This window comes from Artemia franciscana, unplaced genomic scaffold, assembly GCF_032884065.1.
Source record: "Artemia franciscana unplaced genomic scaffold, ASM3288406v1 Scaffold_209, whole genome shotgun sequence".
Lineage (NCBI taxonomy): Eukaryota > Metazoa > Arthropoda > Branchiopoda > Anostraca > Artemiidae > Artemia > Artemia franciscana.
Genome location: NW_027063105.1, coordinates 317,536 through 378,483, shown reverse-complemented (window position 1 = coordinate 378,483; position 60,948 = coordinate 317,536). Strand labels below are relative to the sequence as shown.

Genomic DNA, 60,948 nt, shown 5'->3' with positions numbered 1-60,948 from the left:
TGAAGGGTATTCCTCCAAAATATTTGAAGGTGTCCTCCCTCCATAATTTTGAAGACCAGCCTTTGCAAAATTTACTAAGTAATTAAACTTCGAAAATCTTTCTTAAATGAAATTCTACGGTTCCTTTTTATTAGTAATCTTCGAATTCATCAAATTAGCGAAACACTGATTCTTTTATTTACTTGTCATGAAGTGTGCATTTCATTTTGGATCCGAAAGTATATTTTATGAGGTAGGTATATTAAGACTAAAATCTATGATAAGGCACAGAGTTAACGACTTACACTCTTAGGTTTCAAACCACCTTACCTTTCGTATTTATGAAATCGTATTTCCCATGTGAAGGATACTCGATCAGATCTGTGACTAAATTCGCAAAGGCTTGTAGTATCTTCATGGCTGTAAGAACTATTTTTGGAGGCAAATAAGCAACATATACAAGAAATCATACGAAAATATACGCTAACAAGTTGTCGTAGGATTTCGTAGGATTTCGTAGGATTTAGTATTTCGTAGGATTTCAGTATGTCTCTGAAATTCATCGATTGTGAACCGGATATCAGCAATCTCAGAATTAACTTTGATAGCCTTTTCTGCAAAATCAGTCTTAAAATCAACAAGTGACGTCGGTGAATCAAGCTCCGTTATGTTTTGGCCTCCTAGTTGGCTAGAAGAATCGAATCTTACATTTTCAACCGAGAAACCAACTGACGAACTTTATGACGTTGTAACCTGGTGCTTATATCACTAATTGCCATAGAAACAGGAGTATAAGTATTCATCAAATTAGAATATTGAACACCAATCTATTTGATCCGTTATTCCAGTGTTGTTAAATGAAAATTGAAAATAGATGAAAAAGGTATAAATGAAAAAAGAAAGTCATTACATACTTGATATATTTGTTTTGCAAGTTTGATATGATTCTTTATCAACTCTGTAGAATGTTCTTGATACATCTGTTCTGCGTTTTTGACCTGGCCCTTTCCAATTCTATAGCCTTAAAAGCTCGTTTTAACACTTTAGATGAAATTGTGAATTTTGTTACTTAACTCATTTGTTCTGTTGAGATTTGTTCTAACAAGTAATAAATAATCTTGATATTCTTTGTCGATATTCATTGTCTTTTCTGTAGTTAATAAGTCTACAAATCCTTCAGTTCCAAGTAACAATTCCTCCATAATTCCCGAAAATGGCTGAAAGAATATTTGCAAGGTTAAACACTGATTTGATACTCATTCTTGTAATTTCTTTCTTACTCTGAGACAAAAGTCTTCTGACTCTGATAAAAGTTTAAATCTGAATTTGTCGACTATACATTTAAGGTGGCCTCTTTTAAACTGACTTATTTCATCATTAACTAACCTTTATCTGTTCATGTATTTTTTCAAATCATCTCTCAGAGAATGTTGTTTAATTTTGTAAGCATGCATTGATTGATCTGCCAAATTTACTTCAGTTGTAACCTGGCTGTCGAGGTTTTTGCTAATCAGCAGAGCTGTATAATGAGCTCTTAAATTAGAAAGCTTATTCCTCTGTTGCAGCATGAAAGATGTCATTTTCAATTAAATCAACCATTCTAAGAATATTTCTTTCTCTTATATGTATTGAGTCTTCTTTTTTCTTTAAGCTAAAGAGTGCATTTCTATTAGTGTAGAGAAAAGACTGCTTTCAGGAAGGATTGTATATTCGATTTTACTTTTAATATTATTTTTACTTCCGTGTTTTCCCTTCTCACCTGTATTTCCAGTTTCACCATCTTTCTGTCTTTCAGACCAGGTTTCTTTGTCATTGGTTAAGTTAGTCGCAAGAACTGTTTTCGAATCAATTTCAACAGTGGGTTGCATTATCTTTTTTTTCAGCTGTGAATATACCCAGAAAAGGTTCGTACGTTTTGTATTCATATTGTTCCCATATTCTAGTGTATGTTTTCGTCATTTTTTCGTCATTGTTTTGTTACGGTTGGGGTTGACATTTTTAACTGATATTATTAACCATAATAAATATTCAGACTCGCTTTCTATTCTACGAGATAAATTAAATACACCCTTCCTTAAAAGCACCGAAACTCCTCCATAGTATCTACCATTTGCCGAAACTTTTCTCCTACACTCAAAAACATCAAAATCTTCACATGACGAAAAATAATCTAGAGAATTTTTCGTCTCAACAAGGGAAACAACATCCCAACTCTCACAACCGGCTAAGGTAGTTGGCTCTAATAGATTTTAATAGCCCCCCTCTCCTACACTAAACACAGAATCAGCACTTCCAAAACTCTGACCACTAGTATCAGAAATTAACGATCCGCTTCCTTCTCTGACGCGCAAAATGTCCCAGGCTCATGAATAACGTTGTGGGAGCTAGCCATCTCATCACGCGTACACTTTTCTGTCTGAACTTCAATAACAGTCCCATGCTTGACTGACATTGATCCTTCTTTTCTGAGTAAATTTATATTGTCTTTTACTTCATTGCAACTCTACATATTACGATTTAAGTCTAAATTCTGATGATTGTGGGTTCTCATTTCCTCTAATGTTATAACCTTTCGTGTTATCGATCGATTTCTTTCACTTTACCAAGTTTACTATCACATGCCAAAATCTTATCCCCCACGAAAAGTCTCACACCCCTCAGTTTTGCGTTTAAATGTCCTTCCATACGAGCGTCTTCCAAAATCGGTATCAACTTACTGCGCGCCAATAAATCTGAAGAAGTGTAGTCTGGGGCTAATGATAAATGAAACCTTCTGAAAAGTGCTGCTGAAGCAGATAGAGATTTTTTTAATTCCATCGACGCAAATTTAAATACGACTGGTCTAACTTTCTGGTTTGACGGTAAACGAAAAACATCTAACATCTTTGATATCTGTCTGCATGAACCGGGGTGTCTTACAATTTCCTTTAAGCATCTAAAAATGTCCTTTTTTAGAGTAAAATCTCTTATCTTTGGGTCAAAATTGTAGAGTATCACATTACACCCTTTTTGATCCGCCTCAAATCGATCCATTATCTTTTTATTCTTTACAACTTCCATTTTTAGCTCACGGACTTCCGCAACTGAATTTTCAGACCTTTTTTCCACTTCGAAAATTTTCCTGTTAGGAGATTCCGAGATTGAACAAAATTCCACAAATAGTTGTTGTACCTTTTCGCTCAGGGGATCAAGTTTTTTAAGCTCTATTGACATTTCATTTGATTTAATTTTTAAATCTGTAGCTGGACTTATGCTGCTTCCGTTATTTTGATAATAGTTACTAGCTACTCAAAATAGAAAGGCGTACCTGTTTAAGAGTCAATATTCACTATGCAAAGGCAAAAATAAGTTCGTAAAGAAAAGTTGCCTTACAGGTTTGTTATAGCTTCAATTGAACGGATTCTGGTAGAACTTTTTTTTATTTTTGTATTTATTACGAATAGCGGTAAGCATCAATGCTTATCGCAAAAATTACATTTTTATTAAGGAAAATTACCAAAATAAGACCAAATGCTGTCACCGCAGATTCAAATATTCGTCGACATCTCGACTAAATTTGTAGTCATCAGAGATAAAAAAAAAGCAGCAATAAATATATCAGAAAACTTACTATAATCATGATTCGCTTGGCTTCTTTCTCATTGTCAATCAAGTAGGCCACAAAACAGTAGCCACTGACTACAAAGACTAACAATAGCATAATTAATGCTGGTAAAAATTCCATTTTTATTGTTGTTGTGCAATCTAAGTCCGATTATGAAAAATCCGTAGCGAATCACAATTTTGTGTTACTTTAAAATTTGATTAAATCCAATAGAGGTGTTTTCAGTATAAACTCTCAAACGAGACTCTGCTGAGGATATAAAATACATCTTCGTCCATCTTTGCCTTTTGCCTCGACTTATCTTAAATTCGATAATTACTAAATAATAATAATAATTTATTTCTTACCCACTTACAAAAGGGAAAAAGTGGAGTACAAGGAGAAAAACAAAGAACTACAAATAAAACAAAGAACACAAAAAAACCAAAAACAAATAACACAAATATAAGAAAAAAAAATATAACAATTTAGCAGAAGAGGCAGATAAGATGATTGTTAGGACCAAGACAGATTGGCGCTTCATCAATTAAATTTGAACTTAGTTTTTCCACTGAAAGAACAATATCCGTTGCCTGATATTTACTAATTAACCTTCCGTTCCGAAATGATCGTGGTAAATAAAGTAGGAACTTTAAATAGCGATAGTAATCCGTCTTGACCCTCTTTACGTCACCCTTATTCGAAAGCATAAAAAAACCAGCACAAAATAACACAGAATGGTCGCAGAAACTCGAGTAGAGCTTTGCAAGTGCTTGTCGCCGGAAATGTCCACGATTTCGAACAATTTTAGAATGCCCCAGTTTAAGCTTAAATTGAATATCCCTAATCATCTGAAAACGAAAAGAACTTAAAGAATTGCAAACAGAAATCCCAAGCCATCGAAAAAAAGTAACTTTTGGTACGGAAAAGAAATGCAATCCAAAGGATGAGACGAACTAACCCCATTAAATGTAAGAAATTCACATTTATCTACATTTAGCAATAATCCAATTCTTGCAAATGCATCAGCAACGGATCGGACAGAACGCGCTAAACCGGTCTCAGTTCGGCTAATAAAAAGCAAGTCGTCAGCATAAGCTAAGTATGATACGTCTGTGAATCCTATTTTTTTTTGGGCCTAAATTTTATTCAAAATTTATATTTTTTGTGGGAGTACATAGGCCAAGAAATGACAAATTTGTTACGACACTTTGTTATTTAAAAATACATATCTTCATTCCAATCGTCACTCCGATCATAGTGAGGCCCAGGCCTATAGCAAATCCACCCCAAAAGGTCGGGCCAAAAAAAGCAGGTTGGGTCTGGTGTCTGGGTCGGGTTGGGGCTGGATGATCTTGTTTGTTTTTTTCATTTTCATCTTCTTGTTCGTAAAAAACAGGACTCTTTCGTCCAATTGCTTCTTCTTTCCTAATCTGACATCTTTCTAATCTGAAATCTGGTGCTATGATTTCAATTATATCGCTTCCTGCTCCTTTAACTGGACCTGGGTCTGGATACTTAGTTGGTTCGTGAAGAATTTGACAATTGAATTTGTACTCAATTGACTGAGTGGACTTCCAATGTTTTTGAAGTTCTCTGTCCAATCCACATTGATGGATAAAACAATCGACAACATTTCTACCATGAAACAACTCTAGAATCTCCACATTAGAGGATCCAGTTGCAGTTGCTAATTCGTCCAAGGATAAAACCATGTTAAAACCAAGGATAAAATCAGTCGTTTCCATCAAACACTGAAGTAAAACTGAACTACGTATACCAGACAAAACATTTTCAATAGAAGCATTAAAGATAAAAGGAGAGAGAACTCCTCCCTCTCTCACTCCACACTTGACTGGTATATGTCCAAAAAAATCACCATTTCCTGACTTTAATCTTAAATAAGAATTTGAATACCAAAACTTCAAAACCAGAATCACAGACGCATTCACACCAAGCTGACTAAGAGCATACCAAGCCTGATCATGGCAAACACTATCGAATGTTCTAGATATATCAAGGGGGCAAAAATAAAGACTAATTATTCCGAGTGGCTTCCTTAATAAGCTGCACTAAAACACGATGAGCATGTTGACAGCTCAGACCTGACCGGAAGCCGAACTGGTTAGCCTCATAATTAACAAATTCATCGACATGTGGGAGTAGAACATACTCAAATAATTTACTTACAGTACAGGCGACTTTTTTTTATTTCGATTTATTTTAATAGAAAAATGTTGTTTGAAAAAAGATTTATAGAAATTTCAAATAAAATGATGCCTTCAAAAATTATCTCTTCAATTGTGCCAAGTGTCGTCAATCAAGCGTCTTATGTAGGGCGTCAACAATACAACTGCACCAGCCATAATAATCCAGCGTCCAAGGTGCAGTGACCACGTAATATACAAAGTAAAAATACGACTAAAGCACACAAGAAATACAACATTAAGAGGTTTTTTCTACTTTTCGTAATTCCTCCAGCAAAAATTCGTCCAATTCGCTCAAATTGAGCGCCTGACAGTGGTCAATATAGAAAGGCAGTGGCTCAATTTCTTTCCACATTTTTTCTTCAATAAATGCTATGAAATCCCATTTTCCTCTGGGTCCTTCATACTTTCGAAATTTTCCGTCAATGGCATGAAATATCATGGGTAGATAAACGTGTTTCACAATGAATCCTTGTAAACAATTTGCATCATGTATTTCTACTCTGGCATTTCTACTCTGACTAGAAGCTGAAATTGTCCTATATTAAAAATGACGTGGCACGCTGGAGGTTTTTTTCGATGATATAAGAATATATATCGTTGTATCTATCATTTTAGCAAGTATTCTTAACACACATTAATGTGTTCTTTTTATATAATTACTTCAGATATACATATTTGATAGAACGTATCCATGAGGCCCGAGAACTTCAATTTAGATTTATTGGGAAACAGAGCCCTATTACTAAAAGGACTGAAAAACAATAAGGCCCCAGCTTCTGACAGCGTGGTAAATGAGTTTTTTAAATATGGTGGTTATGAAGTTAATAATAAACTACTGAAGATTATGAACAAAGTTTTTAAGAATAGAAATTACTTTGCAATATAATTATTCATAAAAGCCAATATAGTTAAAGGCCCATTCACAATGAGATTATACTAATGCTGAAATTAGCTAGCACTAATTCAACTAATTCAAGCCCATTAGACAGCACTAATTCAAGCCCATTAGACTTTCCTGTAGAATATTCAGCCAATCAGAGAATTCTATGTAAAATCTGATTGGCTCAAATTAGAGATAGCTAAATCTCGGTATTAGTAAAATCTCATTGTGAATGAGCCCTAAGAATCACGATCCCAACCATGGCTATATTTAGTCTTTTAACTGTGTTTAATCAGCCTTCACAAAATGATCTAGATTAAAGGCAACAATATGACATTTCTTTGTTCTTAGCTTTCAATTTTGACACATTCTGATACTTCTTTCCCGCTGCCACTCGTCGTTTAATCACAAATATTTTGCTCTTCAATTTCGGTTTTGCATCGTTGTAACTGTCGTTTTAGTAAGTATTCTTACCAAACGTTCATTTGTTCTTTTTTTATATATTATTACTTCATATTTTTTAAATGCTCTTTACTATTGCTGCTCGAAATGATTTGTCACATTTCATGGTCAAGTTTGTTCATTTTCACTGGTGCATTTACAATCATTTGGTCGTCCTCTTTGTCTTGTCTCTTTTGTTGTTCCAGTTTGTGGATTTTGAGCAATTGGTCATATACATTTCTTTCTTCACTTCCCTGCTCCTCTCATCGAATTTTGATTCGTCCTGATCCTAGTTTTGCATGTCATGTAACCGCACATTTCTTTTTTCTGCTCTTTTTCTTGACTTGTTGTAATTTCCGCTGTCACTTATCGAATAATCGAGTGTTTTTATTTTCTTCCCTTTTGTTGTCAACTCGTTGTAATTTGCTGTTTTATCGCAATAAATATTAATTTACAGTTTTGTCCTCTTGTTATTATGAAACTGATGAAAATGTATTTCGTAAATGGCTCATTATGCTTAGCTGCGTTTCTTGTCAAGTTTTGAATGTTTAATTGATACAATAGACGATACAACCACTCCTGTTTTGAAATTGACGTGTCTCTTCTTTCGAAATATGCCCATAAAAATGATGTCACTGGCATTATTTCTTTCCAAAATTAAGCTCTTAAGGATCTTTTTTTGAATTCATGACCTATCTACATTTTTTGAGGCCCACAAATCACAGGATGTCAATTCTCCTCAAAAAATGTAGAGGTTTTCTTGAAAAATAATTTATACATAAATACAAATTATTTCTCGTTCAAAATGAAGACCATTGGAGTAGTCCTCTTGTAAATAGTTGTTGCAATAATAAAAGGAACTGAACTGAACAGAGGTAAGATATTGTAAGAAATTTGTAGACCTTTGTCTACTAATTATGCAAAGATCTAGAAATTAAGGAAGAGTTACACAAGATTTTGTCACATTTTATTTTTATACTTCTCAGTTTTATATTAACAAGCAGGCTGGCTGGCAGAGACTGCTAATTTAGACCTATTGATAAAAGCAACATTATCATTACACAATACAAAGTATCATTAAAAAATCGTCATATTTTCCCGAAAGTCGTAATGGACCTTATAATAGTTGGTTTATTGTATATATATATATATATATATATATATATATATATATATATATATATATGTATATATATAAGTGATATATATATATATATATATATATATATATATCACTTTTCAGGGAAGTATTTGGCTTGATTTATGAGTAATATTTGCCAAAATTTTGCACAAAGAATTTTTTTAACTAAATGACGATAGTCTTGAGTTAAGAGCTGTTGTGAAAAGGTTAAAAAAGATGACTTGTTTATTAAAGTATTTTTAACTAGTATGAAACCAGTTTTATCTTTTCAGCCAACAGGGTGTTATGAAGGGGAGTGCCTGTACTCATTGTTACCTTATGTTTGAAAAATTACCTTTCCCCATGGGCAAATATATTTTTGTCTCTATTTATCCAATGTTAAGACAAAAATATCTTTAAGAATGACAAACGCTTTTTCAAAACAAACCTACAGAAAATTAAAGATTTACCCTACAGAATAAATAATTTTAGAATCCAGAAAACTAGAATTTTGACTTTTAATTTTTCCTGCCCCATGTAATCCTTTGCAATATTTAAAGCATATTCAATTCAATTTATTAATGTAGTACGTATAACAAATAAAATACACTGGGTCACCACGGAGAGGCAGAGCTTGTGATTGTGGTGACCTTATCAACATAAGTAAAACTAGTTGAAGATCCTAGTTTCTGGACTCTAGAAGTCCACGGCCCACCACACAAAGCAGAATGACAAAAAATATATCACAATAACAAAACAATCAAATAAACGTTCACGAAGAATGACATCATGAGCAATCAGAGACGATGAATTAAAAAAAAATTGAAAAACATCCAGAAAGAAAAAGAAATAATATATTAACGTTGAAAAGTTTCTATGAAAAAAATAAAGTTTCTATGAAAAGTTTCTATGAATAAATAATTTTAGAATCCAGAAAACTAGAATTTTGACTTTTAATTTTTCCTGTCCCATGTAATCCTTTGCAATATTTAAAGCATATTCAATTTATTAATGTAGTACGTATAACAAATAAAATACACTGGGTCACCACGGAGAGGCAGAGCTTGTGATTGTGGTGACCTTATCAACATAAGTAAAACTAGTTGAAGATCCTAGTTTCTGGACTCTAGAAGTCCACGGCCCACCACACAAAGCAGAATGACAAAAAATATATCACAATAACAAAACAATCAAATAAACGTTCACGAAGAATGACATCATGAGCAATCAGAGACGATGAATTAAAAAAAAATTGAAAAACATCCAGAAAGAAAAAGAAATAATATATTAATGTTGAAAAGTTTCTATGAAAAAATTTTGATGTTCCTGTCGGATTATATTAAATGATTCACTTTCATCATATACAGCGTGAAATTTTCTCCATGCACTTGTTACCATGTTCCTTGGTGAAAATCTCGATCGCTCCGTTATAAATCTAGAAGAAATACGCTGGTCTTTATGCCGAGTCTCATAAAAATGAAGTTCGCCCTTACTCCCGACCCAAGCATATCAATGGACTGAAAATAAACTGGGAGTATTTGACGGTCGTACTTAATTTTAAAAAGTACTGAAGAAAGATTACATAGACAAGAAATAGGAAGGATATGCATTAACAAACAAACAAAGAGTTTCTGTCGTTGTCTTACCAGGGTATGACGAAGGTGATGGTAGATACTTATGTAAAATTCTTAGAGCCGTGTTTTGCACCACTTGTAACGGTTTAGGATGGGTTTTAAATGTTGCCAGATAAACAATAGGACAATATGATAAATGGGAATAAACTAAAGAAAAACGTAACAATCTTAATATTTCATAAGGGAAAAAATATTTGTAACCTAGACATGACTCCAACTCCTTCTGCTGCTTTAATTCGAAGACGACCAAGATTATAATCAATCTCCATACCAATGTACCGGATCGAACTTACTCTTTGAAAGCTTATATTTAGGCTTTCAACACTCACCTTATCAAATTCAATATACTCTTTATAAATGTGGCTGTAAACCATAAATTTTGTTTTAGCTACTTTTAGTGACAATCAATGAGCATATAACCATTGAATCAATGCTGTTAAAACTCTCTTAATCTTTTGTTTCAAATCATCTGTGGACTCGCCAGCAACAGTTGAACCTGTATCATCAGCAAACAAAATATTGAGACTCCCCTCGTCAGAAGAGTTGCAAAAATCATTAATATAAACGAGGAATAGCAAGGGACCAAGTATGGACCCCTATGGAATGCTAACCTGTTCTGACTTATGACGAGGCATAGACAAGGAATCATTAATTTGCGTAACCTGATACCAACCATGTAAATATGATTGCACAAAATTCAGGACTTGGCCTCTAATACCACGATTATCTAACTTGTACAGCAATATTTCATGAAAAATAGTATCAAAAGATTTTTCTAAATCAAAGAGCAGCTTCGCAGGAATAAGCCCTTTATCTAAACATGCATGAATATACTGCAGCATGGCAAGAACTGCTTGCTGGGTAGAATGCTCCTTCCGAAAATCAAACGGTAATTTACTGAAAAATTTCTGCGATTCAAGAACTTGTACATTCTATTGTAAAAACACCTTTCAGTTACCATAGAAAAGCCAGATAATATGGATATTGGCCTGTAATTAATAGAATTTGCAGAATCCTCCCTTTATGCAACGGAATTATCTTAGCATTTTTAAAAGACTTTTTAGAAATGGTCCATATTTCTCTTGGTTCTGGTGGTAATGGTCTTCGGTCTTTTGCTGGTTGGCTGGTTGGTTGGTTGGTCTTTGGTGGTAATGCTGTTTTTGGGTTATAGCATTCAATGTCCAACCATTTTTTGGCGAACAGGAACGTTCCTGTTCAAAATGCAAGGTTTTTTAAGTGAACCATAATTATACTAATACTCGGCATAGCAGACTTGACAATATTAGTCGAAGATCCATCAAGTCCTTGAGAATCACCCTTCTTCTTTAATATACATATATGTTCAACAGTTCACCTTCCATTACAGGAGTAAAAATATTGATATATCTGATGAATACAGTAAATACTTTATAAATATATCATTACTATTAGAATTTTCTTTCTGTAATTTTTCAGTCACAACCTCTCCAATTGAAGCGAAGTGATCATTTAGGCAATCCGCCACACGAACATTGTCATTTATAATTTGTCCTTCTAAATCATGTATCTCTATAGGACTCTTTGAAGGCAGGTTATGACGAAGACAAGAATTAATTAGTTGCCAAGTCTTCTTAGGTGAATTTGAAGCATCCCAAAATGCCTCAAAATACTATCTTAGTAATGCATCGAAATACTTTCCCCCAATACCTCCATTTCACAACGTGCATTCAATTTAGCATTGCTATCACTGATGAAGTACAGTTGCAAAAATTTGTGATGCTCACCTGAGAATGGTAGAAGGGAGGCTCCTCTATGATAAATTTGCCCTTTTACTTTGATTTGGGCACCAAACGACGTCATTTGGATACATTTGTTATATTTCCTGATGTTTGTTAAAACGCTTCGATTCAGACTTATACCCGGTAAGCAAAGTTTTCAATGGCTCTGGTGGTACAGCCAGTTGAGAAGCTTAGCTTTTTCTTGAGGCGCAACACATTCCCATTGTTTTTCCATTAAAGGCCTTGCAATAGGGGCAAATTTCAGACATAGTTCAAATTTGAACATCTCGATTCAAGCTATAATCATCGGAAGGGCAGTACTTGAATGCCAGGTGATTATAAACACATTGCTTTTGTAATACATCGACACGCCTTCTTTTTTTTATTTTCTCTTTCAACTGCAAGGATTGTTTCGCGTTATTTTAGTTAGACAATGCTTATATTTTTTAAATTGGATTTTGTTTGATTCAGATGGGTCCGCCAAAATAATTCAAACAACTAATTTAACTCGGATAGATTTGAGTAGACCTGGTGATATCCACGGTTGCTTCAGGGCATTATATATATTTCTACGAATTTTGATCGCGGGGCAACTATCATCAAGAGCCAGGCGGAAATTTTCTAAAAAAGTTTTGGTAACAACATCCACATCATCGCAATTTAGAGGATAAGACCATTATTCAGAAGGTAGAATAGTGTTAAGTTTAGCTAAATTCAATTTATTAACTATTCCTCGTGTCGTTTCAGTAAACTTAGCTGACCGTACCGCGTAATTCACATAAGCTAAAATTAAAGAATTGTCAGAAAAATCGGTCAAGACCGCTTTCGATGACGTAACTAATCTCGTAAGAAGAATGTTATCAATAATTTTTGCTGTAGAAGCAGTCACACGACAGGGAATATTATACACAGGGAAAAGAAACCTTGAAAAAAAATGGGAAAGGAAATTAGATGTAGGTGTATCATTTTCATTATCCATTTGTTCAATATTAAAGTCACCCATTAGTATCACGTCACAACCAGCCAATGGCTACTAACTTTTCAAAAATTACTAGGTATTCATTAACAGATGTCGACGGTTGCCTATATACAACACACGCTTGTACAATTTATACCCTTAATTTAAATTCAATTGCAATAATTTCACAGACTTTCTGTGCAAAGTCGCTCTATATCAGAAAGCCACCGAAATGAACTATCCTCTTTAACAAAAATCCTAAGCCCGTTTTATTCTTAGTTGGCCGATTTTTGCTGTAAAAACTTAACCAGGAACTTCAACATTTGGTAGAGTTATTTCTTTCAAAAAAGATTCGCAAACACAAAAATACTGATAGATTTTGAAGGGAGAAAAGTAATTATTTCATTCATACTACTCAGAAGACCCTGGGTATTCACAAATCCAATCCTCAGATCATTCGAGATCAGTGTATTAGCAACATCATACAAACATGAATTACAAGTGCATTATCATTTTCATTATCAAAAATACTGAAAGATTCCTAAAAAAACCAAAATTAAGTTGCTTCGCCTCAAAAGACATCAATCTGTTATTCCCTGGCACACCCAAATGATTGTCAATCATATAAACATCCTATCATTGCATCCCGCCCTGGGCAGCTGAACCTTAAAACCTGGAATATTGGACCTGCAGTTTACTGGGTACTGATAATAACTAGAAAGTACAGTATGATTTTTGAACTGATGTTTTTAAGGATAAGCCAAAATACGTAAATGAAACAAAATGAAAACAAATCTCGTAAGAAACATAGTTAAACGTTGGGCAATCTTGAAAAAAAACCTTCATTAGCCCACACAATGATTATTAGATTAGTCACTGTCATCAATGTCCGACCACTGCTCATTTGATGCGTTGCGATATTCTACAGTGCCAATTTGCCTTACTTGTACATACGTGTATTTTTTGGAGTCCTTTAAAGCCTTAGCTTTGGCAAGGAGCTGGGCCCTAAATGCATTTAGATTGGGAACAAAATCAGTGTAAATACGCAGCCTTTGTGAACTGAACTGAGTGGGTAAACTGAACCTTTTAGTTTACCCACTGATTTCATTATAGTAAGAATGTCCGAATGTCCGACTCCTTGCTGCAAGAGAAGACAACAGGCAGTGAACTAGGTTTCTTGGCATTCCCACAAACAGAAACACTGACACTTTGCTTGACTCTGAGTAATCTAGTATTGTGAATATTGTCTCTAATCACCAGAGAACTTCTGAGTAAATCCTGAAGATTTTACTCAATGCTTTCGCCACTTTTTTTCCTTAAACCGTGAACAACAAGATTAAGACTACGGTCTTTAACTTCTAGTTCTTGTAATCGTTGCTCCTGATGTTCAATCCTTGAGTTCAGACTTCATTCAGACTTCAATTTCAGACTTCATTTCATGTGCTAAAACGGAAAATAGTAAGATTTCTGCTTAAATTCAGGAATCTGGCTCCAAAAAAAGCAGCTTCAAACTTAAAATGTTCGAAAATCTAGGTACCTTCTTTCTGTCACCCACAACTTATTGCAGGTACATTTAAAATCATTAAGGATTTCGATATTTTTAAGTGTTCACAGCTAGATAGATGACGCTGAGGCACTCCACATTAAGTATCTCACTTAAGCAAACAGCGTTTGCTTGCATAGTCCGTAGTTGTTGTTGGACTAGTGTTTGGTTCATTTTCTAAAGAATCAATTTTGGCATTTTATCCTGTGAATGAATCTTTCCAATTTATTATGCGCAAGTTTAATTCTTCTGAGGATTCAACGGTTTCAGATTTCGAATTTTTGAAATCTGCAGAAAATAATCATAAAAGCCATTGATACACTTTTGGAGTAAGTAGACAAGCTTGACTATTTAAGCATTAATTGCATTAAGAGATCTCAACTCTTCTTCAAGAGTTGCATATTTTGTTGTCCATGTTTCAAACTACTGCAAGATCTTGATTCTGGATTATTTTCTTTAGCCTGTAAGCTCAAGCGTCTTTCTCGTTTCTTTCTTTGACACTTTTCACACATTCTTGGGGAGAACTGGAAGGTTTCTTTTGCCATTTTGTTTTTTCGGAGAATAACTTTTCAGTTATTCATTCAGTTATGACATCAGCTGGTGTCATACATTGGAGACCACATACGAATTGTGTCTGGTATTTTAATTTGGAGTAGAGTCGAGATTTTCTATCCTGTTGTTTTTTATTTCTGCTCTCTCTGTTTTTTCCTGATCTTGTGGTTTAAGAAAAGTATTCTGTTTTGTACTGACACCGACATGGTTATTTATATTATTCTTTGCTTGGGATGGGTATGAGTAAATGTCAACCATGCTTGGAACCTACTTGCACAACGATTCCTTGTCTAATTCTAAGATGTGGAGTAGCATGTATTTTGTACTTGCAGCTACTGCTGTTCCGCTTAGTAGCTGCCAATCTATACTGAAGAAAAAGCTTTCAAAATCACAGCCACATAGACCTACACACCCAGCCTCACAGCCACACATGCAAAAACACACAGCCACACATGCACATACACAGCCACACATGCAAAAACACACAGATACTATAACGCACAACTAACACACACACAACTAACACACATATCCTAACATGCAAACAAAACACACAGATAAATGTACTGAAACACACAAAAACGCACCCACACATACCGACACACACACACACATACACGTACACACAGCAACATAGACCTACATAATCAGCCTCTAAGCCACACATGCACATGTACACACACATATATATACACACAGCCATATAGAAATACACAATCAACCTCACAGCCACGCATGCACACACACACACTAACACACAAAACTAACACACATATCCTAACATGCAAACAAAACACACAGATAAATGTACTGAAACACACACACACACAAGTTCAAGTTCAAGTTCCTTTTATTACTAATATCCATCCATTTATAAACAAAAAATATCCCAAAGGGCTCAACACACACACACATACACACACAAACAGCCACATAGACCTACACACTCAGCCTCATAGCCAAATATGCACACACAAAGCCACATAGACATATACGCTCAGCCTCACAGCCACACATGCACACACACACTAACACGCACAACTAACACACATATCCTAACATGCAAACAAAACACACCCAGATAAATGTACTGAAACACAGACGCACACACACACATACGCACACACAGACACATAGACCTACACACTCAGCCTCATAGCCAAACATGGACACACAGACACGCACACATACACACACTCACAAAGCCACATAGACATATACGCTCAGCCTCACAGCCACATATGTACACACACATACACACAGCCACACATGCACACGCACAAACTAACACGCACAACCAACACACAAAACTAACACACATATCCTAGCATGCAAACAAATCACACACAGATAAATGTACTGAAACACACACACACACACAGCCACATAGACCTATACACTCAGCCTCAGAGCCACACATGCACACACACACCCATACACACACACAAAGCCACATAGACATATACAGTCAGCCTCACAGCCACACATGCACACACACACAGCAACACATGCATACACAAACAGCCACACATTACACGCTATTAGACATGTTTATTCGGTTTCCCCTTCTTAGGGCGGGGGATCTGTCCTTACAAAAATAATGGAGTACCAAAACTGGCCACCCCACTAAACATAATTAAATAAAAATTGAAATCAACTAGTCTTCATGCCACTTATAAAGTTTCTTGAATTGCCAATGTAGTACATTCTGTTAATTAGCACCAATGTTAACTGGCTCCACTGCTGTACAGGCAAATATCTTAAGAGATTTGAAAATGAAACCTGGAAAAGAAGCCTTTGTTCCACACCACCTAAGAGGTGAAGGCTAGTGGCGCGTCTTTTTTAAAGAGGTTCCCCCCAGTAGGCCTCATCCTCTGTGTCATGTAATGTGTATTATTATGTGTATTGTGTCATGTAATGTCTGTGTGTTAAAATAACAAAAACTATTAAACTATTATTAACTATTATTAAACTAATATTAATTATTACTATTATTACTATTATTAATATATTACTATATTATACTATATTACTATATTATACTATTATTAATTATTAAACTATTATTAAAAAAAACTATTGTAGTTTAGCGACTTACCAGTCGTCTTGTTGAACAATCACTGACAGCAATTGAATAACAAAAAACTATTATAAAAACAATTATTAAAAAAAAACTATTGTGTATTAGTGACTTGCCACTCGTCTTCTTTGCTCTTCTTGTTTCTTTTCTCCCTTTTCTTCTTTTTTTCCTGAGTGGCAGAGAGTCGCTTTGCCACAGCCTCAAAAGCTTGGCTACATTCTTCATTCTTCAATTGTTTGGTCTTCTTTGGCTTCTTGCCACTGCTTCCTGCCACTTGCTGAAAAACCACTGAAAGGTCTTGGCTGGAAATTGATTCATCGCTGCTAAAATCTTCCTGCATTTCCTTCCATCGCTGCAGATTTTGGTTCAGCTTCATGTCCCACCAAGGTGTCTGTTTCAAAGGTGAACTGCGTGCTTCTTCTGACATCTCCATTGTATGTGAGTGTGTGTCTGTGTGTATGAGTCTGTGGCTCTGTGTCTGTGGCTGTGTGTGTGCTTATGTGCGCGTCCATTTGAGGCTCCTCACTCCTTACTTCTTCTTGTGTCTCGTCCATTGCTAACTCCATCAAGGCTGATCTCTTTCGCTTCCCGGACTTCTCGGGTAGGAGGAACTCATATCTGCTCATAGCCCTCATTGAAATGGCCAGGCATGACTCCGTAGTCGAAGCACAACTCTTCTCCCGCCGTGATGTCTCGTGTCGCAACGAGAAAAGGTATTTTCAAACCATCTACCACCAACGCCTTACACTTCAGATTCGGGCCATCCTCATTCGCCTTATGGTTAACAAGGCGTCCAAAACATTGCTGATGGGGATGGCAAGTGCAAACCTTTTCTCTTGCGTCTATCGTGACATCTTGGTCCACTGTCAAAAAATAATTGCTTCCATCATCCTCTCCAAGTAGTGACTGAAGGAGTCGGTTTGCCTCGATGGTAGCCATCCTTCTCCCGTGGTACTCAACCACTACTTGGTTTTTGCAGAAGGGCAGTGTGGCATAAACGCCTTGTCCAGCTCCTTTGTCGAGGCTCTGGGCTACGGTCATTCCCGGCCAGGACTGATTAAGGACACATGTGGTCGGATATTCGTCTACCAAGGGCTCAGAAGGAAAGAGTTTCGGGATCCTCAATCTGCTGTAAGTCTGCTGGACCAGCTCCAGAGACGGCACGGTGTCTTGGTATCCTAGCCGACGAATTGCCATCTGTAAGGCTTCTTCTGTGAGGGCCTCAGTGAGATCTGCTCCTATTCCACGCTTCTCCGAGATTTTTCTAAGGATCTCCTCAGCTCGAACCTGTTTGAGCTGCTTCCTGTAGAGATCCTTGCCAGACTTCAATATGGGTGTGCTTTTTAGCTCCGGATTGATTATTCTTATTAATTTCAGGGAAGCCGTGATGGGGATGGCAAGTGCAAACCTTTTCTCTTGCGTCTATCGTGACATCTTGGTCCACTGTCAAAAAATAATTGCTTCCATCATCCTCTCCAAGTAGTGACTGAAGGAGTCGGTTTGCCTCGATGGTAGCCATCCTTCTCCCGTGGTACTCAACCACTACTTGGTTTTTGTAGAAGGGCAGTGTGGCATAAACGCCTTGTCCAGCTCCTTTTTCGAGGCTCTGGGCTAGCTCCGGATTGATTATTCTTATTAATTTCAGGGAAGCCGTCTTCAACTCGGCCCTTCCATCTTTTAGCTTTTCCTTCAGAACACGGTTGAGAGCCTGGAAAGAAAGAAAAGGGTCAATTAATACTTAGTTTAGTTGAAAGCCTGAAAAGAAAAGAATTACTTAAAAGCTTATTAAAGGATTATTAAAAGGGATTACTTAAGGATTATATAAAAGTTGAAAGGCTGGAAAGAAAGAAAAGGCTCAATTAATACTTAGTTTAGTTGAAAGCCTTAAAAAGAAAAGAAAGGGATCACTTAAAAGCTTATTAAAGGATTATTAAAAAGGATTACTTAAGGATTATATAAAATGCTGAAGACTGTTTAAGAAATCTATATCACATAATTTAATGGTAAACTTACTGCCTTGGTCGTCCGGTTGCCTCATCCATGCATGAAGCAACGTCTTCGTCGTCCGTGTCCCCAATTGTTTCCGAAGCAGAACATTTTTTAGCTCCTTGTGTACACTTTTCCATGATGGTTCTGCTTGCAGCAATCCGGCGAAACTCATAAGCTTCGTACCGATTCTTTGATGTAGTTTCTAAAAAAAAAGGTTAAGAAAATCCTACATGAGGAATTAGACAATTAGATTTAATATACACTTAGATTTAATATATTTACAATATAGAGGTATAGATTCTAGCAAACGACATGCCTGAAAACCTGTTAATTGGAAAATTATTGACATTTTTCATAGGTCCCCCCAAATTTCACGAAAATCGTGTAGAAAGAGCGTGAAAATCTGTTTGTTTACAAATATATTGACATTTTGGAGTCAATTTTTTGTCAAAAAAGCGTAAAAACCAGTTAATTGGGATATTTATTGACATTTTGGATAGGTCCTCCCAAATCTCACATGAGGAAATAGACATTTATATTTAATAGACACTTAGACTTAATGTTTTTGCAATATATAGATATAAATTGTAACAATAGACAAGTATAATTATGTAGAATGAGCAAAATTTAGCCAAGTGACAAGGAAATAGACACTTAGATTTCAAGTTTTTAAGAACTAGTGGTAGACATTCTAACGAAAGATCAGCCCTAATTATGTACAATGAAAAAAACTTACCACAATGGCACAGGTAGTCAAACATCATATCTCTCTCCTCCTTTGACAGGTGAGTCGCATTCCTGTTAATAGTCGCGATTAGGTGGCGTATCGTGGTTTGAGTCGGAACGCGAACACCCGGCCTCATGCATTCTGGGACTTTATGTAGGAACCTCCGCAATGTTCCGCTTGTGTTTAGTATCTTGAGTCCCAACATGGATAAAAGGAAGTTTTCTGGTTCTGGCTTGTCTGGCTTTATTAAAGCAGGTCGAACGAACGATAGGTAATTCCTAAAAATGACTTCTTTGCGGACACTGAGTGTAACCCCAGCGGACTTCATGCTAGCGGTCTTATGTTTTTCAACGAGTATGACGAACATATTCTCTTCCTCCACAAACCGCCTGTTCAGAAACTCCTTCACCGTCATATTCTCCGGAACTCCTGGCCGGTGTCCAAACATAAAGGAAACCAAAAAGCAGAGGTACGCAGTGAGGTTTATGTGGTCCTCTTCCACTAGCCGATTTCTTGATAGACGCTTGATCACAGGAGCCATAAACTTCTCCATGCCAGCTTTCAGGTTCTTGTAGTCCTCCTGAGTTCGGTCCACCTGAAAGAGTTCGGATCGAAAGTCCACTGGAGTTCTCTGTGCCTCATCTCCGCCGTCGTCAGTGATTTTTGCTTCGCCGACATAACAGAGTTGACGTGGGCTATGTTCAGCTCTGGCGGTGCTTCACTACCACGGGATGTGATAAATTTGACAAACCTGTAGTAACTCTGAGCGTATCTGTTTCTGCTACTCCCTTGCGTCCAACAGTCCGCAAGCTTTGAAAAGAACAGCTCCACTCTTTCGGCAGAGTGGAAATTCTTCCAATTATACTTTGTGCCCTCAAATATAAAGTACACGATCTTTCGGGCGCACCCAAAAGGATTCCTATACTTTTTGGTACTCCCATTGCCTCATTGCGCCGACCATTTCTCAAATTTGCTCATCAACTCGATTTCGTAGGCCATCTTCTTCGCCTCCTCTGCTGTTTTGACATTTCGGGTGTAGATGTCCTACAGCCCGTGCTTTTGCATCTTTTTCCTGACATCAGATGTTTAACTCCATTCCTTCTTGTAGTATTGACATCGCAGCTCTGATTTTTCTTCCTCCGACTATGAAGATTTGTGCTTTGGGCTCTGTGGAGCGTAGAGGCTTCCCTTCTCGTCGCTATCCACCACATCATCAGGTTCTGAATCTTCCGAGATTCTTCTCTGGCGGAATTGAGAGGACACCCTTGATGGTTTACCGGAGAAAAGATCTGTTTCCAAGACAGGTGACGATTGCTGTGGTAGTGCCGATGTTGATGGCCCTGCCAGATGTGCTGTGTGCGTTTGTGTGTTTGTGTGTGTGTGTGTGTGTGCATGTGTTTCCAGGAGTGGCTGGTCCGGGGGCAGGTAGAGTCACTGGCCTGGTGTCATCGAATGAAAGTGCGCGGTCCGGTAGATTTAGAGGGTCAAAGTATATTCCGGTCAAGGCCGACAAAGCCTTGCAGAAACCGTGCAATGTTTTTGTTCCTTCCACCAAGCTGCTCACTTGCGACGCCAAAAAATATGACTTGTTCTGCGACCTCTCTGCAAGCTCATCCTTTGCCAATTCGTGCATTTCCTTCGCTTCTTTGACTGACCAAAGTTCTCCATTGGGATTCTTGCTACAGGTTCCTTTCTTCGCCAAAAAGTGCTTGTCCAATTTGTATAAGGACCTGTGGCAAAATTGGCAAATAGTGAAAAAATTCCTTGGCTTCTTCCCTTTTACATCCTTCGAAACAGCAAGGGTCATGGAAGGATTCCTAGAGTCATTTTCAGGTGCGATCAAAGAGGCCGGGTGTGTTTCAGGGGCAGTCAAGGTTATTCCAGGGGCAGGCATGGTCGTTATCGAGGATTCTTCACGAATAATGGCTTCAATTTCTCTGGTAATCTAAAAAAGGAAGCGTTTCAGTTTCCTTTTTATGCTTAGGAATTCAAAATAGTGTCTTTAAATTCAAAAATTGTATCCAGGGTAGTAGGCAAAAATGCATATTTCCTAATAACAACTTTTTTGGAGTCAACTTTTTGTCGAAAAAGCGTTAAAACCTGTTAATTTAGAAAATTCTCTTAGGAATTATGGCCCAAAATGGTAAAATTTCCCCTTAAAATTTTATCCCCCAAAAAGCCTTGTCTTGTATGATGTCATAAATAGCATAAATAACATTATATAAGCAAAATGTCAATGCATAGTATAAAATTTCCACTTGAAAGTGTGAAAACCTGTTCATTCTTAAATATTTTGACATTTTGGAGAGGTCCCCCCTCAATTTTCACGAAAATTTGCTTAGGAATTTCCCCTTAAAATTTTATCTTAAAAATTTATTTTTATGCATAAATGTGGGCCTATTTTGGGAAATTTTCTTAGGAATTATGGCCCATCCCCCCTCCATCCAGTGTAAAATTTCCCCTTAAACTTTTATCTATTTAAATTTTGTATCCATGAAAATCTTGCTTAGGAATTATGCCCAATTTCCACCTCTTCCAGTGTAAAATTTTCCCTTAAAATTGTATCCATGGCAAAACTTATATCCAGGGAAGCATGCAAAAATGCATTTTTCCAAATAACAACTCTTGTGGAGTCAACTTGTTTCAAGAATTATAGCCCATCCCTCCCACCCAGTTTAAAATTTCCCCTTAAAATTTTATCTATTTAAATTTTGTATCCATGAAAATCTTGCTTAGGAATTTTGCCCAATTTCAACCTCTTCCAGTGTAAAATTTTCCTTATAATTGTATCCATGGCAAAAATTATATCCAGGGAAGCATGCAAAAATGTATATTTCCAAATAACAACTTTTGTGAAGTCAACTTTTTGTAGGAATTATGGCCCATCCCTCCCACCCAGTGTAAAATTTCCCCTTAAAATTTTATCTATTTAAATTTCGTATCCATCAAAATCTTGCTTAAGAATTTTGCCCAAGTTCAACCTCTTCCAGTGTAAAACTTTCTCTTAAAATTGTATCCATGGCAAAAATTATATCCTGGGAAGCATGCAAAAATGCATATTTCCAAATAGCAACTTTTTGTAGGAATTATGGCCCATCCCTCCCACCCAGTGTAAAATTTCCCCTTAAAGTTTTATTAATTTTATATTTATTATTACATATAGCATCAATTGACCTGATTGCTTCATCCACACTCCTTACATTCATAATTATACGCTTCTGAAAATTAAACAGAAACTAATGGCCTGTTTACTGTCACCTTTTTGTTAGGTAGGTTCTGCCCAATTAAGAGTTCATGTGGCGTTTCGTGAGTCTTCGTTACGGTCTGTGTAAGGGGGGCCAGAATATTAACCCGATTTTCGAAAACCTTAGGGATGTTTGGTTTTTTCTGCTTGACGACTCGGTACCATATTTGTTTCGGTATGTTTTCACCCGTTTCGAGGGGAAACTAATGTTGATAAGTCCTATCAGGCTCATCCTATTCATAACCTAACAAGGGTCATCCTAGTCATAACCTAACCAGATTCATAACCTAAAAAGTGGGGATTTTTATGAAAGGATTTTCTTGGAGGGGAGAGGGGGAGCGGGATAGAAAAATACGGGGGTACAGAAAACAAACTAAAAAATCCATAAAAATCTGCTTGTATTCATTTTTACCTTTTTACAAATCAGAAAAACATTTCGGGGAGGGAGGGTCTCAGAAACTTTAGTTTAAACTGTTCAGTAATCGATTAGTTGAAGCATAGTTCTGTAACTTATAGGTCAAATTTTTAAATATTAAAAATTATTCATTGCAAAACATAAATTTTTAAATAAATGCAAACCTCATCTAGATAAGATCTATCATTTTCTAAATAACTATCACAAACCTGGCTGAGCTTAACTCGTATTTTGGGGTCAACACTGAAAATAGAAAAGTTTAAAAAGGTTAGAAGTTAAAACCATAAAAAAGGTTTAAAAATGCTTATACATTCAAAATTAACAAAAGAATACACCGTAGTTTTAGCAAAATATAAAAAAAAAGATAACAGTTAAATAAAAGATAAAAAAACATATATAAACATACACGGGCCATAGCATGTCATGAAAATTAAAACAGATTAGACTGGAAAATTCAAAAAAAGGCCAATTAAAGCTGAAAAAGGAGGAGCTTAGCGAATATTTATAAACAACAAGCAGTAAATTAGTTGGATATTTTGTTAATATTTTGACTGATATAAGGGCATTTTGATTTCGTATTTTGAAGTTGAAAAATAAGATAAGAACCGCCTGATTGACGGTCCATGATGGATCAGGTCTGCTTAAGGAGGATCTTTTGAGAGAATTATTATCCATGAAAACGTTTTGCACTGCATTTTTTTGAAAACAGAGGCAAAAGTTACCTCTCCTGCTTAAGTTCTTCTAAACTAAATGTATTTGAGAAGAAAAAAATGGAACTTCATCTTCTTGGAAAATTTTTCGCAAGACTCTTCTTTGAATAGATTTAACATTTTCTGACACTTATCAGTTGATCTTGAATTTGTTCAGCTATTGGCTTCTTTCAATACCAAAATAGTTAGAAAAGGGTCTTTTGCTGTAAGTAGGTTAAAAAGAATATTTTCTTGTGGGCCTAATAAATGACCTAACTTAGTTTTATACAATATTCCGAACATTTACAGAGTAGTTTGGGACATTCGACTTCCTTTTATGGGTTAAGGTATACGCTCCATCTTTAAATAGCAATTTCATGACGTAGTGGGAGCTATTCCCCCTCCCTTTAATTTTCAATGCGTTTTCTCTCCCTAACTTGTTTCTTTTCAATTTTTGTTTCGTCACAGTTGATTCAACTTACAGTTACACAGTTTGAAACAAGGGAGGTGCATTGCGAGAATAGCTGGAAAATATATAATTTGTGATATATATTTGCACATAAGACGGAGGGGGGATTAAAGTATAGTGGATCTGCATAAAAAAGTGTTAGCTGCAATTATTCGGAATATTCTGAAGTAAAAATTGTTGCATTAGGATTAACCTAACTTCACTTCTTAGGTGCAGTGGCTATAAGATATAAGTACTTATTGTTAATATGGATATCAGATTTATATATTAGAAGAAATCGTGACAGCAACTTATTTCATGATGATGCAGAAATCTCAGGAGGTATATGATTAAAGAAAAGAGAGGAAAATTAATTTTTCCGTGATTTCGGTTTCAGTTTGATTTTCAGTTACTCTAGTTTTTGGACAAAATGGATGATAAACACATAATAATGCATATTAATTAAATCTATTATAGATTAAATTGACTGATACCTTTTCTGAAAATCCTTGCCATTTAAAAAGTAGCTGAGTTTTGATTCATTTTGTATGAAAAATTAATTTCTCTTTCTATTTGAGAATTGAATTTGTCAATATTTCAAATACAAAAAACTAGGGGAAACGCCTTTTTTCATGTTTTTTTTTAAGTGTTATCTTCCTCAGCTTTTTGTTACTTGGTTGAAAGTCCGATATTTTCATTTACAAAATCTCGGTGCAAAATATTTGTTTTCCATTAAAAGTTAAATATTAAAAAGCTAATTAATTCCAAGAACAAAAAAAAACTGTTCCAGTGATAAAGACATCAATGAATCTGCTGAAATACCACTTAGGAAGAAACTATAGTTTTTTGGGAATTAGATATTGATGTAACAAAATACGGTAAACAGAGAAAAATTCGTAAATTTTCGACCAATTTTATTATAAAAATAGTCTCATGAATTTTTTTTTATAGCAAATCTCAAATCAGATAAAAGATTGAGCCTATTTTCAAGCTCAGGCCTGTAAAAACAGTTTTGTAATTTATATATATATATATATATATATATATATATATATATATATATATATATTATATATATATATATATATATATATATATATATATATATATATATATATATATATATATATATATATATATATATATATATATAATATATATATATATATATATATATATATATATATATATATATATATATATATATATATATATATATATATATATATATATATATATATATATATATATATATATATATATATATATATATTATATATATATATATATATATATATATATATATATATATATATATATATATATATATATATATATATATATATATATATATATATATATATATATATATATATATATATATATATATATATATATATATATATATATATATATATATATATATATATATATATATATATATTATGAAAAAAGGAATCACCAATGCAACAGCACAAACACATTAAAAAAAAGGAGACAGAAGGAGAAAAGGAAGACTGTTTTCCTAAATTAGTGATTAATATAGACCAGCACTTGAATGAGGCCTTAACCCGACTCATCCATACAATCACATAGGCCAAACAGCATAGCCAAACACAATCAACCAGAAAGAATAATCCATGGACAGGCAGTCATGTCGTCAATAAGTATAAGTCGTCATTTACCAAACAATAGAAACAATAAAGACAAATAATTCAGAGGCAACAACCCAACACAAGGGCTCATCAGGAGAATACACTTGCCTATAGGGTCTCGGCACTTTAAATTCTCAAATTCTCTATTTTTTTGTTTATTAAAGCACTCGAGTATATCTACTAATTATTTTCGATTTCATTCGATTTTACCAGTTGTACTACTAGTCTCGTGTATACAATATGACAACTAAACTATCTCAATTACATCAATCAAGTAAAAAACAGACAAAACACAAGAAAACACAAAAATTTCCCAGATATTAAGGATACCGATCAAACAACCTGTATCTGCGTCTAATCCATATCCTCCATGTTTGACGACGGCCTAGTCCTTCTCCCCATAATATCAGTAAGATTAAGGGCTTTACCAGCAGATGAAAGAGAACGCTTGAAGAAATAAGTCATAGCACGAGGTGTGCCTGAGTCAGTTTGAGCATATTTGGCAATCGCTTTAATCCCTACTAAAGACGATTTCGTAGCACCTCTTGATGTATCCATATTTGCATTGATATATTCTTGAATAATAGGTGACCAATTAGCAGCTGACTTTTTAGCATCTTCAAGCTGTATCAATTCGGCGGGCGATAATCTGGGACATCTATAAGCAACATGATTGATGTCCTACTTTCTTGGATTTTGTTTTATCAACAAGTCCATTGCTTCAATTTTAATGATATCTGATTTACAAAGATCAAACAGTTCCTGATACCAATATTTGTTCTTCATTTGTCTTAGGACAGCACATGAAGAACAAACTACAGCTGTGCCTGCAGGTGTTGAGTCAGCCCTAATCTCTATAACACGGGGAACTTCAGAAATGGTGCTAGCTTTGCTTGCCTGTATTACCTCATACGCACGTTTGACTGAAACGAAATGTGCAAGTTTGTGAAACAAGTATGCTGGTGGAAAGAAATCAAATACATCACCGGCTAAACAAGCTTTTAGTATATTTGTATATACCTGTTTATACTCGTCCATTAGCTCATTAATGTAATGATGGCCTCTTGTACGAAAAACCAATTCAGCCGCCATTGGTATAAGCTTAGCAACTTTGGAACATTTTGCTATATCACTACGACAAGATCCGGATTTATCCCACTGTTATCATCCTTTTTGTTGGTGATCCTCTTTTTGGACTCTTTTATATCATCTTTCTTAGGCATTTCTGTTTGTTCAGCCCTTCTAACTTCATTAAGTTCTTCAGGGTCAAGCCAATCGTCTTGAACGATGAAGGCCCTTATGGAAGCCAGTGGCAATGTCTCTACCACCGTTTTTAAGGTCATCTTTGAAAACTTGTGTGTTCAAATATGCTATCTGAAAGAATTGTCGCACATCAAGTAAATCCCTAGCTGACTGTGTCATTACGTAAAATGGTGCAATTTCGGGTACTATATAATCTGGTGGTATTACTAGATATTCTTTCCTACGCAAAGGCCCTATGGTTACTCTTTCGTGAGAATAGGTATTTGGCCGTTAAAGAGTTCAAAAAGGTACATTAATTCTCTAACATCTTCTGGATCAGGTGCATCTTCATCGTATTTTTCAATCTTCAAATCACTTGCTTGTGTTTTAATGTCTTGATTCCATCAAATGTTTCAATGCCCACTTTCTTCCTAAATTCCTCTACATCTTTTTCATAATTTTTAACCCCCCACTTATCAGCTGATACTCCCCTAGCTCTTGATGATGATATGTCTATAGTAGGTCTCGGATTTGACACTTGTGGCTTTGCAGGACTTGAATTAACAGCGGTTTTAGCAATAAGATCTGCCATCATTTCGTCAGCTGTGAATGTAACTGGATTATAACCCTGAGCACGTATGAGCTCATATCTTTGTTTATTGTCCTGTTCTATTCTAGTATTCAATTCTTTATGTTTTTTATTAGCGTCTTTATACTCCTGACTTTCCGGATCATTGTTTTCCAAAGTTACCAATACGGCCCTCCCCTCCTTATAAGCATCATTGGTTTTAAATTCTTCATCATATTCATCCAAGATAGATAAATATGGCACTTTGTCTCTAAATTCTATTGTATCATCATAAGGTGGCACATCAGACATGTTAACTACACTAATCTTTACTATCTACACACAAAATCAAGTAAAACACGGTTAAAAACCAAATACACAACTTTTAAACACTAAAATACACTTAAACAAACACTTTAAAAATCTTTTTCTTTTCACTTTTGTTAATTACTTATTCAGCTTTTTATACTTTACATAAGCACAATAAAAGCATCAAAATTGAAACGCTGTTATTAACAAAAATATATAATAGGATACAGATCCTCCAGAGCCATTGCTGGCGCATAGGGTGTCGAATCGACGTTTCAATTACTGGGTGTTTTTACAGGAACAAATAGCAAGCTTGTTGCCCAACCTTGCTGCGGCGGGGATCGAACCCTGGGCCCCGTATTGCCAAGCAGAGCACCAATCCACTGTGCTACAACAGGTATATATATATATATATATATATATATATATATATATATATAATGGAGCGTGGAGTTTCTGTAGGCCTTCCAGGTGAGGAGAAGGATAACGAAATAGTCCCTTAACTGAAAGGACGCCAAAGAAAAACTATCCTCTTTTTTTTTCTTATATATATATATATATATATATATATATATATATATATATATATATATTATATATATACTTTTTTTTTAATTTACGGAAGAAGTTGGCTTCAATAAAACAATAAATAAAAATTAAACACCAGAGCGTGGAGTTTCTGGAGGGCTTCCAGATGAGGCGAAGGGTAACGAAATCAGCAGTCCCTTAACTGAATGGACGCCAAAGACAAACCCATCTGCACATGGGCAAGTATTGTCTTTTACAAGGCTGGTTGACGCCTTGCCAGTCTGGGAATGTTGAATTTGCCTACTATCTTAGTCAGGGCTCACTTTATAAGGAATAAAACACACAGCAACGCTAATGAAAGTCATTATCTTGGCAGATCGTTCACCGTGGCAGTACGCAACAAAACAGTACGCACTGCTAACGATGATCAATAATATCCATATGAGTAGGCGTAGAACATTTATTTTTATGATGACTGATTAACCGTTTTCTCTTTCTACGATATTGATATATGATATAAATTATTTATTTATTATCAGTTTATTCCCCAAACCTAGAGTAAAAAAAACAAAAACAGAATTAAACGGAATTTACTAAAAATTCTATTATTTTCTAAACTGTAGACACTCTGTAGGTAGTTATTAACACTATGTATCCACTTTCTATTAACACTCACTATCAACAGTTTTAGGAAAGTATGCATCGAAAGTAGTCATTTTCCATTTTATTTATTTCCCATATGTTCCCATTTGAATCATTCACTAACTCTCAATTGTGCTTGTGTAATGCCCCCCGGAAAATACTCCTTCCCCGAAAAATCATCTCTCCGTAAAATATCCATCTGGGGAAATTATTCCCAAATAGTCACTTTTGGTATTTTTTTTCCATCGAACATTTCAAACAAAAGCGTCTATTTTTGTGTTCACTTTGTATTAACAGTTATAGGAAAGTTTACATGAAAAGTAGGCCCAAGGTCAGTTAACCTACTAAAATCTATATTTTCGGGATTCTATTGAAAAATTCCACTTTTCCTAAACGCATTTTTACATCTCTCCGAGATCATTGTCTTTACAAAGATGTACAGAAGATATTGACAAAAAGACATCTTCTAGACCCCTTTCGGCGGACCACTATAGATACTTTCAACTCTATTACCATGTTCATCCACGTGTCCTTTTGTCCTGAGGTTTACGTGCCTCTTCCAATTGTTCTTAATGTCCAATTGCTTTTGAATGACGATGTGGTTTCGTCGATACCAATCATTATTACTGCTATTGGGGTTAGCGGCCCTGTAATAGTACAGAGGTGCGTCGAGGCTGCCCGTACTTTTGACACATACTTCTTTTCAACGGACCTCCAATATCTATACAGACTTGTCATTTCTGTAGCACTGGTCCGAATTGTTCCATCACTGGAGACAAAGTTCTGTATTATAGCTTGCTCTATACTTTTCTCTAAATGTTCTTTTATTATTTAGATTTTGTTTTTTTTCAAGTGGCTGGCCTAAAATTTTAGAATTATTTTTTCGACTCTGGTTACTATTTGTTGTGTTTTTTAGGCCTTTTCCTGCACATTTTGTTAAAATTATACTCTCTCTAGGCCTAACTACATCCTGTTTTTGCCCAAAGTCATTTAAGTTACTAAAATCTATGTTTGGGGGATTCCATGGGAAAAGTCCAATTTTCCTTAAGGCATTTGTACATATCTCTTAGGGCATTGTCTTCCTAAAGATATGTTAAAGATGTTGACAAAAAGATATTTTCTAGACCCTTTTCGGTGTACCACTATTGATAATTTCAAGTCTGTTGCCGTGTTTATCCACCTGTCCTTTTGTCCAGAGGTTTGTGTGCCTCTTCCAATTGTTCTTAAGGGGCTTAGATATACCTAGATTCAAGGCCTGCAAAAAGTGGGTGGCATTTGGTATTATGCACAATAGCTTAATATTGTTTTTCTTTTGCAAATTCTGATGACTTCAAGGATGTATGACTCTTGTGGCCATATATAGTCAAAACGACCTTTTCATAACTCTTCTTAGGCCCTTTATTGGCTTTTATCAATAAAACAATAAACAAAAATTAAATACAAGATCTTGGAGTTACTGGAGGGCTCCTGGGTGAGGCGACGGCTAATAAAATCAGTAGTCCCATAACTCAAAGGACGCCAAAGACAAACCCATAGGTACATCGGCAAGTATTGTTTTGAACAAGGCTTTTGGACTTCTCACCAGTCTGGGAATAGTGAAATTGCCAATTATCTTCGTCAGGGTTCACTTTATAAAGAATAAAACATACAGCAATGCTTATGACAGTCATTACTCACTTGGCAGATCGTTCACCGTGGTAGTACGCAACAAAACAGTACGCACTGCCAACGATGATCAATAATAATCATATGAATAGGGGTAGAAAATTCATTTTTATTATGATTGATTAACCGTCCTCTGTTTCTACTATATTGATATATGATATAAATTATGTATATATTATTCATTATGCCCCAAACCTAGAGTAAAAAAAAAATCAGAATTAAACGGAAATAACTGAAAATTTTATTATTTTCTCAAATGTAGAGTTTTGTCTTTGTGCAATTTCTTAAGCATTTCAATAGGCTACATAGGAAGTAGATATAGAAACTTAAAAATGACTTCAAAGGGGATATTTTTCAACCCCTCCTCTGTATTAATCAAACTCTTCGAACTATACTTTTTAGGACTTTCAGGAAATCATATTCCAGGGACAGGAAACATAATCTAATTTGACTAAGAGTCGGCCATGGCAGTCAAATAGTTTTGAGTTCAGACCATGCAGTACCTCCATTGAATTTGCTGCTGCGCTGGTCGTGTTTTACACTGCGACGAACACTGCATGGTGATGCTGAATAAGGAAGAAAATATTTGTTTAGAGAAGAAAAACAAACTAACTTCCCATGTTTTTCAATTGAATTTCTCTGCATTCACTTTGTATTAACAGTTTTAGAAAAGTTTATATCAAAAGTAGGCCCAAGTTAACCCGCTAAAATCTATGTTTTGGGGATTCCATGGAAAACTTCCACTTTTCCTCAACGCATATGTACATATCTCTTAGGTCATTGTGTTCCTAAAGATATATGGAAGATGTTGACAAAAAGACATCTTCTAGACCCCTTTCGGCGGACCACTATAGATAATTTTAATTCTTTTCCCATTTTGATACACGTGTCCTTTGGTCCAGAGGTTTACGTGCCTCTTCCAATTGTTCTTAAGGTTCTTAAATATACCTAGGTCCAGGGGCTGCGAAACGTGGGTAGCATTTGGTAATATGCACAATAGCCTAATATTTTATTTTCTTTTGCAAATTTTGATTACTTCAAGCATGAATGACTCTTGTGGCCATCCATAGTCAAAACGACCTTTTCATAAATCTTTTTAGGCCCATTCTTGGCTTTCTTCAATAAAACAATAAATTAAAATTAAACACCAGAGCGTGGAGTTTCTGGAGGGCTTCCTGGTGAGGCAACGGGTAACGAAATAAGGACGCCAAAGACAAACCCATAGGCAAATGGGCAGTTATTGTCTTGCACAAGGCTTGTTGACGCCTCACCAGTCTGGGAATAGTGAAATTGCCAATTATCTTCGTCAGGGCTCACCTTAGAAAGAATAAAATATACATAAACGCTTATGAAAGTCATTACCCACTTGGCCGATCGTTCACTGTGGCAGTACGCAACTAAACAGTACGCACTGCCAACGATGATCAGAAATAACCATATGACTAGGGGTAGAAAATTGATTTTTTACGATAATTGATTAACCGTCCTCTCTTTCTACTATATCGATATATGATATAAATTATGTGTTTATTATCCATTATGCCCCAAATCTGGAGTAAAAAAACAACAACAAAAGAACAAAAACAAAAATCAGAATCAAACGGAAATTACGGAAAAACGAAAATTAGGAGTAGAAAACTCATTTTTATGATGACTGATTAACCGTCCTCTCTTTCAACTATATCGATGTATGATATAAATTATATGTCTATTTTCCGATATTCCCTAAACCTAGAGTAAGAATAAAATAAAATCAGAATTAAATGGAAATTATTTAAAATTTCTCACGAATGTAAGGGCTTTCCCACGAAGGTAAGAGGTTTGCAAAGGTGTTTGCAAGAGATTGGAGGAATCTTTTGAAGGGCTTCATTGATTTGGACAGAAGACACCCATCTGTCAAATGTCTCTTCGAATGTCGTTGTGGTTTCGTCGATATCAATCACTGGTATAGCTAGTGGGGCTAGCGGCCCTGTGGAAGTACAGAGGTGCGTTGAGGCTGCCCGTACTTCTGAAAGTTACTCCTTTTCAACGGACCTCAATATTTATACAGACTTCTCATTTCTGTAGCACCGGCCTAAATTGGTCCGTTATTGGAGACAAGGTTCTGTATTATAGCTTGCTCTATACTTTTCTCTAAATGTTCTTTTAGTATTCTAAAATGTAGAGTTTTGTCTTTGTGAAATTTTTTAAGCATTTTAATAGGCTACAGGAGTAGATGTAGAAACTTAAAACTTGCTGCCAAAGGGATATTTTTTTTTTAGCTCAGACAAAAGTTTCTATTAGTGTTACAGTCCTAGAAACCTTGCAAAGGAAAAAAAAACTGATTTGCAATCATGTTTCCATTAAGGGATTTCTCACGAATTTAAGGGGTTTCACACGAAGGTAAGTGAAACCCCTTATATTCGTGAGGGGTTTACACTCCTGCACACTTTTTTTGCAAAGGTGTTTTATTGGGTGAGGTTGGGGTATTCTCTTGCAGTGCTTCATTGATTTGTACAGGAGACATCCCTCAATCAAATGTCTCATTTGATGACGATATGGTTTTGTCGATATCAATCACTGGTATAGCTAGTGGGGCTAGTGGCCCTGTTGAAGCACAGAAGTGCATTGAGGTTGCCCGTACTTATTACATATTCTCCTTTTCAACGGACCTCCAATGTTAATACAAACCTCTTATTTCTGTAGGACCGATTTAAATCGGTCCGTCATTGGAAGCAAAGTCCCGTATTGTAGCTTGCTCAATACTTTTCTCTAAATGTTCTTTTATTATTCTGATTTTGGTTTGTTCAAGTGTTTGGCCTGTAAATCTAGAATTATTTATTGGACCCTGGTTGCTATTTGTTGTGTTTTCTAGGCCTGTTCTTGCACATTCTGGTAAAATTACACTCTGTAGGCCTAGCTACATCCTGATTTGACCCAAGGTCAGTTAACTTACTAAAATCTGTGTTTTGGGGATTCCATGGGAAAAATTCCACTTTTCCTAAACGCATTTGTACATCTCATTGAGGTCATTGTCTCCCCAAAGATATATGGAAGATATTGACAAAAAGACATCTTCTAGATCCTTATCGTTGGACCACTATTGTTAATTTCAATTCTATTGCCGTGTTTATCCCCGTGTCCTTTTGTCCAGAGGTTTACGTGCCTCTTCCAATTGTTCTTAAGGGGCTTAAATATACCTAGGTCCAAGGGCTGCAAAAGGTGGGTAGCATTTGGAAATATGCACAATATCCTAATATTTTTTTTCTTTTGTAAATTTTGATGAATTCAAGCTTGTATAACACTTCTGGCCATCCATAATCGAATCAACCTTTTCGTAATCCTTTCTAGGTCCTTTATTGGCTTTCATCAATAAAACAATAAATACAAATTATACACCAAAGCGTGGAGTTTCTGGAGGGCTTTCTGGTGAGACGACGGCTAACACAATCTGCAGAGCCATTACTGATAGGACGCCAAAGACAAACGCATAGGCACATGGGTAAGTATTGTCTTGCACAAGGCTTGTTGACGCCTTACCAGTCTGGAGATAGTCAAATTGCCAATTATCTTTGTCAGGGCTCACTTAATAAAGAATAAAATATACAGCAACGCCTAGGAAATTTACTGCCCATTTGGAAGATCGTTCACCATGGCAATACGCAACAAAATAGTACGTACTTCCAACGATAATCAGTAATAGCCATATGACTAGGGGTAAAATTCATTTTTATGATGATTGATTAACTGTCCTCTCTTTCTACTATATTGATATGTGATATAAATTATGTGTTTTTTATCCATTATGCCCCCAAAACTAGAGTAAAAAAACAACAACAAAAAAACAATTAAACGGAATTCACTGAAAGTTTTATTATTTTCTAAAATGTAGACTTTTGTCTTTGTGCAATTTCTTAAGCATTTCAATAGACTACAGAAGGAGTAGATATAGAAACTTAAAAATGGTTTCCAGGGGGATGTTTTTTAGCTCTAATTTTATCCCAAGAAGCTTTTCTTACCTGTCCTAGACACTCGCTTTCAAAGATCTCAATAACCCCTGTAATGGGGTTTATCTCCTAACTGAACTGGAATAATAGAGGAACGAGAATGATATGTCCCTTTTATTGAAGAAAAATGTTACTTAATTTTTGGTTTGAAACTTTTTTTTAAAGTAAACCGATTTACTATTTCATAAAATTGTATATTGGAATTCATAAGTATACATCAGCTGTCGTGAAGGAGGGCCTTTTGGTCATTTTGTGCTTGGTGGGATTGGGGGATATATACTTCAGTTTTTTTTAAATGACAATGAATTTTGAGACATTCCACTGATGGCCTCGGCATTATGGAAGATCAGAAGTCACACAGAATGTCCATCACATTTAATTTACTCTTCTTCTACTCAAAGTTCTCGATTAGACGAAGTTGAAATAGTATAATGCCTTTGTTACAGCAGGTATTTGAGACTCTCGAAGTGTAGCAGTAATTACTAGAAATTACTAGAAAAAATCAAGTTTTTGTTTTTTTCTTAAAGATGACTTGATTATTGTTAGGTAGGAATTCCTCTTCCATAACAAGACTGTTGGAATTAGATATTTAATATCTTCTACTATATCTCTTTCTACTATATTGATATATGATATAAATTATGTATATATTATTCATTTTGCCCCAAACCTAGAGTAAAAAAAAAGTCAGAATTAAACGGAAATTACTGAAAATTTTATTATTTTCTAAAATGTAGACTTTTGTTTTTGTGCAAATTCTGCACTTTGTATTAAAAGTTATTAACACTTTGTATTAACAGTTTTTGGAAAATCTGTGTCAAAAGTAGTAATTTCGTATTTTATTTATTTCCCATATGTTTCCATTTTATTCATTCACTAACTCTCAATTGTGCTCCTGTAATGTTCCCGGCATATAGCCCTTCTCCCAGAAAATATCTCCCCGGAAAATATCCATCTGCTGAAATTATTCCCAAAAAGTTATTTTTGGTATTTTTTCAATCGAACATTTCAAACAAAAGTTTCTATTTGTGTTACAGTCCTGTTGTATTTTTGCCAGACCTGTACAAGAGACGGCAGGGTGTCCTTGTAGTCTAGTTGACGAACAGCTGTATCGAAGTTTTCTTCCGTGAGGGCGTCCAAAACGTCCGAGCCAAGACCACGTTTCTCCGAGATTGATTTTAGGATCGCCTGAAGTCGGACCTGCCTAAGTACCCTGCTTTAGAGGACCTAAACCGACTTCAGTAGGCCCAGATTTGTCAAGTCGGGATTGTAGTATCTAATCAATGACAGAGTCGCTGTCTTGAATTCAGCAGATGTATTTATGGGGCTTATTGTCAGAACACGGTTGAGAGCCTGGAAAGAAAGAAAAGTGTCAACTAATATTTAGTCAAGTTGAGAGCCTGAAAGAAAGAAAAGGGTCAAACAAGGCTGTTTAAGAAATCTATATCATAAAGTGTAAAGTAAAACTTACGTCATTGACCGCTCTTTTTCTCGTAGCCTCGTCCATGCATTGGCGTTTATTAGTCTTAGAGTCCTCCTCTTCGTCTCCGGAATTCCCAATGGTTTCGGAAGCAGAACATTTTTTGGCTTCTTCTGCACATTTTTTCAGCAACTTCCTGCTTGCGGCGATCCTCTGAAAGACGTACAATTCGTAGTGTTTCTTTGAAGTTATTTCTGAAAAAAAAAACAGAATGGTTAGGAAAATCCTACAGGAGGAACTAGACACTTAAATTTAAAGTTTTTACGAAGTAGAGGTAGACATTCTAACGAAAAACAGCCCTGCAAGTTAATTCATTTCTGGAGGAAGTACGAGTGTCTAAGAACCTCAACGAAATGGCATCTTGTTCCCTGAATCAAATTTACAGTAGTTTCAACATCAATATTTGACTATGCTAAGTGATGAGCTCACCTGGAAAGGAAATTTAAATTATGAAAATTATGTAGAATGAGCGAAACTTACCCGAGTGACAAAGATAGGCATGCATCATATCCCGCTGCTCCTTTGTTTTGTGTCTTGTCTTTCAATTTATTGTCGTGATGAGGCGGCGGACGGTTGTTTGGATGGGGAAACTAACCCCCAGTCTCATGCCGTTCGGAAAAATCTTCCCCAGAAACCTCTGCATAATTTTGGATACGTTCGCCAACTTTCCTCCCTTCGTTGATAACAAGAAGTTTGGCGGGACCGGCGCACCAGGCTTGAGCAGAGCCGTCCGAGCGAAATCTTTTGCTCGTCGAGGGTGAGTGCAACACCAGCGGACTTGTGTTAATATTGTTCTTGCGGACTTTGAAACTTGTGTCAAATTTCATAGGATATAGGATATACAAATGACAGGAAATATAAACACAAATTAAAGGAAATACAATAGTTTGATAGGAAATATAAATACCTGACACAAACGAGGAAATATAATGTAGAAAACGAGGGTGATTTTGAGCTTTTTTTAAAACAAAAAGAGAAGATAAATGCAGATATTTCGACAAGCTTCCTCCTCCTCCTTTAGATTTAGCACTGCTGGTCTTAATTTAAAGAAATGAATGGATCCACTATCGAAGAAGACAGAGGTGCATCAACAAGTAAATCCTAAAAGGGAGAGCCTACTTGGAAATGGGTAAGTAAAAATATTTGAGATTGAGTAGCAACAGAAATTGAAATGTCGGAGATAAGCAATGATACCTAAAAGCTGTGCCAATTGCTTGCTTAAGCCAGATCCAGAAAGCAAGAAGAGCATCTCACTTCAAAAAAGCAGACCGGAAATACATTGGTGATAAGATGATGAGGGTTGACTTATCGTGACCATACTTTAAGTCTGTTCAGTCTGCAAACACTACTGACGAATTGTTTTTGGCGTTCAGCATCACTTACCTCCATCGCCCTCTACCGTTCAAGGCATTCAAGATCATATGGAGTAATAAACGTGGATCATACGACTCGTAAGTAGCAGCAAATTACCTAGCGAAGACTCAGTACTCCGTAAAAAGTTGCCAGTGCTTTTTGATGTTTCTTCAGTGAATAGACAGAAAAACTTTAATCCTTTAAGTAAAATGTTTCTGATTGGATGAATAAATTTTCCAACTCTCGTCTATGACAGAATCGTACAGAATGTTTACCCTAAATTTCTGATAATAGTCGTTGCAGGATTTTTGAAATCGCATCATATCTTTATATATTCGCTCATAATCGTCTTCATCATTATCAACATGATCTTCAACATAATCTTTTGGCTTTTCAACATAATCTTCAGGTTGTTCAACATTCCTTAAAATAAAGTAACAAAGTTTACTTTATTTAGACGTATTTGTTTTCTGCACAATTCTGCTGATATTGATTGGTTCGAGCTAACACGAACTGTGCTAATGATCAGTTGTCTAGGGTAAAATAAGGAATTCATGCAGTTGATTTTTTCCCGTAGACAGTTATATCGACACCTTGTATTATTTTCGAACCAAATTACTCGTCGTTTTGGTATAGGCTAATTGTTATTTTCTTCAGCTCCTCATAATCTTGTTCATTAAAATAATATACTGCTTGACCTGATTCGGATTCAACACGATTTGGGCTCACATAGTTCTTGTATAAAATAAGGAGCAAATTCTGTTCTTCTTACAAATTTTAATTCTTTTCTACCAATTTTGATAGAAATTTCAAGGATTAAATTATGGCAAAACCTTCTTCGTCATACATATGCCTTAGGTCTTCAACAATTAGGATTGTGATTAAGAGGTTAGCTTCTTTGGGGGCTCTGTTTACCAATACTTCGAAAGTTAATAATGCGTATTTACTTTATACTGGAAACTTTCTCTGACTGTTTTTGTCAGAAGTAACAGAATGGGAGTCGGACCATTATCTCTATTATTAAATCATCCTTAACTATAAGGGGGATTTGTAGAATGGATTCAAGAGTTTCATAATCTCAGTTGGCTACGGCTTCTATTAAAGATCATTCAACAATTTCAAAAAGATCATTCAAAAGTTCTTATTCTGTAATTCTGTTCGTTTACTTTGGTTTTTAGTTAATAGTTCTTTAGTTTTGTTTGCATCCTTTTTGGTTTGGCGTGACTTTTTAAGCTTTAAAAGATTTTTATATCTTTTTAACGTATAGTTAGGGGAAGTTGGGTCATATAAGAATTGGTTATAATAGCCAATCTCAAGTAAGGGGTGATGCACTCCTTCACATTTTATGCAATTGGGGTTTGCTTCAATTTTGTAGGAAATTTTGGGAGCCCAATACTTGTCTATCAAAAGAAGGCAAGTTTGTGAGGGTCCTTTGCAAAACCAAGAAAGAATATTGTATTGACGTTGTAGTCTGTTTATTATCAGTTGTAAACGAGCCAAAACTTTCCCTTTTCTACTACTATATTTAATTCCTGTCTCACCTAGCTGGACAATGTTTTGGGGTATTGGCAAACTTTAATCTGTATTTGTATGTATGTGGTTTAAACTTTCATAGATCTTAGTTGTGGTCCCAATTTTTGCAAATAGTTCTTTACCTTGTTCGTCTATGACCAATATGGCCGCGGTGTACATGATATTTTCCTTTGTGTGGGCTATGGAGATGGATTCTGTATCGATAATTTATTTTGCCATTATCTGGGATAATTTTATTATTCAGTCATCCTATTAAGACTGTGGGAACTAGTTTTTGTTATTTGTTTGTTGGGAAATTTAACCTAATACTACCATTACTATTGTTACCCAAAATAATTTTAAGAATATTTTAACTATATAAGTGAAATACAAACAAGAGGGATGGGGAAGAAATTTGTTATTCTTGTGTTTCTAATTTTGGGAAATACCGATTAAATTGCTATTGTGATAGCTGATAAGTGGAAATTGTTTGTGGGGGCAAAGACGTAAGTGTATTGACTGATAAACTGATTTAAAATTTCATTATAGGATCGTATTGTCTTCTCAATCGCTATTGAATATTGATGGTCCATGAGGTCAATTTGAAAATTGACTGTTTCAATCACATCGGGAAATTTGAATAGATTAGTTTTAAAATAAACTAGATATCTTTTGATACTTGAAGACAGTCGCTTGTTGATATCACTCACTGGTATATATGGTATATATTTTAATATATTTTTTGTAGCTTGCTCAATACTTTTCTCTAGATGTTCTTTTATTATTTTGACTTTGTTTTGTTCAAGTGGGTGGCCTATAATTCTAGAATTATTTATTGGACTCTGATTGCTATTTGTTGCGTTTTTAGAATTATTCCTGCACATTTGGGTAAAATTATACTCTCTGTAAGCCTAGTTACATCCTGATTAGGTCCAAGGCCAGTTTACTTGCTAAAATCTATGTTTTGGGGATTCCATGGGAAATTTCCAATTTTCCTTAACGCATTTGTACATATCTCTTTGGGCGTTGTCTTCCTAAAGATATATAAAGATGTTGACAAAAAGACATCTTCTAGACCCCTTTTGAAGGACCACTATTGATAATTTCAATTCTATTGTCTTGTTTATCCACGTGTCCTTTTGTCGAGAGGTTTACGTGCCTCTTCTCATTGTTATTAAGGGGCTTAAATATACCTAGGTCCAAGGGATGCAAAAGATGGGTAGCATTTGGTATTATGCACAATAGCTTAATATTTTTTTTCTTTTGCAAATTCTGATGACTTCAAGGATGTTTGACTCTTGTGGCCATCCACGCTCAAAACGACCTTTCCACACCCCTTTTTAAGCCCTTTATTGGCTTTCATCAATAAAAAATATATAAAAGTTGAATACAAGAGCGTGGAGTTTCTGGAGGGCTCCTTGGTGAGGCGATAGCTTACAAAATCAGCAGTCTCATAACTGATATGACGCCGAAGACAAACCCATAGCCACATGGGCAACTATTGTCTTGCACAAGGCTTGTTGACGCCTCACCAGTGTGGGAATAGTATAATTTCCAATTATCTTCGTCAGGGCTTACTTTATAAAGAATAAAACATACAGCAACGCTTATGAAAATCATTACCCACTTGGCAGATTGTTCACCGTCGTAGTACGCAACAAAACAGTACGCACTGCCAACGATGATCAATAATAACCATATGAATAGGGGTAGAAGATTCATTTTTATGATGATTAATTAATCATCCTCTCTTTCTACTATATTGATATATGATATAAATTATGTATATATTATTCATTATGCCCCAAAGCTAGAGTAAAAAAAAAATCAGAATTAAACGGAAATTACTGAAAATTTTATTATTTTCTAAAATGTAGACTTTTGTTTTTGTGCAATTTCTTAAGCATTTCAATAGGATACAGAGGGAGTGAATATAGAAACTTAAAAATGGCTTCCGAGGGGATATTTTTCAACCCCCTCCTCTTTATTAATCAAACTCTTCGAACTAGACTTATTCGGAGTTTTAGGAAATCATATTCCAGGGATAGGAAACATAATCGAATTTGACAAAGAGTGCCAGGGGAATCAAATAGTTTTGAGTTCAGACCATGCAGTATTTCCATTGCATACGCTGCTGCGCTGGTCGTTTTGTACACTGCGACAAATATTGAACGGTGATGCTGAATAAGGAAGAAAAAAATTTGTTTAAGGAAGAAAAACAAACTAATTTTCTTATTTTTTTCAATTAAATTTCTCTATTTTACTTTGTATTAATACTCTGTATTAACAGTTTTAGTAAAGCTTATATCAAAAGTAGACCCAATGTCAGTTAACCTACTAAAATCTATGTTTTGGGGATATTATGGAAAACTTCAACTTTTCTTCAAAGCATTTTTACATGTCTCTTAGGTCATTGTCTTCCTAAAGATCTATGGAAGATGTTGACAAAAAGACATCTTCTAGACCCCTTTCGGCGGACCACTATAGATAACTTCAATTCTTTTCCCTGTTCATCCACGTGTCCGTTTGTCCAGAGGTTTACGTGCCTCTTCCAATTGTTCTTAAGGGGCCTAAATATACTTAGGTCAAAGGGCTGCGAAACTTGGGTAGCATTTGGTAATATACACAATAACCTAATATTTTTTTTTTCCTTTGCAAATTCTGATGACTTCAAGGATGGTTGACTCTTGTGGCTATCCATAGGCAAAACGACCTTTTCATAACCCTGGTCCCCTCTTGGCTTTCATCAATAAAACAATAAATAAACATTAAACACCAGAGCGTGGAGTTTCTGGAGGACCTCTTGGTGAGGCGATGTCCTTAACCGACTTCAGTAGGCCCAGATCTGTCAAGTCGGGATTACAGTCTAATCAATGAAAGAGTCGCTGTCTTGAATTCAGCAGATGTATTTATGGGGGTTATTGTCAGAACATGGTTGAGAGCCTGGAAAGAAAGAAAAGGGTCAAATAAGTCTGCTTAAGAAATCTATATCACAGAAAGTAAGGTAAAACTTAGGTCATTGACCGCCCTTTTTCTCGTTGCTTCGTCCATGTATTGGCGTTTATTGGTCTTAGATTCCTCCTCTTCTTCGTCGGAATTCCCAATGGTTTCGGAAGCTGAATATTTTTTGGCTTCTTCTGCACATTTCTCCAACAACTTCCTGCTTGTGGCTATCTTCTAAAACACGTACAATTCGTAGTATTTCTTTGAAGTTATTTCTGAAAAAGACAGGATGGTTAGGAAAATCCTACAGGAGGAAATAGACACTTAGATTTAAAGTTTTTACGAACTAGAGGTAGACATTCTAACAAAAAACAGCCCTGCAAGCTAATTCATTTCTGGAGGAGATACGAGTGGCTAAGAGCCTCAACGAAATGGCAGCTTGTTCCCTGAATCAAATTTACAATACATTCATCATCAAGTTTTGACTATGCTAAGTGGTGAGCTCACCTGGAAAGGAAATTTAAATTATGAAAATTATATTGAATGAACGAAACTTACCAGAGTGACAAAGATAGTCATACATCATTTGTCGCTGTTCCTGAGTTATGTTCGTTGCCTTCCTGTTTATGGTCGTGATTAGGTGGTGGATAATTGTTTGGGGGGGTACACTAACCCCCGACCTCATGCCGTTCGGGAATATCTTCCCCAGAAACTTATTCAATATTTTTGAGACGTTCACCAGCTTTTCTCCCTTCTCTGACAATAAGAAGTTTTGTGGTACCCGCAAACCAGACTTGAGCAGAGCCGGCTGAAACAATTTCATGTATGGGCGAAAAATCGTTTCTTCCTCAAGGCTGATTGCAAAACCAGCGGACTTTATGCTTGCAGTCTTGTGTTTCTCCACGAGGATCACGTACATTCCTTTTTCTTCTACTAAGTGCTGGTTCGTGAATTTCTGAACGGTCATATTCTCAGGGACGCCAGGCTGATGACGAAACATGAAGGACACCTGGAAGCAAACGTTAGGCCGTCAAGTTTGGTAGATCCTCGTTACGAAGTTTATTCCTTGACAAGCGCCAGAGCCCAGGAACCATGAAATCCGTGGCGCCATCCTTCAGCTTTCGGTAATCCTCGCCATTGAAGGAGTGGGGGTTGAAAGCCCACTGGTGTTCCTTACGCCTCTTTTCAGCCGTCACCATTGAACACTGCCTTTTGTCTAAATGGCCAAGGGCCTTCACGACGGAGTTAATGCATGCTATATCCAAGTTCATCGGTCCCTCTTTACCGCGTGTGGTGATAAAATCTAAGCCCTGGGTACATTTATTTCGCGAGCTTCCCTGCATTTCACATTCTGCCAACTTTGCAAAGAATAGCTCCACTCTTTGGGTGGAGTTGAAGTTTTCCCACTTGTATTTTGTCCCCTCAAACTCAAAGAAGACAATCTTTTGGTTACACCCAAACGGATTTGTGAACTTCTTTGTTTTTGGGTCCCCGCAGCCTGAAGCCCATTCCTTGAAATCCTCCATTAATTTAACTCTATACGCCATTTTTTGGGATTCCTCTTTCGATTTTGTATTCGTGTGGTATACCGTGTATAAAACCCTCTCCTGCATCTTTTTCGTATGTCACCCTTCCAATTGAAGGAGCCTGCTTGTATTCAACTCTGGTAATTCATCATTTAGCTTAAGAGCAAATGCCTCATTGTTTTTTAGGTCCTCTTGTTATTTTTTTTTCTTAAAGGTCACTTTATTATTGTTAGGCAGAAGCTCCTCTCCCATAACGAGACTATTGGAATCAGAGAGTTAATATCTTCACTTTGTATTAAAAGTCATTAACAACACTCTGTATTCACTTTGTATTAACACTTTTTATCAACTGTTTTAGGAAAGTTTACATCAAAAGAAGTCATTTCCATTTTTATTTATTTCCCATATGTTCCCATTTGAATCATTCACTAGCTCTAAATTGTGCTTGTGTAACGCCCCCCGAAAAACCCCTTCGCCCATAAAATATCTCACCGGAAAATATCCATCTTTGGAAATTATTCCAAAATAGTCACTTTTGGTATTTTTTCCATCGAAACTTTCAAACAAAAGTTTCTATTTGTTTTACAGTCCTAGAAACCTTGCCAATGAAAAAAAAATGATTTGTAATTATGTTTCCAGTAAAGGATTTTTCACAAATGTAAGGGCTTGACACGAAGGTAAGAGGTTTGCAAAGGTGTTTTTATTGGGTGAAATAGGAGAAATCTCTTGAAGTGCCTCATTGATTTGTGCAGGAAACATCCCTCTGTCAAATGTCTCATTGAATGACGATGTGGTTTTGTCGATAACAGTTATTGGTTCAGCTAGTGGGGCTAGTGGCCCTTTAGAGGTACAAAGGTGTATTGAGGTTGCCCGTACTTCTGACAGATACTCCTTTTCAACGGACCTCAAATATTTATGCAGATCTGTCAGTTCTGTAGCACCGGTCCAAATCGGTCGGTCATTGGAGACAAATTCCCTATATTGTAGCTTGTTTAATACGTTTCCTTGATTTTTTTTTATTATTATGCTTTTGTTTGTTCAAGTGGTTGGCCTATAATTCTAGAATTATTTATTGGGCCCTGGCTGCTACTTGTTGGGTTTTTTAGGCTTATTTCTGCACATTCTGGTAAAATTACACTCTGTGTAGGCCTAGCTGTATCTTGATTAGGCCCATGGTCAAATAACTTACTAAAATCTATGTTTGGGGGATTCCATGGGAAAATTCCACTTTTCCTAAACACATTTGCACATATCTCTGAGGTCATTGTCTTCCTAAAGATATATGGACGATGTTGACAAAAACATATCTTCTAGACCCCTTTTGGTGGACACGAGTCCTTTTGTCCAGAGGTTTACGTGCTCTTCTAATTGTTCTGAAGGGGCTTAAATATGCCTAGGTCTGAGGGCTGCAAAATGTGGGTGGCATTTGGTAATGTGCACAATAGCCTAATATTTTTTTTTCTTTTGCAAATTCTGATGACTTCAAAGATGTATGACTCTTGTGGCCATCCATAGTCAACATAATCTTTTCATAAACTGTTTTAGGCCCTTTATTGGCTTTCATAAATAAAACAATAATTAAAAATTAAAAAAATTAAAGCAGTTGTCACTGCTTTATTTAAAAAAATTAAACCCGTTTTTTCTTCAATTATTTGTTTTATTAAATTATGGCAAAACCTTCTTCGTTATACATATGTCTTAGGTCTTCAACAATTAGGATGCGATTAAGGGGTTAGCTTCCTTGGGGGCTCTGTTTACCAATACTTTAAGTATATAGTTAATAATGCGTATTTACTTCATATTGGTAACTTTCTCTGACTGTTTTTTCAGAAGGAACAGAACGGGAGTCGGATCATTATCTCTATTATTGAATCATCCTTAACTTTAAGGGGGATGTGTAGAATGGATTCAAGAGTTTCATACTCTAAGTTGGTTACGGCTTCGATTAAAGCTCATTCAAAAATTTCATCATTTAATTGATGATCTATTCTATATATATTCGGTAAACTTTGTGTGCTTAAGATGTCTAATGCTTGGGGGTGTTCAACTATTCTTTGTTGTATTTTTTCGGGGCGGGGGGGGGGGGGTTAATTTACTTAAGTTTGGATTACTCAAGGTTTTTCTTATTGACATTTAGTGTTAGTGGCTTATATTAATCAAGCAGTTTGTAATTTAAATTTCTTTACTTTGTGTAAGCTCTCCGGGAATTCTTCGGGTGTGTCTAGAAAGGATAGATTGCATTGTTTTTATTTTTTAATTCTGTTCGCTTACTTTGGTTTTAGTAATTAGTTCTTTAGTTTTGTATGCATCCTTTTTGGTTTGGCGTGACTTTTTAAGCTTTAAAAAATTTTCTATCTTTTTAACGTATTGTTAGGGGAATTTGGGTCATACGAGAATTGGTTATAATAGCCAATCTCAAGTAAGTGGTGATGTACTCCTTCATATTTTATGCAATTGGGGTTTGCTTCTATTTTTTCAAGTTTGTGAGGGTCCTTTGCAAAACCAGGAAAGAACATTGTATTGACGTTCCAGTCTTCTTATTATCAGTTGGTAAACGAGCCAAAATTTTCCCTTCTCTGCTACTATATTTAATTCCTGTCTCTCCCCTAGCTGGACAAAGTTTGGTGGTATTTGCCAACTTTAATTCGTATTTGTATGTATGTGGTTTAAACTTTCCTAGATCATAGTTGTGGTCCCATTTTTTGCAAACAGTTCTTTACCTTGTTAGTCTATGACCAATATGGCCGCGCTATAGATGATATTTTCCTTTGTGTGGGCTATAGAGATGGATTCTGTATCGAGAATTTATTTTGCCATTATCTGGGACAATTTTATTATTGAGTGATCCTATTAAGACTGTGGGAACTAGTTTTTGTTATTTGTTTGTTGAGAAATTTAACCTAATACTAATATTACGATTGTTTCCCAAAATAATTTTAAGAATATTTCAACTTTTTAAGTGAAATAAGCATATTAATGTTTAAGCATATTAATGATATTTCCATGCACATAAATTAAATATACATTTTCATTTATGAAGAAAAAAACCATGTAAAGATCCTTGCCCCACAAAGATAGGGTGAACAAAGGAAATAAAATGATTTATTTTATTTCCTGGCAAGTAGATGGGTCATTATGGTCCCAAGTCCACAAAACACGCAAAAGGTGTACATGACTGTAGTGTCCTTAGTCACTTGGCAATAAAACATCATGTGCTGTTAGGCATACGGCGAGACGGGATCTTCAAATATATATATATATATATATATATATATATATATATATATATATATATATATATATATATATATATGTATATTCCTGTGCATACATACACACACACACACACATCGGCGTAAACTCCTTTCACTGAAAGGGATTGCCTGTTTTTTCGTTTACGATTATCTCTCTTTCTGGTAATATCTTTGATCCAAAGTTTTCACAACCTTCGTAGAATTTAGTTGTCACATTTTTTAATTCGTCGTATTGCTCTTCGTACAGGTAAATGGATTGAAATGTTTATCGTGTATGGATTGTTTTCCTCACAGAACCATAAATAGTTTTCATAAATTCCAAGAAGCAAGTTTTCATTTTCTATTACTTCATAATTTTTTCCATCAGTATTGATAAAAACTTTAAAGGCCAAACGAATGTGAAACCTTCTTCATCATTATATATTTGCCAGAAATTTTCACGAATTAGGGATGCTATCAAAGAATATTTGTTGGGGGGGGGGTCCTTTTGCACAGATTTTATTGTTGATTCCTTTTAGCGGGATGTCTCCTGACAAGAATATGACACTCCTCGTCAGAAATATGTGTTAATAGATGGCATAAATAGTCGCCTTCCATTTTTTTGTCCTCAGTATGTTAAATGATCCCACGTCTATTTGTACAGAACCTACAGAGCATACATTGAATTTGAGTGGAAAACGTGATTCCTCTGTGAATTATGAACTTTTCTAATAGGTTTAATTTCGACTGGCAGATATAAACCAGGTTTTCCAATATCCCATTGATGCACGGACTTTTTTTCTGTCCTCTTTTTCTATGGGCAGTTCCTGTGGTGCTAGTGTTTCCTTTGAAATTTTTGACCTTTTAGTTGCACTTTCTTGGCGTGTGCGTTGGCGCTTTCTGGGCTTGTTCTTTCTGAGTCTGTATGCTCCTCTTGTTCTGACTCACTGCCAGTTTCTGAAGAACACGTGTTTGCAGATTCACTTCTTCGTTCTTTGGAAGAAGATATCTGAGATTTTGGCGTTGACCCTGCTTGTTCTTCGAAAATTTATTCTCCTCTAGAAATAGAGGGTTTGTTTATTGATTCTTCTTGTTGATTCCTGGGATCAGGGGAATTGAATTACTCCTGGGAACTTGGTGATGATCCAAACGTTTTGCTAGGGCTCTTCCATTGTTTGAAAGCCATATCTTTTGGGGGATGGGGAATTGATTGCATCTTGATTTCTTTCCAAGATACCCAGTCCTTTGGTTTTGGTTTTGATACTGCAATGTCACGATATTGTCGTTCACTGGTAACTGGGTTTGCTCCATACGAACTTTGTCTGGTCTTAATCGGGTAATTAATTAGGTCCATGGCTTCTTGCAGTGTTTTCCTTTGTTTCTGGTTGGCTTGTTCTGGCTTTTGGTCACCCGGGGTGTCTATAGTCTTATTTAATTCATTAAATAACGTCAAAGGTCTGCCTATTGGGGTAGCTGGGGATATGATATCGTCTTGGAAACGTTTTAGAGGGTAAGGTAAACATATGTATTATTTTTAAGTAGTGAATTTAATTGTAACAAAATATAACCAAATTTGATGAAAATATAATACTTTATTAACAAGATTATGGAAACGAAAACAAAGAACCATGGAAAGCAGGCTGCCTAGAACACGCGACTTAGCCTTCTCTATCAGTGTTAATTAAGTTGAATCAGCTCAGCTTATTCATTTTTTTTTCAAACCTTAGCGATCATTAAATGTACTCGACAGGAAGTATTGCAGATTTTTCAAGGATTACGAATGGTATTTACTTAAAGTATATTTGGGTGTCTGCACTACTTTATATACCTTGATGAAAATCTGTTTGTCTTGGAACTATTGACCTATAGGGCACTTGTTTTATGGCTTCCATCCTCATCGCTTGGATAATTGATGACTCTCAAAATTAGAGTTTGCCCTCTTTAATTCATATATATAATTTTGGACGGTCAATTGCTATATTAGTTATTGTTTAGTCATTGTGTAAAATTCAGTAACAATTTATATTGTTCGCAAGTTAAAATTGCTGTATAGAAAATTTCTGTATAAAATATTTCTATATTTCTGTAATTTTTTTGTCCTCAGTATGTTAATTGATCCCACGTCTATTTGTACAGAACCTACAGAGCATACATTGAATTTGAGTGGAAAAGGTGATTCCTCTGTGAATTATGAGCTTTTCTAATAGGTTTAATTTCGACTGGCAGATATAAACCAGATTTTCCAATATCCCATTGATGCACGGACTCTTTTTTTCTGTCCTCTTTCTATGGGCAGTTCCTGTGGCGCTAGTGTTTCCTTTGAAATTTTTGACCTTTTAGCGGCACTTTCTTGGCTTATGGGTTGGCGCTTTCTGGGCTTGTTCTTTCTGAGTCTGTATGCTCCTCTTGTTCTGACTCACTGCCAGTTTCTGAAGAACTCGTGTTTGCAGAATCAATTCTTCGTTCTTTGGAAGAAGATATCTGAGATTTTGGCGTTGACCCTGCTTGTTCTTTGAAAATTTCTTCTCCTCTAGAAGTAGAGGGTTTGTTTATTAATTTTTCTTGTTGATTCCTGGGATCAGGGGAATTGAATGACTCCTGGGAACTTGGTGATGATTCAAACGTTTTCCTTGGGCTCTTCCATTGTTTGAAAGCCATATCTTCAGGGGGATGGGGAATTGATTGCATCTTGGTTTCTTTCCAAGATACCCAGTCCTTTGGTTTTGGTTTTGATACTGCAATGTCACGATATTGTCGTTCACTGGTAGCCGGGTTTGCTCCATACGAACTTTGTCTGGTCTTAATCGGGTAATTAATTAGGTCCATGGCTTCTCGCAGTGTTTTCCTTTGTGCCTGGTTGGCTTGTTCTGGCTTTTGGTCACCCGGGGTGTCTATAGCCTTATTTAATTCATTAAATAACGTCAAAGGTCTGCCTATTGGGGTAGCTGGGGATATGATATCGTCTTGGAAACGTTTTAGAGGGTAAGGAGTCGAGATTTTATCTGGAAAAAATTTTTTTTTGGGGAAATTGTATTATCTAGATCTTCAGAGTTTTCAGTTGATGATCAATCGCTCTCCTTTGTTTTGGCATAACTTGTGTTCTATCTTTCGGAGTAATCATATTTGTCATTGTTAGAAATTCGTAGAATTCTTCCTCGTCATTGCTGTTTTCAAAATGTCCTTGTTTAAAGAGAAAGGGTTTAAGTTCTCTTAATCTTGATTATGGTGTTTTATTTTCATCCTCGGAAAATATTTCTACTTTTCAAACATATATATTATTTTTAAGAAGTGAATTTAATTGTAACAAAATATAACCAAATCTGATGAAAATATAATACTTTATTAACAAGATTAGGGAAACGAAAACAAAGAACTATGGAAAGCAGGCTGCCTAGAACACTCGACCTAGATTTCACTATCAGTGTTAATTAAGTTGAATCAGCTCAGCTTATTTAATTTTTTTTCAAACCTCAGCGATCATTAAATGTACTTGACAGGAAGTATTGCAGATTTTTCAAGGATTATGAATGATATTTACTTAAATTATATTTGGGTGTCTGCACTACTTTATATACCTTGATGAAAATCTATTTGTCTTGGAACTATTGACCTATAGGGCACTTTTTTTATGGCCTCCGTCCTCATCGTATGGATAATTGGTGACTCTCAAAATTAGAGTCTGCCCTCTTAAATTCATATATATAATTTTGGACGGTCAATTGCTATATTAGTTATTGTTTAGTCATCGTGTAAAATTCAGTAACAATTTATATTGTTCGCAAGCTAAAATTTCTGTATAGAAAATTTCTGTATAAAATATTTCTGTACTTTTTTTGTCCTCCGTATGTTAATTGATCCCACGTCTATTCGTACAGAACCTACAGAGCTTACATTGAATTTGAGTGAAAAAGGTGATTCCTCTGTGAATTATGAACTTTTCTAATAGGTTTAATTTCGACTGGCAGATATAAAACAGGTTTTCCAATATCCCATCGTTGTGGACTGTTTTTTCTATCCTCGTTTTTTGTGGGCAGTTCCTGTGGCACTAGTGTTTCCTTCGATATTTTTGACCTTTTAGCTGCACTTTCTTGGCGTGTGCGTTGGCCTTTTCTGGGCTTGTTGTTTCTGAGTCTGTATGCTCCTCTTGTTCTGACTCACTGCCAGTTTCTGAAGAACTCGTGTTTGCAGATTCAGTTCTTCGTTCTTTGGAAGAAGATATCTGAGATTTTGGCGTTGACCCTGCTTGTTGTTCGGAAATTTCTTCTCCTCTAGAAATAGAGGGATTGTTTATTGATTCTTCTTGTTAATTCCTGGGATCAGGGGAATTGAATGACTCCTGGGAACTTGGTGATGATTCAAACGTTTTCCTTGGGCTCTTCCATTGTTTGTAAGCCATATCTTCAGGGGGATGGGGAATTCATTGCATCTTGGTTTCTTTCCAAGATACCCAGTCCTTTGGTTTTGGTTTTGATACTGCAACGTCATGATATTGTCGTTCACTGGTAACCGGGTTTGCTCCATACGAACTTTGTCTGGTCTTAATTGGGTAATTAATTAGGTCCATGGCTTCTCGCAGTGTTTTCCTTTGTGCCTGGTTGGCTTGTACTAGCTTTTGGTCACCCGAGGTGTCTATAGCCTTATTTAATTCATTAAATAACGTCAAAGGTCTGCCCATTGGGGTAGCTGGGGATATGATATCGTCTTGGAAACGTTTTAGCGGGTAAGGAGTTGAGAATTTATCTGGAAAAAATTTGTTTTTTGGGGAAATTGTATAATCTAGATCTTCGAAGTTTTCAATTGATGATCAATCGCTCTCCTTTTGTTTTGGCATAACTTGTGTTCTATCTTTCGGAGTAACCATATTTGTCATTGTTAGAAATTCGTCGGATTCTTCCTCGTCATTGCTGTTTTCAAAATGTCCTTGTTTATAGTGAAAGGGTTTAAGTTCTCTTAATTTTGATGATGGTGTTTTATTTTCATCCTCGGAAAATATTTCTACTTTTCAAACATATGTATTATTTTTAAGAAGTGAATTTAAGTGTAACAAAATATAACCAAATCTGATGAAAATATAATACTTTATTAACACGATTATGGAAACGAAAACAAAGAACTATGGAAAGCATGCTGCCTAGAACACTCGACCTAGCCTTCTCTATCAGTGTTAATTAAGTGCAATCAGCCCAACTTATTAATTTTTATTTCAAACCTTAGCGAATATTAAATGTACTTGACAGGAAGTATTGCAAATTTTTCAATGATTACGAATGGTATTTACTTAAATTATATATGGGTGTCTGCAGCAGTGTTGCCAACGCTTTGGAAGAAAAAGTACCCCAAAACGCCCGAAAATTGTACCACTGATCGAAAAATTTGTACCATGTCGATTTTTATGGCGTGTTGCGCTACGCGCAACACGCAAAAATTTTTTGCTCTACGCGCAACACGCGGACGATTGGAGAAGTACAGTACAATAAAGAGAACAAAGTATCAGATATCTTCTTTCAAAGATATTTGGGAAATCCCCTTTCCCCTGCGGAGACCATTTTTGAGTCACTCCCGCAAATAGCATAATTTTTATTCAATAACGAACAATTGACAACATTATTATTTTATCGTCAAAAACTGAACTAATTGAGACATTTCCAAATATATAGGCTCAAACATACGAAACACAACCAATTAGGTACATTTGAGGAACTTTGACTTATTTCAGATAATAAAAAAACGAGAAACAAGAACTGCAAGTAAAACTCGGAGAGACCGACGGACGGACATAAACTGCAATCGAAAGCCTATATGGCACTAAAGATCATCATCCGAGTCAGAAACCGTAAAGGCACTCGCAGCAGCAGATATCTTATATCCTCTTCCAGCGCTTCTCCAGTTAGGGTGTGTCACCATGCTCATTGGGGGCTTCCAGTCCTTGGTAACAACTCTCTTAGCACCCAGAAGAGCATTCAGGGTAGTAAAGCCGAGTTTGTTTCTCAACATGGTCTTGTTGAGATTGACAGCAGAAAAAGTCCTCTCAGCACAAGCAGAAGAATGAGGCAGGATCAGCATTTTCATCATGAATTCACCCAAGAACGGAAAACTTTTTATTTGAGGACTATCACACCGTTCTACTACTTTACACCAGAAATGAACCTGGTCAGAGTCTGCATATTTCTTGAGATCAGAGCAAAATGGCAGACTTTTCCATTCCTTGGCAATATTTTCTACATCACTTTCGTTTGCCAAATTTGGAAACTGGGCGAGAAGTGGGACAATGCTCAAGTTCCCATGGTCACAGATCGAGAAATTACAAATGTTCTGATAGTGCCGTCGCCCTTTCTACTATGACAGCCGCTGCTCTTTTTTAGGAGAGTAGGACAACCCTCTGGGTCCTTTATCAAATGCAGGCCATCGTATCTGTCTGACGACATGCAGTTTAGTCAAATCTGTCAATTCTTTCGTTATGTTTCGGAAAATTCTACATGCAAAATTCTCAAAGGTTGCGGTTTTTGACAGAACTCGGGTTCTAATGAAGGCCATAAAGTCTTGCAAGACTTCCTGCTTTGCCTCAGGTCTTAAAGTGACGTTCACAGGCCAAGAATCAATTGCACTAAGCATTCGTACTGAATCTATAAGTGCAGCTTTGGAACCCGTTCGTAACCAAATGTCAGCACCAGTGCCTGTTCTTTCAAATAGAGCAGGTGATACCGGAAGGAGTTCATGGGGCATCAATCTACGCAGTACTGACAAAGACGTAGCGGGAACGCTACCACAAATAAGAAGTATCTTGCTAGTCACTTCTAGTTCTTCTTGGATGCAGCTGAATGCTTTCTTCTTCTGCTCTATTGAGTGCTTGCATCCATGCGGGCAGATCCTGATGGCTGGATTGCAATCGTAGTTGTTACATGGGAAGATCCTCCATCATCAGTATGTTCCTGGAAGAAGCAAAGCATGAGTACTAGCAAATCCAACAAAGCTACTTTCAGTGATATATAGACTTATAGACTTTCCCCTGCGAATTACTTGTGATTCGTGTAGGATCAGAATGCTTCAATTTCACAACACTATTACACATGCTCAAAGAGCGTCAAAAAAAATTTGTAGTTTATGTTATAGGTTTATTAGTAGGTAAAATTTACAAGTAAATATCACAAACACGGCAGAGAGGAGAGCTTGAAGATACCGCGTTTTCAAGAACTAAATATTGAACGAAAGAAAAAGAAAATTGAACTTGAAAATGAATTTTTTTATTAAATATCATCGAAAAAATCAGCTATTCTCATCAAAAAACCTAAATAATATGTATTCAAGATATTTTTCTTTAGAAGAGATCTATTATCTAAAATTTTAAATTTACGGTTTAATTGAAGTTTATTTGCTATCAGAGGAATTTGAAATCTAAAAAAAAAATCGGAGCCGACAAAGAGGCAACAAGAATATTTAAATCATAAAAATAAGTCACCGGGGGTTGCATATCATAATGCCAAAGCGATAGCTGCAAAGTGGCCTGAAGTTTATCATTTTTAGAAAAAAAATGTCCCTGTTTCTGAAAGATTTTGAAGCTCTGTAGGATGACGGAGAAAAGTACCCAGCATTCGTATAGCTTTATTTTGCATTATCTTGAGAGGTTTAATATGATTAGTCAATATATTTAATTAGATAACAGCGCAATATCTCTCAAAAACCGTAAACTCTGTCTTAGAGATGTATGGAACTAGTTATTATGAGAGAACCAAAGTTGTAAATGCAATCTAAGATATAAAGTTCTTAAAAAGAGTCGCAGACAGGATAAATTTCTTTAAAAAGCCTATTCTGGCTTTTCAATTAAATTAAAAAAAAAATTTCAGTTAAATTGTAACAGATGGTGGTTTTCAGTTAAAAAAAGATATTTTGACTAACCTCAAAGTCTAGATTGTCCATGGCAAAGTGAACAAAATGACCAGCTTCTATTCCCTCTGGGATGTATATGCCATTGGAAGAAGAAGCATCTTTTTCCACATTTAGCGCCTTCGTGGTCAGAATCCGATGCACTGTGCAAGAGCTGACAGTCATGCCCAATTTGTTCAAAATTTTGAGAATGGTTTTGCTACGAGTTTTGTGGTATACATAGATTCCAAGACCAGCGTGTTTTGGAGTTTCTATTTTTCTTATTTGAAAAAGAATGTCTTGAGCCAGGTTCTTACGGTTCTGAGCCAAGACTTTACGGTCCACATCTGAACTAACGGCATATCTATCTTCTAATTCTGCTGGAGACTGATTCATGTCACCGATGAGGAAGGCCAATAAATTAAAGAGCACCGGAGGAATCATAGAGCGGGCAAACTCTGAAAATATTGTCATATCTTCCTTATTTTGGCTGAAAACTTTGGCTGTCTCTTTTTTATTTCCTTTTGAAGTCTCATGGCAACATAAGAGAAGCTTCTCAGATCGTCACGATCTGAATATGATCCCGAAATTGATTGCATTCTCATACTGCTTCTTCTGCTATATGAATCGTTAGTAGTAATTAATGCTACACAGATTAAACAGTATCATAATGAACCTGTTACACCGAGCTTCCTTGAAGAGTTTTCAAAACTGAATATCAATGCTGCAGTTTTAAACTTTAAGTATTTCTTTTAAAGGCATGCTGCTATTTTGTATTGTCCAGTGTCTTCAGCTAAGGTGGTTTGAAACCTAACAGCGTAAGATGTTAATTCTATACCTAATCATAAATTTTGATCTTGATATAATTACATGACAAAATATACTTTCGAATCCAAAATGAAATACATACTTCATAACACGTGGACAAAAGAATCAGTGTTTCGATAATTTGACGAATTTGAAGATTAGGAATAAACAATGAACAATAGAAATGTCATTTAAAAAAATTTCATGGAATTTAATTGCATAGCTATTTTTTTTTAAGTGAACTTCTTCAAAATTTTGGAGGGAGAACACCTTCAGATATTCTGAAGAAATATCTCTTCAAATATTTTGGATGGAGAACTCCTTCAGATATTTTGCAGGGAGGACCCTTCCAAGACTGTGAAGGGAGAAACCTTATTCGGTTGAAATGATTATTTTTCATCCATTGCACAGAGTAAAATTTGCATTCAGGACTGATAAATTAATTATCTGCTCTTTGGGAGGCCTAGGGCGCGTTAGTCTCACTTCTTCTGCAATTTCTATTCTTTTTAGCTTTAATACGATGATTTACTTTAATACAAAATACACGGTTACGATAGATATTTGTTTTAAAGCTTGATCTTGTCTATTTAATTCAAATCATATTTAATAAAATCCGTTTAGTAAAGAACATATCAAATTTTTTAGGACAGGTCATTGAGCTGTTGCGGAGAAAGCAAAAACTTTCCGAAACGAAGTTATTCAATGAAGAGTAAAACACTACTTCAAACAGTTCATGGTAACTAACTATAAGAAAGGAGCGACCCGGCTCAATAGTAACTGAAACTCTAAAAATGGAATTTTTATCCCAGTAGATATATCAAAAGAATCTATTTATTATGCTGATTCCAAATATATCAGTTTCTTTAAGCTTAGTTTTACTCGTCAAAAGCTAAGAGCCTGAGAAAATTTGCCTGTAAAAAAAGGAACCCACATTAAAAGTAATAGAATTCTAATGAAAATCACACCATCAGATTCAGCGTATCAAAGAACCCTACTATAGATGTTTCAAGCCTATATCTGCGAAAATGTTTAGTTTTGTAATTTTGTCACAAGAAAGATTATGGATCTGTGCTTATTTTATTCATTTTTTCCCAGAGGTAATTGTTTCGACCCAGTGGAACTAGGATAATGCAAAAAGGCTGATTCAAACGTAAATTAAAAGTTTTAGTGCCCCTTCAACAAACAACAAAGAGAGATAAAAATAAAAATAAAATATTAAACGAGACTGCAGCCAGTAGAAGGACTAGAGGGAAAGACTAAAACCACGCGCATATTTCGCTGTATTTGAACTATGCGTCCTCAGCACAAGGCGAAAAGAAAAAACACTAAACTAAAAACAGATAAAACCACCACCAATAATAATAAATACAATTGTTGCTACTAATCCACTTAGGGAAAAGAAGCTATTAGTTACTTCAATGAGAACATCAAAGCAACTGAAGAAAAATTATAAGAATTAAGTTCACTATTCTGTTGCGATATAATCCTCTTGTTAGCTAATATTGAAGTGACTCCTTTTGGTCAGTAGGTAATCTGGTCCCTTAGTGATTATGTAAAATTTTAATTCCCTTATTGACTATTGGTTCATCAAACAGTTCGTGGTAACGAACTGTAGTAAGGAGCGACCCGGCTCAATAGTAACCAAAACTCTTAAAAATGGAATTTTGATACCAATAGCTATATCAAAAGAATCGCATTTTAATGCTGGTTTTAAATATATAAGTTTCATCAAGTTTAGTCTTACCCATCAAAAGTTACGAGCCTGAGAAAATTTGCGTTATTTTAGAAAATAGGGGGAAATACCCCATAAAGTCATAGAATCTTAACGAAAATCACACCATCAGATTCAGCGTATCAGAGAACCCTATGGTAGAAGTTTCGAGCTCCTATCTACAAAAATGTGGAATTTTGCATTTTTTGCCAGAAGGCAGATCACGGATGCGTGTTTATTTGTTTTTTTGTTTTTTTGTTTTTTTTCCCAGGGGTGATCGTATCGACCCAGTTGTCCTAGAATGTTGCAAGAGGGCTCATTCTAACGGAAATGAAAAGTTCTAGTGCCCTTTTTAAGTGACCAAAAAAATTGGAGGGCACCTAGGCCCCCTCACACGCTAATTATTTTCCCAAAGTCAACGGATCAAAATTCTGAGATAGCCATTTTATTCAGCGTAGTCGAAAAACCTTATAACTATGTCTTTGGGGACGACTTACTCCCCCACAGTCCCCGTGGGAGGGGCAACAAGTTACAAACTTTGACCTGTGCTTACATATAGTAATGGTTATTGGGAAGTATACAGACGTTTTCAGGAGGATTTTTTTGGTTGGGAGGAGGGGTTGAGAAGAGGGGATATTCTGGGGGAACTTTCCATCGAGAATTTGTCATGGGAGAAGAAAACTTCCATGAAGGGAGAGCAGGATTTACTAGCATTATTTAAAAAAAAAATTAAAAAATAAATGTGAAAAAGCTTTTTCACCTGGAAGTAAGGAACAGCAATAAAACTTAAAACAAACAGAAATTATTACCCATATAAGGGGCTCACCTCCTTATGATACCTAGCTCTTGCTCTTTACGCTAAAGTTTTTTACTGTTTTAAAAAGAAGAATTGAGAGAAAGAGTCAAACTTTAGCGTAAAGAGCGGGGCGTTGATGAGGAAGCAGCCTCTTTCATATACGAAGTAATTTCTGTGCGTTTTAAGTTTTAATGTCGCTCCTTACTTTCAGTTAAAAAAACTCGTTTTTTTATTTGTTCAAAAGACAATCATAAATTGGGTCAATATTTAAATTTCCCGTGTCCCTATTTATTGAAAGATTAACAAACATATGTTTTATAATTGCTACAACCTCCCTTGCCCACTGAGAAAATCCCCTATCATTAGAAATAGCTGTGACCTCATCAAATTTTATAAGATGTTCAGGATGAAAGAATGTATGTTCTGCCATAGCCAAAACATAAATTTCAGGACGATTTTTTAATTGTAGGTTTTTTTTCTATTGAGTTACGATGCTCAATAAATCCAATACATATTTGATGATTTCTATCAATATAAAACTTTCCACATAAACAAAGAACTTTATACAACCCACTAACTAAATCTCCCCGAGTAAAATCCTTCCCAGAATTAAAGAAACTACATAAAGGTCTCACTGATTGGAAACTTATATCAATGTTATGTTTACGCAAAATTCGTTTAAGCATCTCCCCCAAAGATTGAACATAAGGCAAAGAAAAGACACTTTTCCAGCATATTAAATTCTGTATACTGTGAAACTCCAGTAGCCCTATTGTTATGTTTAATGCATCTATTTTTTATTTTTTTTATCAAAGAATTTAATGGGGTAACTTTTACCAAATAAAATATTCATCAAATACAACAATTCAGATTCTAAAAACTCCTGGGAACAAATTCCGAAAGTTCTATTCACCAGTGCAATCACAGCTCCTCGTTTCACTGAAATTGGATGGCACGAATGAAAGTTCAAATACCTATCACTGTATGTGGCCTTCTATATATTGAGAACTTGGAAAATATATTGAGTAATTGGAAATCACTTTTAATCAATAAGATATCAAGAAAAGGTAGTTTGTAATTTTCTTCAAAATCCACTGTAAATTTTACGTTTTTATCAAAACTATTTAAATGCTTATGAAAAAGGTCTAAGGACTCGAAACTGTGTTTCCAAATGCAAACCACATCGTCCATGAATCTGCCCCAGAAACAAGGAGAGAGCCTAAAACTGCGTATAGCAGAGGTTTCGATAGAGTCCTTGAAGATATTTACCAACAAACGAGAGAGAAATGCCCCCGTAGCCAAACCAAACATCTGTATCTAAATTTCACCTCCAAAACCAAAATAAAGAGAATATCCATTTGCAAGGATAATCAGCTTCATAATGACTTCAATCTTCAAACAAGCCTTGGTCATATCTTGTATCAAATCAAAGTGTTTTTTTAATTTAATCCTTAATATATCTTTGACGTTTTTCAAATCACAATTCGAATACATGGAAAACAAAATACAAAACCCTTCGACAAAACTGCCTCTTGTTGACTTCTAAAAGGTTGAGAAGACAAATTCTTAGCGACAGGACCCAGACAAAACGAGGATACAAAATATCTTAATCCTGGAGCTTCTCAAACAAAAGTTTATTGAACTTGTCGGTCAAACGAACCTTTGAAAAATGGAAATCACAGTGAAAAGATCTAACGGCCATTTCCTTAATTCTCAGAAAAACATCATATGGAAGGTTATTCCTCAAAAAGTTTTTGACAAAATTTAAGTGTTTGGACAACTTAAAACGTCTTTGTTTTGCTCAGAAGTCACGTCATTTAAAGCCTTAATGTGATTTTTGGTTTTGATTCATTTTCAGTGCCAAAATGAGTATTAATTCTAACAGATTTATGAATTACTGATTCCTTCTTGCAACTTTTTTTTAGAAAGTTTGCTGATTTAACAAATTTTCATGTTTTTTAACGAAAGAAAAATAATAATTAACAGAAGCGGCTACACTAGACAAATGAAAGTTCTTAAGCCAAACTGGCCAGCCATGACGAGACTGCGGCCAATAGAGAGAAAAGAGGTAAAAGACTAAAACAATGTTCTCCAAAATGCCAAAGGAAATGAGAAATCCAGGTTTAAACCAAATTGATCGTGACCTGTCAGTGTCATCTGGGCCATGCATACGCACAACAACATGGTTGAAAGTTATTATGTTCCCGTTATTGGCAGCATTGTTGTTGGTGTGAAGAACTCCCGGTCTATCGGCAGCACGACCACTCATTGGCCCAATTTACACTGCCCAGCGACAGTAGGAGATATTGTAGTGGCTTCGTTCAAATTCCAATAAATCCCCAGGATTAAGATCCTGGTAATTTATATCGCAAGTTTCAGTATTTGCACGCCATTCCGAGACGTTATTTCGTGAATTATCATTTTCTACCGGTAATTGCGGTAATGTACTATGACCAAACTGGGAGCGCCAAAACAAAAATGGGCTTGACGAACCAAATTCTTAGTCTATCGAGTTGGAGAAGGGAAATATGTGGCTAGGGATTTCTCTTCTTCTATTTTTGTCCCTTCTGGATTCTTCAGCAATGAAATTTTTTCGTACTTGTCAAATACACTTGTCAAGCGGATGTTTGCCCTCATCAGACTGGAGGAAATCTCTTTTGGGTCTATTCTTCGTCTTGTTCTTTTTTCGTACATTTTGGCTGACCAATTGTAACTGGGTTTTTGTAGGTGATTTTAAAATAAAAATGCGTAGATAAAAAAATGAATCAGTGAATTCAGCCCTCCCTTCCCCCAACGACAAGAAGTTGGGCTGCACTGTGACCAGATTTGGTAGAAGTCACGTGATAAGAATAAAAATGCACTTGTGAAACGTAATTCAAAGCT

General features: G+C 35.7%; 1 long non-coding RNA gene across 1 annotated transcript; it reads left to right on the top strand.

The window, feature by feature from the left end:
- The first annotated feature begins 494 nt into the window (after positions 1-494).
- On the top strand, positions 495-39,863 carry LOC136042811 (uncharacterized). Its single transcript, XR_010621441.1, has 3 exons — positions 495-1,883; positions 34,189-34,339; positions 39,739-39,863. It is a non-coding gene; the product is annotated as an uncharacterized LOC136042811 (long non-coding RNA).
- Positions 39,864-60,948: the final 21,085 nt, after the last annotated feature.